Raw genomic sequence first — 72,089 nt, forward strand, 5'->3', positions numbered from 1 at the left:
CCGTCTACCTTTAAGGGAACGATTGAGTGTAACCATTCACCTTTAAGAGAACTACTTTAGGTGTGGCACTATTTGATTGGCTTCTGTATACGGTAATACCGACAGTGACCACACCAGTATATAAGTGATGTTACAGGATAACTAGGGCAGATTCGCCCTGACCTCTGAATAGTAAAGACCTGTTTGTTTGTACTTCAAAAGTCTGTGTATTTATTTACTGCACAACCCACAGACTTTACAGTATGTGACTTTGACGAGAGCTGTTTCGGCACTGCGGCGGGGCAGAAACCAGATTGGAGGGATTCAAACATGGAATTGCGGGAAAGATGGGAACAGATCTGAGACGAAGTCCATGAGTTCCTCACACTTGTTGTCAGAGGTGAAGGTGGAGGAAACAGATTTAAGATGATTAGAATATAGAGAATAGAAACCAGGGTTTATCTTTGCATTCCAGAATGATTCTGGAATAGTGAGCAATTTTGGCAGATGAGAGCAGGACCCGATAATGCTTTATGTGGTCCAGCCAGATCTGGCGGTGAATGGCTAAACCAGTTGTCTGCCATATACGTTCAAGTCTGCGTCCCTTGGACTTAAGGGAGTGCAGGTGAGGGCTGTGGGGGGGGGGGGGGGGGCGGGGGTGGAAACGGCCAGGGTGAGAATGGAATTGTTTTAATATAGTGACTGGAGCATCAGTGGTGGTGAGGGTGTGGTTGACTTGAATATTTCTGGAATTTTGTCTTGGTCTTCCTTTACCATATGAGGCCTGGCAAGCGTCCAGCAGCACTCCCTACACACTTAAACTTTTAACATGGATTGCACCAAGTCAGTACTTCAATTTAAAAAAATCCAGTCCAAAAGCTTAAATGCAAACTTACCTGAACGATGCATGTCCCAGTGTCTGTCAGTCTGTTGAACACTCAGTTTTTCAGAGCGAGCTTAGAACCCAGCACTGAACTCCGTGTCAAGGTCGAAGTTCACCGAGGTGAAGTTGGCGATGACATCACGCTCTTATTTACATGTCCAGGGCCAGTGCTGGTATTGGCAGCAGGAAGGCCCTCACCAAAATGGCAGCTGCCAAGTCTCGTGCCAAAGGGCACTAGAGTGGTGGGTGCCATTTTTCACCAGGACAGCAGCACAAATGGGTGGTGTTAAGTGGCCCAATTTCTAGGCCAAAAGATTTAACTGGAAACTTTCCTCCCCAGCTGCAGATAATTCATTACTGGGAGGAAACATTAATTGTAAAATTGCCCAATGCTAAATCCAAACACTGGGAATCTTAAAAGTAACCTCCCTTTGAGTAATCAGATACATGGGGAGATATGGTTCCACAGGCATGAACAGCTCTTGACTGGAGAGTAAATATTTTATACAAGTGTATGTTCAACCACAGACGGCATCAGAGATCCTCACCGAATTGATTTGCATGCAAACACCATCTAGGTGAAACCAGACTCATTTCTCATCACCAGAGGCATCATCTAATTGTAGCACCCCTACTGCCATACTGTGCGAGATCAGCTAACACTAGCCAGTAATATTTCAGCTCTGTATTGCCATCATGTTTTGGGATATTGTCACCATTTTTCTGCATAAAGGATCGAGTTTAGAAAGCATAGTGTATTCAGACAAGTTAGAAGAATGGAAGGCTAGGTAAAGATACTAATGATCTAGCATTCTTCATTCCTCACACCCATTGTATTGGCAAGTCCATGATTTTTAATTGTAAGCGAGACTGGAACATAGGCTGGCAGAAAGACTTTAAAATTGGCAGGGTAGTCAGGTTTGTTCAGTGGGAAGCAGAGGGGGCATTTGCTGAGGCAAAAGGTTAGAGGATAGTTAGGAGCCATCTTGTGGGCAAGTGGCATGCTCTCTCACACCACACAAAGCTGTACAGATTTAATGTAGTGAGTGATCATAACGGCTGTCTGCATGTTCACCTTGTGTAATACAGCAGCTGGGGTGTATCTGGCCTCATGTCACCAGATGTTTGTTCATTCTGCCTTGAGTTTGAAGTAATACATAAATATGGAAAACAGTAACATCCAGTTCAGGCCACATATATTGTTACACCCTCAGTTATGCCAACGTGTAAATAGATATAAAGTAGCAAGTCAACTCCCATGAAAGACTCACTGCTTACAGGAGCAACTGATTCCACTGAACTCAAGGTACTCATGACTGATCTGAATTTCTAACAACTGAAGGGAAATGGAGAAGTAAAATTTGATATTTGCCAAAAGAAACAAATGCACACTTAAATTATGCTCCTGCACGATTTCACCAATTTTGACACTTTCAATAGTAGGATTGCTGGTCTAATTATGCACCAAAATGAAGGCAGATCAAGATCTGTAATGACAAAAAATCCAGCAGGTTTCAATGAGAAATCCTGTAACTTCACATAAGCCACTATTTGAAGTGCAGTAGTTTTCAGGGTTGGAGTATCAATTTTACATCTTTCTGAAGTAGCTGTTTATTCCTTAATTATGTTCATAGGCTCAAGTTAAAAAAGTCACCATGTTGACAAGCAGGAACATTTAATTTTCTTTAATGCACACCAGTAATAATAAAATTGCATTACATTTATGTAAAATAAATGTTCCAGTTTATATATACAGAAACAGACTGTACATACCCTCCCAGACCCAACATCACAAAACGTACAGGCAAAGCACTGCCCAGCTAAACAGGCACAGCTGTGCATCTAAAATCTTAACTGCTCAGTGTTGGAGAAAGTTACTTTAATCCATCCTGGACTAATCGAAGTGTTGCAAGCAAGCCGACAGATGCTCTCCATTTTCGTTTAAGTGTTGCAGAACATCCCACAGTGCTTTAGATGGCCATGGGCAAGTCACTGAACTTGTGATGAAAAACTTCCATTCATTGCCCCTTCCTCATAGTCCATTTGGCAGAGGATCATGTTATTCTTCAGAAAAAATTTGTCACCCACACAAAACCTAAGAGAGAAATGAAAAAAGTAACAAGTACACTGGGGAGTTTGCTACCTTCCATGGGATGGGCATCATGTGACAGTAGTGTATTTAGGGCCACAAAGGAGTCGGATTCCATAGTAACTGCCCACAGACACCACCAGTGGAGTCTGATACGACTCAGCCGCCACACTTGAATGGTGCAAAAAATGGCCATGTACCATTTTTACAAATCCTGCTGACCCAACCATGCAGCTGGCACAAGATTTCCTCTTCAAATAGTGCAATGGGTCATCTACATCCACATAAGCAGGCAGACCAAAGAGTAGGGTGTTCTGTCCAACATTCCTTCCTCAGCCAACAAAAAACTGCAGAATTATCCATTCATTTGTGGATTACGAGATCTTGCTGTGTGCAAATTTGCTGCCACATTTGTCTACATAAGTGACTGCATGTCATAAGTAATGAATTGGTTGTAAATCGCTTTAATACATTTTGATGGAGTGTTAAAGCATAAATAAAAGTTCTATTTCCCCCCACTGCATCCTTCATTGTGGTAAGGCCTCAAATAAATTATGTATTTTCAGCAGTAAGAACTGATGGCAAACAAATTGTTATTTGAGCATTTTATCTAGAAGTGATTTTGGGTCAATTATTAGGATGATCAAGTTAAATTAGCTCGAGTTAAATCAACAGCTTCTAGGAACACAGGTTAGATTTAGAAAAGCACATGTCCAAATGGTAATTATTGCTTACCACATCAGCTGGAGACAATAGGGGATGCTTCCAGTCATTCAGTAAACATTTACACAAGAATTGCTTCACTCCTGCGATCTTGGGAGTCAGCTGCCAGAAGCCCACATTAACTGGCAACCTAACTGGCCAATCCCCAGAGAGCTGGGGAAGATCAGAGGTCAAGTCTTTGGCTTCCTGTCCAACCAAGGGCAGTCTGGAATGGCAGTCAGAGGAGAACTTCCTTCCCACATTTAGGGCCGACTAGTTTGAGAATGCAGCGGACCTGCTAACAGGGATATAATTTATTTTCTATGCTACGATAATCCTGTAAATATTTCTCCTACAGAATAGAATTCTCTTCCCATCCTGAAAAGTAATCAAGGCACCTTCACCCTTTGAAGGTGCCACTATAATACCAAGTACAGTTTGGCACTCACTTGTGTTTCAGAACTCAAGCAATAGGAAAGTGAGCTCTAATTAGCATATAATAAATGGTATCCACATTTACCTGAGCAAAGCTTTTTAAAAAATAGGGATGCTTTAAAAATGTTCTTTCCTGGCATGTTAAATTAGAACACTATAGGAAAGATTACCAGGTGGGTGCATTTGATATGAATAAAATTGAAGTTATACATTTTTCAGTAGACCAACCATTGCCTCAAGACTCAAATTATTTGGATTTTAAAACAAGCTCAGGAAGTTTAATTTGTACAGTATTCAGAATTTACTAGCCTTTGCTGTATGCAATGCGTTAACATCTCCCCCGCCCCAGTCTTACCTCTGATTACAGAGCTGACAGGCAAAGCAGTCCAAGTGGTAGACGTTATCACGGGCTCTCATCACCATCTCAAAGGCAGGAATCAGTTTACTGCATGCTGCACAATTCCCCGTGGTACCAAAGAGTCTGGTCAATAAAAAACATACCAATGATTTGTGATAGCAAGCTCAATACATACTGAGAAAAGCAGCACCACCTCCAAGGCAAATGGAATCTGGTAAAAGCCTAAAAGATTGCATTCCATTTGCTTACCAGAGACAACAAGACAGAAGAAAATGTTTGAATCACTCTGGCTTTTGTATTCTAGGTTTCTAGATAGAAAACTAAATACTCTTTGGTCAGTTTGGCAGAATGGCACCATTTTCCCTGTGAATCAGAAGGTTACAGGTGCAAGCCCTACTCGGGACTTGCACACAATATAAGCCAACAATTCAGTGCAATATACGGAGTGCAAAACTGTTAAGTGGTGCCATCTTTTGGAGGAGATGTTAAGCTGAAGACCCTGTTCAGGTGGACATAAAGACCCCATGACTACACTTTAAAAATAATTCATTGGTTGTGAAGCACTTTGGTGAAAGACACTTATGTTCATAAATAAAGACGTTTTCATTATGAACAGCTAGCTTGAGCTAGTCATTTATTCAGCCATGTGGACTAGTGTACAGGCATCCATCTTGACTACTGCCTTGTGGGTAGCCCACTACTAAACATACAGCTCCACCTAGTGTACCATTCTAGAATAACATGTTACTGATCATTACATCCCCCTTCCTTAGAGGTTAAACAAAATCAATATCAATCAATCATAATGACAAACATCTTCACAACAGTCAACACATTTTCAAAGCTTTACTTTATGAACTCTAAGCTTTTCATTCTTTTATTATAGTTTTCTTTGTGCTCAAAGATTAAGTCTATCAGGCTTTTTTACTTCACGTGTGGATCTTCTCAGCACCGGTAAGTCGATGTGTTTTCACGAGAGCCTGTATTAGATTGTTCTGGTGGTGAGTGACAAGATTCAGTTGCGGCATAGTCATCGATTTGCTCTCGATAGTTTCTTGTGTTTTCAGGAGGGAACGGCGGTTCCTCCTGAGAATCTGTCCTTCCTCAGTTCTAACAGTGTATGACCTTGGTCCTACTTCAAGAACTGTAGCTTTCCTGTTCCATGCATCTGGATCCTCAATCCTGACAACATCATCCCTTGTCAATGGTTTCAGAGTTTTGGATGACTTGTCATAGTGATTTCTGTTTCAGCTTTAACAGTTGAAGTCTCTCTTCCTTACTCTGCTTTTCTTTTGCACAGCAGGGTAGCGTGGTGCGCAACTTGCGACCCATTAGGAGTTCAGCAGGTGAAGAACCACAGTCTAAAGGGGAGGCTCGGTATCTCAGCAGGGCGAGATAAGGATCAGACTTGCTTTCTGTTGCTTTCTTCAGTAGCTATTTGAGAACTTGCACACCTTTCTCTGCCTTACCATTCAACTGAGCATACACAGAGGACTGGATGTGATGTGTTGAAAGTCATAATGTGCTGCAAACTGTTGCCACTCCTTACAGTTGAAGCACGGACCATTGCCGCCAACGGCAATCCTGGGAATTCCATGTCTGGCGAAGATGGATTTAACATGCATTATGACACTGCTTGCTGATGTGCTTGAGAGCAGCGCCATCTCAGGATAGTTAGAATAGTAGTCAATCACTATTAGATAGTCTTTACCATTCAAATGAAAGAGATCCATACCAACCTTTTGCCATGGTGCTGTTGGTAAGTCAGCTATTATCATTGGTTCCTTTGCTTGTTTGTTTTGGTGTTTGACATGTCTCACGTATGCCTATCATGTTCTCAATGTCCTTATTTAAGTCAGGCCAATAAACAGTGTCTCTTGCTCTCCTTTTGCATTTTTCAATTCCGAGGTGTCCCTCATGAATCCTTTTGAGCATGTCTTGACCATGTCTTGACGTAGAGCCTGTGGAATGACTATTCTGTTCTGTTTTAGTAATAGTCCACTTGCGACACTTAACTCTGACCTTGTGTGATAGTACTTTGGACAGGAACCTTTTGGCCAACCATGATGAATGTTCTCTATTACTGTTGTAACACTATCTTTTACTGTTTCTTTTGCTATTTGCTTTGATTTGTGTCTGACATGGGCAGCGCAGCAGTGACCATACTCACATGAACATCCACGTCTTCCTCAGTAGAGCTCACATGACTCAGTGGGTGCTACGGGATAGTGCATCTGCTAACACTGTTTGCCTGGTGTGTAGAACAGTTCAAAGTCTCATCTTTGCAGCTTCATCATGAGTCATTGAATCCTTGGAGACATCTCATTCAGATTTTTTTTTATGATGGCAACCAGTGGGCAGTGGTCTGTCTCAACTGTAAAGGTGGGAAGTCCATATATGTAGCCATGGAACTTTTCTAGTCCAACTACCAAGCCTAGACATTCCTTTTCAATCTGGGCGTATCAACACTCAGTATCAGTCATAGACCTGGAGGCGTAGGCAACAGGCTTCCAATCTTCATCCTCTGCTTGTAGCAAGACCACGCCTAGGCCATCCTTTGATGCATCCGTTACCTTCTTTGACCCAACAAAGAGAATCAAAGTGTCGAGTACAGGTGTGGTTGTCAGCACTGTTTTGAGGTTCATCCACTCTTGTTCATGTCTTTCTGTCCATGCGAACTCATTTGTTTTATGTAGCAGGTCTCGCAGACAGGCCGTCTTGGCTGACAAGTTAGGAATGAACTTTCCAATGAAGTTTATCATCCCCATGATGCGTAGCACTCTTTTTGGTCAGTGGGTCGGGGCATTTTGAGTATGGCGTTTACTTTTTCCATATCTGGCTCTATTCCTTTACCAGATAGATTATCTCCTAGGAAAGTGACTTCCTGGATGCCAAACTGACACTTGGCTTTGTTGAGCTTCAGTCCATTCCGGCGTATGCTCTGTAGCACTTTAGTCAGTCTCTCATTGTGTTCTTTCAATGTGGAGCCCCGGATGATGATGTCATCAACATAGACCCGAACTCCTTCCAGACCTTCAATTATGTGTTCCATCGCTCTATGAAAGATTTCAGATGCAGATATTATCCCGAAAGGCATTCTGAGGAAACAATACCTGCCAAATGGTGTTGAAGGTACAGTATTTGGGGCTCTCTTCATCCAGTTTTAGTTGCCAAAATCCTTGAGGCATCGAGCTTTGTGAAGTATCTGGCACCTGACATTTCACTGGTGATTTCTTCTCGCTTGGGAATCTGGTAGTGTTCACGTTTTATGTTTGCATTTAAGCCCTTTGGATCCATGCATACTCTTAGATCATTGTTCTTTTTCTTTACACATACCATGGAGTTAACCCAGTCTGTTGGCTCTTCGACTTTCCTGATGGCTCCTAGTGTGGTCATTCTGTCCAGTTCTTTCTTGAGCCGGTCACGCAGGGGTGCTGGAACTCTCCGTGGAGCATGTACCACTGGCTGAGCATCCTCCTTTAGCTAGATCTTGTAAATGAATGGTAGAACTCCAAATCCTTTGAACACATCCTGGAAATTACTCACTACAAAATCCACTGAGTCATCTGGTCTGCTTATGGCACAGTTTATACGGTAGACTCTCTTGACCAGTTCTAAGTCCTCACAAGCTTTGTCACCTAGTAATGACTCAAGTCCTTCAGCCACAACAGAAAACATGAGATGATGCACTGTGTCTTTGACTGTCACTTTAAGTCTGCATACACCTAAGCTATCTATTTTCTGCCCATTATAGTCCTCCAGTAGTACTGACTCTGTATTTTGGGCATTTCTTTCATATTTTTAATGTCACTCACTGATTAAGTTTGCTTTTGCCCCAGTGTCTCATTTCAATGTAACTAATGCTCCATTTACCTGCAGTGGCATCATCCATTTGTCCTCTTTTACTGCATTAACTTTATGTTCAGCATTGTCCATTCTTGAGGGCTGCACATTTTCTGTATCCTTTGATATTGTCACATAACACCATTCCTACAAAAAATGTCTCACTTAAATCAGTGTCCTCAATCACATTGACTTGTTGCACTTTGTTTTTACTTTTGAAAAGCATTGTTTGGCAAAGTGATTCTTTCCATTACATTTTGTGCACATTTTTCCAAACGCTGGGCATTGTCTTGACTGGTGCTGGTAACAACAGCGTTTACAATTAAAAATTCCATCCTCCAATTGCTTTGCATTTCTGTTCTGCCCCTTGTAGGACACAGCACCGACCGACAGTCGCACGGTCATTCACTACAGTCGCATTATTATTAATTTCACTGAAAGTCTTTGCATGCTGTTGAGCTAGCTCACTGGCATGGCATATTTTCACAGCATCCTCCAATGTTAATTTGGTTTCTCTCAACAAATGTTCCCTGACTTTATCATGAATACCAAACACAATCTGGTCACGAATCATGGATGATTTCAGTTCAGAGAAATTACATGTCTGTGCTTTCAGTTTCAGATCGGTCACAAAGCTATCAAAAGTCTGATTTTGCTGCTGTGTCCGTGAACAGAACACGTACCTCTCATAGGTCTCGTTCTTTTTTGGAGAACAATGTGTATCAAACTTCTTTAGCACATCGTCCATTTTTTCTCTCTGTCCTCCTCTTGATCAAATACAAATGTATTTACAAATGTATTAAATACCTCTATCGCCTGAGGGCCTGCAACCGTGAGCAGCAACGCTATTTTCCTTGTGTCTGGCTTCGAACCGAACCCGATAGCAGCAATGTAGAGTTCGAATTGTTGTTTGAAAGTCCGCCAATTGCAGTTGACATTCCCCGTGAGTTTCAAACCCTCCGGTGGCTTCAAATTCTCCATGTCGCGTTTCAGATATTACCAATCCTGGTACCATGTTATGTTCATAAATATAGACATTTTCATTATGAACAGCTAGCTTGAGCTAGTCATTTATTCAGCCATGTGGACTAGTGTACAGGCATCCATCTTGACTACTGCCTTGTGGGTAGCCCACTACTAAACATACAGCTCCACCTCGTGTACCATTCCAGAATGACATGTTACTGATCATTACAGACACTATATAAATTTAAGTTCTTTCTTGCTTTAAAATGGTCTGGTCTACTTACACTGCCATGTTTAATGACATATCTGTACAATGCCCCTTTGCTCTACATTAAAAAGGTGCATTACTAGTGCAGGTTTGTCAAATACTTCAGATTCAGTGGCAGGCATTTCTTTATTCCATCTGAATGTCTTCTGTAAATTGACATGTCCCATGTCTACTAGTACAATTGCATAACCCAGGGATGCAATACTATCCCCTTGTAACTAAGACCAGATACTGTGTCTTTTACACATGCTGTTGTCTCTGAAAGTGGACAGTGAATATTGATGAAGCAAAGTTTGGTTTAAATCACATGCGGCTTTATTCCACAGTAAGGTGCAATATACAGAGCAATAGGTTTGTTGTTTAGTTCAATAATACAACTTGCATTCATGCAATTATACAAAGAGCACGTGATACCATCCCACTTTGGTGGTTCACTTTTGGACAGAATGCAGAGGGGGTTATTTTGTTAAACACAGTCCAGGGCAGAACCTCTTCATCATCTGCTGACTGCTTGTGGAGCATCCAGTTTTCAAAAAGCTAGACTGCCTTCCATGGCATCTATCTTCTGATTTTTTTTTAAAGCTTCTGTCACAAAGCTCATCTCAGACTGACTGATCAAGGATTTTCCTCAACACAAAGGAGGCACCTTCCCGAACACCCAACTCAGTTTGGTCTCGTGCAACTTCCAATTAGCATATTAACAACCTTTTGTTTAGGTACCTTTTAAACCTCAATATTAAAGCAATTTTCCAAAATCTGTTGAAAGTCAAATTCAGAAACATGTATTTTCTTCCCCTAGCATTTCCAAAATACTTAAGTCAAATCTCTTGCTTCACCTACACTGAATTGCATCCGCTGCCTCTCTATCTATCCTGCAGTCTTAGTCACAATCTGCCAAACTTACCCCCCACCCCAGATCTTTATGGACAATAGTCTCAGATCTGTGAGCACTCCTCTTCCCAGTGAAACTTCCTCTTACTACTACTCTTTTCTTTCTGCCTGCTAACCATTTCATAAAATAGCCACATTTCTCTTAATTCCATGAGCCACAAGTTTCTGGTTGTACCTTAACTGCTTTTCGAAGAATCCATACAAGCCACTCATTCCATATATAAAAAGCAAACTTGACTCAGCACATCTGTAAACCACTGCATTTTAATATTTACCACAGAATAAATTCAGGTAGAAGCCAGCACACACCAAGACACATTTGGATTTGTTAATAAAGTGATGCCCCCAATGGTCCAAATCTTGAGGGTAACTGATCACCTAATTATTGATTGAACTAGGTGTTACAGCACAGGAAGCTGCAGTTTGTCCGATCACCATTGTACTGGTGCTAGCTAGTTAATTGGAGCCACTAACTTGTTCCATTCCCTTGGTCTTTCCTTTTAAGGTTTTTGATAAATAGTTCCCCAAATGCTAGTATCTGCCTCAATAACCACTTGTGGCAAGCGTTTTATTCTAAAACCCATGTGAAAAAGATTCTAGCTTCCTTTATTCTTCTGGTGATTATTAATTTATGCTCGTTACTAATTCTGCAAATAGTGGGAACAATCATCTTTTTCTAAAACTCCAACACCTTTTCATAATAAGGTGCATTAGATCCCCTTAATGCACGTGGGGGGATTTTGGCAGCTGTTTTCATTAACTATAACTTCTCATTCTAGTGAACCTTAGCTATACTTTTCCCAACAGCTTCAATGGTTTCCTATAATCGAGTGTCCATTCCAACTGCTACCTAACCAGCCTTACAAAATTAAAAAGATAGTTTCCTTACTTTTATAATGTCCAGAACTCCATTTGCTTTTATGCCCTTTTCTACTTGTATTCATTTTTACATGTCTATGCATTTCCAACTCTAAATGTCAGCACTTCTAGATAACTGCTCCTAATTTTACTACTTCACACAATCCATTGAACTGCTGGTCACTAACTGCCCACTCTAGCCAGTCATCTGATCTCTTGCATTCTTCAGTTTGCTAAGCCAAATTTGGTGTCAGCAGAATTAATTTACATAATTTTGTGCATCAATCCAAACCAATTTGAAAATGAAGCTAGTCTCAGCACAGATTTCTGGAACACTATCCATGTTCCATCAATCCGAAACATCCAGTCACTGCTTCTTTCCTAGATACCGCTTGATGCAACTGAATTCTGTGCCTTAATTTTCATATGCTCACGTGGCACCTTAAAAACAGATTTTGAAAATCCATATACATAAACATGGATTTCTTTTATAGATACACATTTTTTCAAGTTTAGTCATGCATGATCTAACCTTTCAATCCACACTGACTGCCCCAGATTAGACCATCTCATTAGGGACTCTTTACCCAGAATACTGGACACTAACTGGCCTACACAGTCCTGGCTTATCCTTTTTTGGAACAGGGTGCAACATCTGCCATCACTAGTCCTTTAGCCTAATTCCCAAAAAAGAGCCCTGCCGGTGTCTTCCCAAGCTTATTCTGGGATGCACATCACCTGGGTCCGAATTATTTTTTAGACCCATTAACTTCTTTTTGTGGCTCCTCCACAGGTATCAAATCTTGCTTTCTTGGTAAAAACTGATGCTAGATACAAGTATTCTCTCAATTAAACGACCCCTTACATCTCCCACGCTCAGCCATGTGCTTACAGGCGCCTTCACTGTCCCTGGCCTTCATAGTTTTGGCTTCCTTTCTATTTAATATTTTCTTCAATGATGCAGCATCAGTTTTTTGCATGTCCATTTTTGAGATATAACTGGTCGTATTTTGCGACCCCCACGGGTGCGTACGAGGTGTACATGCGCCCGTAGGAGCCATGCAAGGTGCAAGCGCTGAAACCCGGCACTTGTGATCTGTCAACAGATCCTCTGCATCCGTGGCAGGTGGGCCTCTGCAGGTGGAGTTGCGCTATTTGCCCAACTTCCGCCCGCTGAATGCCCATCAAATTTGTACAGCTGGTAAAAGCAGGCGTAAGGCCTGCTTTTACCAGCATAAGAGTTAAGAAATATAAATTTTTAGCCCCGTAAAAAACAATTCTCAAAATTTGTTTAAGGCATTTAAATTAATTTAATATAATTTTTCATGTGTTGGTGTATTTTTTTTTTTAAGCAATCCCCATTCATACTTATGACAGTTCTGTATATATGGAACTGTCAAAAGTATGAATGGGGATTTCCTTTTTATTAGTCGGGCTGGCCCACGTGATTCCAGGAGTGCCTACGAATAGCTTGCGCCCCTGGGATACATGAGGGTCTGCCTGCGCGGACCCGGAGGGGCCCAGGGTCACAAACCACCATTCTTCCTGGGCCACCAGGTACTTTCATAGACATTTTGCAGGGCAGAGGAGTCTGTCCACGAGAAGCCTCCGATCGCAAATGTTGGCCCAACAATGCAACCTCCTCCAGCCCTACAACCAGAGAACTCTGCATCCCTGGTTTCCTTTACCCCTCCCATTTTGTCTGAATGCTCCAGTGAAGCACCTTAGGATGTTTTACATTAAAACTGTTATATAAAAGCAAGTTGCAGTAAATGTCTTAAAATATGCTTCCTAAACCTAACCAGTTCAATTCAACGGTCATTTTGAATGCAAATTTGAAATTTGTATTTAATGCAGAAAGATGCTTAATGGATTTAGGTGTCCTTTACACTTGATACTTTTGCTCTACCTCATGTATTATGTTGGCTTTTGCTACCATTAGTTCATACAATTCAGTAAATTTAGAAAGCCTGACCTAAGTAGCAATTTGGTTAAGAACATAGGAACAGGAGGAGGTCATTCAGCCCAGAGTCTATTCCGTCATTCAATGAGATCATAGCTGCTCTGCGACCTAACTCCATATACCTGCCTTTGGCCCATATCCCTCAATACCTTTTGTTAATTTTAAATCTGAGATTGATAGCTTTTTGTTAACCATTGAACGAGCACCAATTGCCATTTGCAGAAGAGAGTTCCAAACTTCTACCACCCTTTGTGTGAAGAAGTGTTTCCTAATTTCACTCCTGAAAGGTCTGGCTCTAATTTTTAGACGATGCCCCTTAGTCCTAGAATCCCCAACCAGCGAAATATCGACCCCATCTGTTCCCCTTAATATTTTGAAAACTTCCATCAGATCACACTTAACCTTCTAAATTCTCAGGAATACAACCCTAATTTGTGTAATCTCTCCTTGTAACTTAACCCTTGAAGTCCTGGTATCATTCTGGTAAACCAAGGTCAATATATCCTTCCCAAGGTGTGATGCCCAGAACTGCTCACAGTACTCCAGGTGTGGTCTAACCAGGGTTTTGTATAGCTGCAGCATAGCTTCTACCCCCTTGTATTCTAGCCCTCTAGATATAAAGGCCAGGATTCCATTAGCTTTTTTGATAATTTTCTGCACCTGTTCATGGCATTTTAACAATCTATGTACCAGGACCCCCAAGTCTCTTTGAACATCCACTGTTTTAAGCTTTTCCCCAATTTAAAAAGTATCCTGTTCTATCCTTTTTAGGTCCAAGCTGGATGACCTCACATTTGCCTGCATTGAAATCCATTTATCACAGTTTTGCCCATTCACTTAATCGGTTATCTTTGTAATTTTGTGCTTCCATCTACACTGCCACCCATCTGTGTCATCGGCAAATTTGGATACATGACTTTCTATGCCATCATCCAAGTCATTAATAGTGAATAGTTGAGGCCCCAACACAGATCCCTGTGGGACACCACTAGTCATGTCCTGCCAATTTGAGTACCTACCCATTATCCTTACTCTTGTCTCCTGCCGCTCAGTCAATTTCCTAACCAGGTCAATAATTTGCCCTCCATTCCATGGGCTTCTACTTTAGTTAACAGGCGATTATGTGGGCCTTTATCAAATGCCTTCTGGAAGTCCATATAAATAACATCCATAGACATTTCCCTGTCCACTACTTTAGTCACCTCCTCAAAATTTTTTTTAATCAGGTTTGTCAGGCATGACCGACCTTTCTGTCTCTCTCTGATCAACTGAAAATGAGGTGCTCAGTCACCCTCTCCTTATAGACTAGCAATTTCCCAACAGATGTTAAGCTAACTGGTCTATAATTCCCTGGTTTCCCTCGCTCATTATTCTTAAATAGCAGTGTGACATGCACAATTTTCCAATCTAAATGAACTGATTCCTGAATCAAGAGAACTTTGGAAGATTATAGTTGGGGCATCTGCAATGTGCTCACCATCTTCCTTTAAAACCCTAGGATGGAAACCATCTGGTCCTGGAGATTTGTCACTCTAGTGCCATTATTTTCTTCATTACTGTTATTTTACTTACGTTCATTTTATTGAGTCCCTGCCCCCAATTCAATATTAGTTTCTTTGGGATTTCTGGCATGCTATCCTCTTCCTCTACTGTAAATACTGATGTAAAGTAATTATTCAACATGTCCACCATTTCCTTATCATGGACAGCATCACCGCTTTCAGTTTTTAAGGGGCCAACATTGCTCCTGACTACCCTCTTTCCTAATGCAAATGTAAAAATTGTGTTGATTTTGATATCCCTTGTAAGTTTCTTTTCCTACTCCCTTTTTATAGCTCTTACTGTGTTTTGTGACCTTTGCTGTTCTTTGTATCTTTTCCATTCGCCAGGATCTGCGCTATTTTTTTGCATACTTTTAGTTTTATGCCACCCCTTACCTCTTTAGTCATCCATGGCTTTTTTTTGGACAAGTAGAGCTCTTGCCCCTCAGGTACAAACTGGCTCCGGATCACATTAAATTATTTTTTGAACATCTCCACCGATCTTGTGTCATTTTACCCAATAACCGATTTGCCCAGTTTACTGTGGACAGTCTCTGCCTCATCCCGTTGAAGTCGGCCTTACCTAAATCTAGAATCTTAGTAGCCGTTTTGCATTTCTCCCTTTCAAACGCTACGTTGAACTCGATGTTATAATCGCTATTGGAGAATGTTCACGCAGTTAGGCTGTTAACTAAATCTGGCTATAAGCTCTTGTAGCCAATTGGGTTATTTTGGTTCAGAAATGTCAGTTAATTTAATATTTCCAATTTGTTTGCTTAAAATCCAGAGGCCTGCTGAAGAACCATAGTTGTACACAGTAACAGGTTTTGGGAAATATTTTTTAAAGAAATTAACGATTGCTTCAGTTTTGAAATCTAGGACAAATATCATTACTTCTGAAATTGGAAACCAGTGAGTAAAGCTAGCAAAAGGCATGATTTACAGACCTAGCTACCAACTAAATTGGAAAATTAGGAAGGGAATTTAAAACTGTACAACTGCTGATTGTGATTAGTTAAATTAATGTAGTCATCGCTCCCATTTCCTACACACTGTCCTCGGATCCCCTGTAAAAGGAACATGTGAAAGATACAAGCGTTAAGTTTCTGATGTAGAACAGTGGCTGTTCCCAACAGTACCTGCTCCAGTGAGGTAGGTTAAGACTATCCCTTCTCTTCCCCTCGGGCACTTTGACTACACCAACTTTCCTGTCCTCCCACCAAAATATTTCAGTCTGCAGACAATTTGAACGAATGTCAGTCATTAGTCTACTTTTGAATGAGTCCAGTACCTTCTGGCCAAAAAGTCAAAAATTAAGACCTTAGACCTTTATACACCACCCACTTAGGTGATTTTTTTTTTGGGGGGGGGGGTGGTGAAAGAACAGAGAAGAAAGCAGTATACAGCTAATGCTAAAAAATCTTCCATGTACAAAGCCTACAGGAAGAAATGTGGTCAGCTTTTCTAATGAAGTTATCCAAAATGTACCATCTCTTTCAAAAACTTGTTTATTGTCCAACAGATCTGTTCAGTTTTAAGAAAGGGAACACAAATGCCAATCTAGAAAACTAGCAAAAGCAGACAGCCCCAGCAAAGAAGTTGTGGACATAGGGTTTACGACCCAAGGACAAGGGGTGGCATTGAGCAGGTCATAGCTTTCAAACTAAACATTGTTTAGGGGTTAGATATATTTTAATATGAATACCGTTGTACAGACTTTAGCTAAATGGGTCATCATCCACATATTGGAGCACATTAAGCATTTGTCTGCTAATATGGTTAATAATTTTAGCCCATGTCCTGTCAAAAATGTTTTGACAAGAAATTCATTACATTGCAATTTATAATTAAAAACTAAAATTTAAAAAATGCATACAAATGCATTTTGCACTCAGCTGCAGCCAGCAGACTACCTTCAGTCCGAGGTTTGCAATTATACCAAATCGTCGCTCCATATTTCCTCCCATCTGTTGGCCACCAATCTGGTGCTCTCTACCCAGTTACTCCAGGGTAATGAAAAAGCACCTCCAAAGCAAATTGTAAACAGCCAAGTTAAAGAACATAACTGCACACCGAAACAAACCAAGAGTCCACATTACAGCAGTTTGCTGTAAAACCCCAGTTTCCCAAATCCTGGCAACCCCAGTGCAGCAACAGGAATACGGAGCCATTTTTGTGTATTCAAATCAAGGAACATCCTCTATCCCAAAGTACTTGCAACTAGTCTTCAAAGTAAACCTGCACATTAGACAAAGCAGGGTACACCTCAAAAGATCATAAGCAGGGTATACCTCAAAGATCGTAAGGTAAATTAATTTTTTTAAGCTACATTTTAGCAGCTTAATTATGGAGCTCAACTATTCTTTACTGTAAAACATTTGCCTCAAGTTTGTGCACAACCAGAAGAGAAAATTTGGTTGCAACAGCATTCAGTTCTGCCCTCCTACTGATCGGACAACCTCCAATTGTGCCTTCAAATTGAGATTGGAGGTTGCCAATTTGAACAAATTAAAAAAAGTGTTATTTTGGAAGCTGAAAACTAGCTGATGGTTTGCATTTACAAGGGGGATGGTACTCTACTGGATGGAAGAGCAGTCTGAAAATTAGTCCTATACAATTAGTTCACTAGCCAAAGAATAAAGGCCACAGTTAGACCATGTAATAAGGGTTAAAATATACAGATATAAATCAGTGTGGAAATTCAGATGCTAGCAGGGCTCAGTGTGGGAACTGCACAACACTTGGTCTCTGCCAATAAATAGATCAAGGGAAAAATTGGATAAAGAGTTGAAGCAAAGGAGATGCACAGCTATGGTTTTTTGGGGGGGGGGGGGGGGGGGGGGAAGAGGAAAGGAGAGGGGGTGGCAGTGGAGTAGGAGAAAGGTTTGAATTTATTTTTGGATAGCTGTTGCAAAGTCAGTGCATATTATGAGCTGAAACTACTTCCGTATGCTCTAAACTTTGATTCCAAATGCATTTTTAAAAAAGGTTAAGCCTCAAAAAGTGAACAAACCACAGCATCAGTCACTATCTCAAAACCAATCTAGAACACATCCAGCACTGCCATGGAAAAGTCAGCAACTCCAGAGTAGCATCAAACTGTTGGCCCAAACCAATCTGTGGGATTAAACGCCTTAGGTTTGAGGCCTCTTGCAGGAGCTGTACTCAGCATTACTTCACACTGGCTGCAGAAAAACTTACAACTCAAACCAGCTGCTTCACTTGATCAATTTGTTGCACAGCAGTTAAAAGATCTACAGGGAAAAAAGCAATTCTCAACTATTTTAACTCTACTTGCAAAACTAGGCAACACATGACTATAGCTACACAAACTGGTGTACAAGTAGCCAATCCTGATCAGTTGTACATAAATTTTCATGTCCTGCAAAAAATAAAAATGTGAATACTTAAGGCCATTGACCCAACTTAAGGAATACGTTGCATTTGGCTCAGTTGGTAGCACACTCACCTGAAGCCCCCCTGCAGGATTTGAGCGCAGAATATAGGGAGACAGCTCAGTGGCGAGGGAGGGCAACATTGTCAAACTAAACTCCAGCTGCTTCCTGAGCAACTTATTGAACAGTAGGAAATTCCTCAAAAAAAGCGCCATTTGTGGGAGCCTTGCTGTGCACAAATGTACCACCCCGTTTTCTACATTTACCAAAAATGTAGTCAAATCATAAAAGCACATTGGGTAATCTGGAGGATGTGAAGGATGCTATATGCGAGTGCATATGCTTTCAAGCTCTGGGTCACAGACTTTGAGACTGCAAGGACAGATTTCAGTTATCACATTTGTTGACTTTTGAATGAGGCGGAACCAGCAAAACTAGTGCGAGGGTCTCAACAGAACGGCTCAAGCCCCAGGAAATTATGGCATGGCGCAAGTAATGGCATCAGTAACTTGAGCCATAATGTCCTGGGACTAACACTATAAAATGGGCCCCAAAGATACAAGTGGCACAAGTCTGTAGCACATTCTGGGTCTTAAATGTTGTGTTACTACCTCCTTAATGTTTTTGTAGCAAACACACTTTGGGTAGCTGTCTCAAGACTGGAGTTTCCAGAAATGTTTGCAGGAGATCTCCCAAGCAAACTTGAAGAATGCATTACTAAAAAGTGGCGACAGGCCACAACTTTTAAAAAGAATCTTTTACTCCAACTTGCATTTTTTTTTTTTTTACCACATTGCAATTGCTGCAAATATTGATTCCATTTGGACATCCATTGAGCATTGGTCCATCATAGTGCTCCATGTTGTATGCAGTATAAATTAGGAACTCTACCCAAGATGGTGCTAAAGACGACTGTAAGCCACTTCCATAAATGACTAAATACATTGAAGCTATACATCTGAAATAAGATCAAGTTACAAGAGTTAAATTTTTTTTTTAATTTTTTTTTTTTTTTTTTTTTAAAAAGTGGAATTGTTGATCCATGTATTTTGCAGTCAAACTGCATCTCATTGGTTCTTGCCGTCTTTCAACCTTGCGCAAAGACCAAAAACATTACGCAAATTGTTACAAGCCAGCCAAGGAATTTTACACCACTATTCCAATATGCAGTAGGAGGCCAAAGTACTTCAGTTTCCTTAAATGACTTCGAGATGTATGCACCACTGCTTTCATAATGATGTGTGTTGCAGTGCACACTTCTATTTCCCCAATAAACATCCAATTCAATTGTCGTTTGAAGTGTTCCATACTCTTAACTGTTATAGAAATCAATGCATAAAGCCCTCTGCCAGTTATAAGCAGGTCTGGAATCAAAAGACATAGCATATAGCTCATTATTTCCCACCCTTTTCAGGAAATGTTCCCTAATCAAAGCAAAGATCCTAGACCTTTACCACTATGTGGAACATAATGCAGAGAAGTCTTATGACAGACTGATTGCTGGAAAAAACAAACTTGCAATGGGGCAACAAAATTCCTGAGCCTAATATATGGTCAGCAACTCTAGTACAGCAATGGTTAATCCTGCATATAAGCTGGTGTACAAGGAGAAAGACTTAGGGAGAATTGGTATGTAAAGCTTTATCAGTGACCAATGCCAGTTTTTGAAATGTTGAGGTGGAGTTCTGGATTCCTCCACCAGAGGAAAGAGCTTCTGTATCCATCAAATCCTTTTTATCATTTTAAACACTTCAATCAGATCACCTCTCAACCTAAACAAGGGAATATGACCCAAGTTTATGCAACTTGTCCTCAATTTAACCCTTTAAGCCCTGGTATCATTGGCAAATCTGCACTGTAGCCCCTCCCAGGACAATACATCCTTCCCGAGGTGCGGTGCCCAGAATTAAACGCAGTAATCCAGATGGGGTCGGGCCAAGGCTTTATACAACAGAAGCATAACTTTGTATTCCAACATTCCATATTCCATTTTATTTTTGTTTTTAAAATGGTGCACTAGCTTTTACTGATGTGTACCTGGACACCCAAATGCCTTTGCTCCTCTTGAGTTTCTAGTTTCTCACCATTTAGAAAATATTTGGTTTTATCTTTCTTGGATCCAAAGTGGATTACCTCACACCTCAGAGGTTGCTGGATAGCCAGTTATGCTATCTGGAGTGTGCTGTTGTATATGGCATGCAGTACTGGTTTCTGTACAATAGGAAGGAAGGAGCTGCATTGAGTAAAAGGTGGGCTGTTCAATTTGTATTGCAAGAGATTTGCAAATGGGAGTGATAAAATGAATCCAGGATGGGCAAAATGGTTTGCAGTGTCGATAAGGTCAGGCTATCAATCCATTTTACATGAGCATCTCTCACCTCCACATCGCCCCCCCCCCTTCCTTTACAAGTTTTGTATGGAGATCCCAATAGCAGACCAGAAATAATAGGTTTGTAGAACAAGTGTTTCTTGAACACATCAAATTACCACCTTGGAAGCAAACAATAATTTACAGTACTGAAATCTAAGAGGCTTTTACAAATTTGTACTAGCCTGCTTAGTTAGAAGGGATATTCCCATTTTGGGATGTTAACCAGCTTCAGATTTTTATTAGGACTTATTTTCCCTAATTATATTTACCTTAAATAGTCTCTACGACAGAGAATTAGATTTGCTTTTGTGTAGAGAGTTGATCCGACTTCTCCAAGGCGGCAGTCGCAACAGGCACATTTTAGACAATCTTCATGCCAGTATTTGTCCAGCGCCTTGAGCAGGTAACGATCCTTGATCTTGCGGTTGCAGCCAGCACAGCCTTTCTGCTTTCCTTTCGGCTGTACAGAAAGCATTGGTACACCTACAATTCAAGAGGAACTTTCAGTTAGAAAGATTTAAGTTTTAAATAATTCTTTCCCCTTTCCCCAAGCCTTCCGACTACAAGATCATTAGGACGTTTACTTGAGTAAGATATAAACTGTATAGAGACCAATTCTAGACCGGAATCAGTATTGTTACCTAGAGATTCTCCTGAATATTTAATCTACTTACAGAAGGGCTACCAAAACAGCCAGTCTTAGACTTTTTATAACTCCTTTCACGACCTTGGGATTTGAGTTTGTAAGAAGAGATGAATGAGCAACTCAAGTCATTTTTATGCCCCCATAATTGATTAATTATATTGCCTCCCACACTAAAATGCTCCATTCTACCACACTTTGCACATAGAAAAGTCTGTCTTTTCTAAAACACCTTTCATGACAACAGGATGTCCTAAAGCACTTTACAGCCAAAGTGCTTTAAGTGTAATCACTGTCTTAATGTAGGAAATGCAGCCACCAATTTGCACACAGCAGGGTCCCAGAAATAGCAATGCAATAATGACCAAATAATCTGTTTTAGTGGTGTTGGTTGAGGGATAAATATTGGCTGGAATCCCAGGAAGGACTCCCCTGCTCCTCTTCTAAATAGTGCCATGGGATCTTTTAAGTCCACCCGAAGGGGCAGACGGGGGCCTTGGTTTAATGCCTTAGCCAAGGACAGAACCTTGACAATGAAGTACTCCCTCAGTACTGGAGTGGGACTAGAACCCACAATCTTGGTGACTCGAGAGAAAACTATCGCCGAGCCATGGCTGACAATACTACAAGGCGGCAGGGAAGTCCTCAACTGCAGTAATGAAAGTAGGTGCCTGAGCCAAGTAGCTGACTTTAGGGGATGGGGATGTTATTTCAACATTTGCCAACAGTACCAACAAATCAAAATCAACTTTGAGAAAATGCAAGAGGCAATTTCTCAGTCTGATTTCAGGCACCATTGCAGGGATCCTAGTGTGCTACCCAAGCATACAACTGGAAAGAAAAGTCAAAATCCAATGTTCATTCATACCATTCCGATGAATGAAGTGGGTCATTTTTGTAAAGTTTTCAATTTCCAAGCAAACCCCAAGGGTCGAATTAAACCCAAAAGGTAGCTTTAGGGAAGTTGCCTATTGGCAGCTAAATAATGGGAGTTCTCCAATTGAAGATTTTGAAAGTTAACTTTGGCTACACAGAAGGAACTCAAGAGGCAAGAGAAAGCTCTCCAACTGCTCATTATTTAGGGCTTGACTGTCCCAGGAGCATAGTATAGCCAGTAGTCAGCTTTGCATGCCCAATTAAACATTGCTGACTGTAGAATTGAATCCAATTTGACATTTCTCCCAACCATCTAATGAAGTTGCACACCATAATGTGTGTCTATTAGAAACAGATCTGTATGTTTTCTTGTAAGGTTTGAAAGCAATTTCTAGTTTCAACATTTAATTTGGAAAGGAACTGTATGCAAAGACTTCTAGCACTACAATTGTGCATCGAACTACATTTAAGAAACAGGGACATGCTTCCACAGCACTAGATCAATGTTCTTCAGGTTTTCAATTCCTGTCAACGGGATAGATGTCTCCTTTTTATCATATAGGCGTCTGTCCAAGAAAAAAATCTTTTTAAAACATACCTCCTGTTCTCTTCAAAGCCCAGAAGGAACTAAAGCCAAAATGGAAAAGCCACAAGAGAGATGGAGCACAAGGCCAATTGAGTGGACCTATAGAATACAAACCATCAAATGCCAAGACACCAGTTTTCCATTTCAGGATCCATTTAATAATTAAGCATCAAGGAGTTTACTTCCAACTGATACGGACTTGCATTTAAAGCCATCTTTAGTATTACTGCTCACATGTCTAGTTATTCCAGCAGTAGCAATTGGCTCCAGATAAAAGCACAAGAAATTAACCAGTTTTCTACATGTAGTAGATAAAGTTCTAAGGAGATATTTGTAGCCAAGTTCAACCCGTAACTTGTGAAAAGTTGCCACCTTTTACTCAGCACAGCCAAACTTCACAATCTGCATAACAGTCTCAATGCCCAAGGAAATTTGAATTATCAGAACTTTATTTAGCAGATGAGGCAAGTCAGCTACAACACATTACATATTTTGAGGACTATAGTAATGTCAGTCCTACTTACTTTTTCAGGTTGAAGCTGGAAACAACATTTCAGCCAGCCAAGTATCTAAATCCATGAATAGATTACCATCTACAGGAAACTTTGTGCTATCCGGCACCGACAGGACGGAGCTGTTGCCGTTCCCTCAAAACTGCCGGACACACCATACCGAGCTTTTCAGCTCCGTATCTGACAACAAACACTGTTGCTTAGCAACAGCTTCTAAACAGTCGGCCCGTACCTTGGAAGCGTCTCGCTGAAGCTGTTGCTAAGCTAGAGACTTTGCAGAGCCTGACTGTTTAAAAAAAAAAGCCACGAGAAGAAAAAAAACCCTAACGAAACGGCTCCTGATTTAGCCTCCAGATAACAAAGTTTCCTGTACAAAGACTCTGCACATCAACATAAAAAAAGTCTGGGAATTATGAATTGGGTGCTAGGAAAAGCTTGACAAAAAGGCAAATGAACATCCCTTCTATTCAGAGCAGGAAATCACAGCCAGTCTACTGGGGAGTTTTTTTTTGGGGGGGGGGGGGGGAAGAAATTAGGTACACAGGATTCAGGAATTGCCATTGCATTGCAAAAGTCACTATTTTAATAAGGGGAGTGAGTGAGAAGCCAGGAAACTACAAACCTGTCAGTTTAACTCAGTTGTGGGGAAGTTACTGGAAACAGTTTAGAGCTCGGCCATTTAGGAGGGAATCAGGAAGCACTTTCAAAGTGTAGTAAAATTCTGGAATTCTTCCCCCAATAGGTTGTGGATGCTGGGTCAATTAAAATTCAGGTCTCGAGATTGATGCTTTTGCCTAACAATCTATCAATGGATATGGATCAAAGACAGGTAAATGGAGTGGAGGTACAGATCAGCCATGATCTGATTGAATGGCAGAACAATGGCTGAATGGCTTACTGCAGTTCCTATTATTTTGAACTTGGTTCTAGTTGGCTAGTGATCAAAATTCTTTGACTCAAGGTAAACACTTAGTAAATGCCTGTACCGGTATCTAGCATTTTCTGTATACAAGAACATGCAGTCATTCTTCCATGATGTCAACATTCAAGTCTAAAGTTCTCAATCTCTCAATGGTGGGTAAAGAGTCAAATGTAAAAGAAAAAGGGAATTCATTTTTGACTTGGCAAATCAAAGACTAAATACTAGAAATCTGAAATAGAGACATTGGCCCAGAAATTCAGGTCTCCACAGGTGAGTACACGGGGAACTCACCCGTAGGCCCAATGGAAGTGCCGGTTTTGTGCATGCAAGGGAAACCGGAACTTCCATTCGCTTGAAAGAAGGGATTCAGAGGTGGAATGCGTGCGCCAGAGAGGCAGCGCGTGCGCATTGAACTTACGTTTTTTTTCTCCAGGTTTTTCCGGGAGGGTAAGTCTCCAGAAGTTACACATAAAAAGCAGGCGCAAGGCCTGCTTTTAACAAGTGGTGAATTAATTAAAATTAAAACATTTTTTCCACAGGTTTATTTTTAAATACTTTAACGAAAAAGTAAGTTTTTTTAGCCCAGTTAGAATGTAATTAATTTTTTCAAACATTTAAATAGTTTAAAATAGTTATTTTATATAATTTATAGTTATTTTAAAAAAGTGATTTTTTTTATATTTAAAGTTTGAGATGTTTTGGGGCGTATAGTATTTATGGTTTTGACAGCTCTTCCTGTCAATTTTATGAATGGGCATTTCCCTGCTACCATTGGCTCTCCATGGCCCACGTGATCCCTGGGGATGCATCGATCTAACTGCACCCCTGGGATACGCAAGCACTGCGCGCCGGCCGTTGGAGCAGGCCCAGGATCGGAATCCCACGCGGGCCCACAGCTCAACGGCCGGCGCGCTAGGTAAGTGCAGGTCAGAGGCTTGCACCCGCGGGAAGCCTCCGACCCAAATTTCTGGGCCAAGATCTCTGAAAAGTTGGCTGACGGGTGTAACCCCATCTTTCTTTCAGTTGTTGACTTGTGCATTTCCAGTTGTTAAATTCAGGTCTGCCGTGGATCTCTTCAGGTTCAGTGGTCCATTCGTTCCTGTAAGTAGTCAGAGTGCCTTACACTGGAGAGTGTTTGTTAACATGGTCATATAGCTACTTATGAAATAAAATCCAGGGATGCAACCATTTGTGATCGGAACTGGATATTAGTGCCTTTCACATTTCTTCACTCAAGGTAAACTGCAAAAACAGTGATGCAAGACTTATACCAAATAAGTTGCTTTAACTCAGTGAACAGAGCAAGCCATCAGATTCAAGAAGGGTCCCAGACCTGAAACGTTAACTCTGTTTCTCTACAGATGCTGCCTGGCCTGCTGAGTATTTCCAGCATTTTCTGTTATTTAAGCTATCAGATTCACTTAGTTCAATCGCTACAATTTATCTTCATATCGAGATACAAAATAAACATGTCATGCTTCCCCACACCAATGGATTGTCTTACTTGCTAAAGGCTTCTTGCTATTCTCCAGCACTCAGATTCTTCCTCAAAGTAGCTCTTTCTCTTCACCTCCACCCACCCAGAAAGTGTTCAACAAACTAAGCCTCCATAGGCTTAATGTTTCAAAAGCCCATTTACCAAGACCAGCTTCCTCACATCTCAGCTCTTCAAAAATCAAAAGGATTTTCCAACATAGCAAAAAGTGGTGTCCCCCCCCCCAGCTGATTAACTGGACAAGTTGTGAATTGCTCATCTCAGAGAAAAAAAATATTTCTATTCATCATTAACTACTTGGTCCAGTTGCCCTTTATTTGCAAATATATATTCAAGCTTAATGCAATATTCTTAATCCTATTTGGATTGTTTTGACTTTTCCACAATGTGAGCAACATTTTCTATTCTTGTTCCAAGTGACAGGTGGCTTTCAAGTCCAGTTCTAAGGTGGTTTTGTTGGGGGGGGGGGGGGGGAAAGAGTATTTGTGGCAAGTGTTTTAGCAGTTCATTTTAAAATGTTTTGAAGTTGCAAGGGAATAGTGTAGATGTAATGAGTTAATAGATGACTTAATGGCCACTCTTCCAGCATCTATGGCTGTGCAAATTATATGCATCATACAACCACGATAATTTCCCTCAAATTCCACAATTTGACAGTGCCGCTGCTCTCCATTATAAAAAAATTATAGACGGTTGATTTCCAAATAAGTCAAAGGGATACTGGAGATTAATATTTCTCATGATCCTTGCACATTGCTTTTACCCACATTAGGATACTGTAACTGGTAATCTTCAATAAATCTAGTTCAGCATCTTGCAGTTAATGCACAAGAGTATATTTCAGAAGGTTATACTTCAGAATCAGAGGATCTGAACCTTTACTAACTGAACCTCCCCCCCGCCCCCCCACCCCTTGTAGAATGCAACAGTCAGTTTACCATAAATGTAGTTAACTTCCTTAAATTCATCAATTGAGCACAGCAAGTCCATTCCTAGCACTGGGAAATTCTACTACAGACTGGAGCTTCATCCCTCCTGCTTCCCCATCTCTGGGCCCTAGGGGAAATGTATGGTCCATTTCCCCATGGAAAGGAAGGCAACAGCATAAGAGGCCAGCTTCCCTGTAGAAGAAACTCGTGATGGCAGAGTCATCAGGACTCCCAACAGCCCCGTGGCATTCATGAATAGGAAAGGCTTTCATTGCAAGTGTGCAGGTGGTGTCAGACCAAAGGAAGAAAATGCAGGTACAATACCCCAGCAGCACCCGTGATGCCTTCAATTTGCACCAGTCCACAATACCAGTGCTATGTCAAGGAGCAGGCAAACTGGATGGATGGGTTGTTAGGGCACCAGAGCTACCTCAGCCTCCTTTGTAGTTAAAGGAAGATGATCAAGTAGGAATTGAAGCAACTGGATCCAGGCAAATGTCAAGTTCTGACTATTTTCAGGAAGAAGCGACCAAATAGTAACAAAAGCTGGAGTTCAATCTCTAAATTGATTGTGTTCTCGTCTAGATTGAGGTATAGCAGCCCATTTCCATTGACGTCCATGAAAGTTTTCATGCTGGGAGTGAGGGGAACAAAATTGCTTCTAGAGTACTTGAGTTGTGGGAGCCTACATTTCAGTATTGGCCATGTATGATGCTATACATGAATTTACAAAATTCAAAATTAATGAATGGAATCAAGACTAGAAATTAAATGCACAATAGTTACTGTTGGCTGCAGTCTACTGTAAGCACTTCAAGTTGAGGTCCTGGCATTGCTGTAGAAACCACATGCCTCTTAATCCATTGGATCTTAACTACAGAATTCCTACCATTTATGTATGGGTATTAGACGTCCTTCATTACCAAAGAATCTACCAACAAAATACGCAATTGTATTCTTCGGCAGCAACGAACGCGCCTATATTTCATTCCTCATTAGGAGCTGCTTCTCTACTGGTGAAGCAACAGGTAGAGTGGAGAACTGGCCTAATGAGAAGCTAGATGTTTAAAAACCGACCCATCCCCAGGTGATTAACCCAGTCTCCACTTTGCCACAGAATGTGGCTCATTAGAAATTCTACTAAAGTTGGTTTTAAGTAAGTTACACAAAAGGTCAATTTTGTACCTCCAATTGTGGCAGCATATATATTTAAATTGGTCCTTGCACATCCTGTGACCCATCCTCAAATACACTTATGCTGGATCTGCTGACAAAACTTTTCTACTTCAACAAGCGTGCAATAACCAAGTGCATTAGCAGTTTAAAATGTTACTGCTTCAATACATAGAGCTATATTCATGAATGAGTGGAGTAAAGTAATATTTTTGTAGTTGAGAAATGACAATGAATTTTGAAGTCAAGGTGTTAAAACTACACCTTCTGCAGCAATTATTTCATCTAAAATGATTAGAGGTGGTACATTAGGGCACCAATATAGTGCCATGAAGTGGGGGGAGGTGACATATGTGCGCAGATGAAGAGAGTTAGTTACATCATTGCAGAGGATTTGTGGAGCAGAAGCACAATCTTCAACTGTTTAGTTACCAGCTAATTTGAACAGGTTGCTCATCTTCTGCTGGCAAGTATAGAGAGCAAGAGGAGAAGATAACTCAAGGTAGCTGCCTTCAAAAAGTCGAAAATGCTGTATTTTAGTTTAAGCTAATCATTCCAGCACAACCACATTTCCAGCAAATTGCATTAAGCTGAATTGTAGATTGTGCACACCATCAGCAAGAATATATACAGTAACTCCTTGGATTATGCAAATTTTAGGTCAAATCATTTATTCAATAAGTGGGGACATAGCATTAGCAGAGAGAAAAAACCTAAAAATTGAGCCAAGTCACTTGTGGGAGCAGGTGTAATAGCTTTATTTGGATTCTCTATGCCTTGCACAAGAAGAAAGTTGCTTGTAACAGTGAAGCATACCAGAAACATCCTGTTACTATTCAAGCTGGCCTGCTAAACCATAGTGGTTATTTTATAATCAAATCTCTCATCTAAAATCGTATACTTGATATTTCTATAAAATGTGTGGCTGGGGTTCAAAAAACCTGAATCTGCCAAGAAAAGTGTCTTCTTACTTTGACGTGCAAGCCAGAGAAAGTTAGTGAACATTAGACGGAATCAGTTATGCTTTTAAAAATACCCCACAGTAATTGAGGCGTTTGTCCAAGTTGGTGTGGTATCTTGATCTGCTCACCAAAATATTCAACTGAGCCAAACAGAAGCCAGTAGGATAGTAAAAAGGTATCAGTAGCATAAAAGGGTTTGGATCTTTTAATCTAGATTTTAGTTCTGCTCTTAACAGCTACAAGCACAAGGAAAGAGCTATTTGATTATATTCTCTAATTTACAGACACAATTAACAAAGACTGCAGATCAAGAGAATTCTCTCAGTTAATGCAACTTGCAGGGTAATGATGTGGTTGGTGATGACCTTCAAATGAAATCAAGTTGGGGGAGCATGCACCACTTCTATCTGAATGACTCATACCAAGAAGGTTGCTGTACTCTTCAAAACACTCAAGCTTTTACCTTGCTAAATGCATGTTGAGTAGGTGTCATGTAGAGAACGCCATGTGCCATTAACGCTTGGAAGTTGGCAGTTTTTATTGTCAAGTGTCATTTTAGAATTACCTTTTGCATTCTTGCAAAGATCAATGATTTGAACTACGGACTTAACTATTAGCCCAGGTAGTTTCCATTATGCTCTGACTGCACATTTCCATTCAAGGCACTTTACACTACCTACTGCCATGAAAATTAGATTAGATTAAAACAAGGCCCAGTCTGCTTTACTAACTTTAAATATTACACCCCAGCCCCCAAAATCCATTTCACAAGTTCAATTTTATACCACCCCCCACTTAAGTTCCAATATTAGTTTCAAAACAGAAAATGGGTCACAACTGTAAAATCTAATTCCAACTATAAACAATCTCAATTACTGATGTTTTAAATAGTATAGGGGCAATGGGGTATTAATTACCAGGAGGATTACATCACAGCTTCCAAGACCACATTCCTTGAGGATGGATTGCAAAATCACTAAAGGACAATGAACATTGTTGCCAAAGATGTACCCAGCATACTGAACCAACTTAAGTGATCATTTGAACTTTAAGTAGTAAGCTACTTATTAGGAACCATCACGAGTTGATAATGCAGTAGTCTACTTTGTTTACTTCGCTCAGCAGTCAGTAATATCCACACAAGAATACAAGGGTAGATTCCCTCACATTCCACACCAGCAATGCAAGTGAACTCTGTTTAAACAGGAGCTAGGAGACTGCAGGCAAGGACTGTGTAAACAGGGTTGCCAGCCCTCCAGGAATTAAAGATTCATCTCCAAGACTCTGCTGCAAGCAGCTCAGGAGAAAAAACAAAATCAGGTTTTAGTGTTTTATTTTTCATTTTCTTTGAACACTTGTTTTAGTTCTAAAAAGATTGGGGATGGATTAAAAAAGGTGCTCGACAACAATTGAGTAAGGTAGTCTGGTACAGTGAGGATGGATGTGTGGAGTGACCAATGGTGGGGGGCGTGGGGGTGAGAGATGAAACCTCCAGAGATGCATCTAGAGCTGGCAACCCTGGTCAGACAAGTTGGCCTTCAGCCCATTTGATCCTACTTCCCACTTTTCCAGCTGGAGATAGTCATGTGCAGAGGCCTTGCAGAAAGTGTGCACGCATCTCAGAGGACCTGAAAATTGTATAAAAGTATTTCAATTGGCCCCAGGTGTGACCTACCAGCCGTTTGCCTTGTGGGTAAGACTATTGGAATTGCAGCACAGGAAAGCTTCATGTGCAAGAATGCTCTTGAAAACAATGCTGTTTTGGGCCAGTGGGAGTGGTTCCACAGTATTTTAGCCATTTCTGTAAATTCACATTTGTCCATATTTTTCTGGTGCAATTTGCATTGACACAATAGGTAGTTTTAAGAACCAGGCTAAAACGCCAATTACTAGCAGAAAGCCAACCAAGTTAAATATTTATGACAAGATACAGGGAACAGAAAACTCCTAATGCAAACTTTCTTGGGCACTTAGCTGCAAGGTGTTTTGTAGAGTCCCATGGTGGTTGTCAAGTCAAAGAACTGATTTTGATGTGCCCCAAATATATTATTTTCCAGTTGTAGCAAGATGAAAAGGCATGGCAAGGACATTAGCAGGCACCGAGCCTCAGTGCACACATCAACCATTAAGTCGTCAACTATCTGCAGGCCTTGGCACACATACCTGCCAATGATCAAGGACAACTGCTTCAACTTGCTCTGGAGGAAAGGTAATGCAGAGCTTTGTTTACTGCTTAAGACACCTGCAACCAATTGGTGACACAAGTCAAACAGTCATTCAATGCCATCACTGCCCCTCCAGGCTAGTACTCCATCAATATGCTGCCTAGATGCATCAAATGGGTGACGCATTGGTCAGTAGTTCCATCTTTCCCACGAAACAAAAGCAGAACAATGATGGGCAAGAGTACAGGGGGGGGTCATTGATGGCAAATACAGCTTCCCATCTCTGCTCTGTCACCACTTGCTCATTCACCTGTTTTACTGTGCCTCACCAGCTACCCTCTCAAGCATCTGTTGGGATGTGCACACATTCAAACTGGAGGAGGATTCGGGGTGCTATCTTGTTCTGGGACACTGCAATACCAACAGGTTGCTTGTCCAGGCCTACAATGACAAACAATGCAAGAGCAAGAGACACCAAATTGAACTGGTGTTGCAATAGAATGCGTGTAAAGTTCATTAAAAAAATGTTCTTGGGAGGTGGGCATCGCTGGCAAGGCCAGCATTTATTGCCCATCCCCAATTGCCTTTGAGAAGGTGGTGGTGAGCCGCCTTCTTGAATCGCTGCAGTCCTTGTGATGAAGGTACTCCCACAGTGCTGTTAGGGAGTTGCAGGATTTTGACCCAGTGACAATGAAGGAACAGCAATAGGTTTTCAACTTGGAGGGGAACTTGAGGTGGTGGTGTTTCCATGCACCTGCTGCCCTTGTCCTTCTAGGTGGTAGAGGTCATGGGTTTGGGAGATACTGCTGAAGAAGCCTTGGCGAGTTGCTGCAGTGCAGTGTGTACCATCTACAAGATGCAGACACATTGCACCAGTGGTGGAGGAAGTTAATGTTTAAGGAGTATTGCATCACACGCCTGACTTGTGCCTTGTAGATGGTGGAAAGGCTTTGGGGAGTCAGGAGGTGAGACACTTGCCGCAGAATACCCAGCGCCTCCGACCTGCTCTTGTAGCCACAGTATTTATGTGGGTGGTCCAGTTAAGGTTTTGGTCAATGGTGACCCCCCAGGATGATGGTGGGGGATTCAGCAATGGTAATGCCGTTGAATGTCAAGGGGCAGTGGTTAGAGATAGTTGTTGGAGATAGTCATTGCCTGGCACTTGTGGCACAAATGTTACTTGCCACTTATCAGACCAAGCCTGAATGTTATCCAGGTCTTGCTGCATTCAGGCATGGACTGCTTGTTTCTTTATCAGAGTTGCAAATGGTACTGAACACTGTAATCATCAGTCAACATCCCCACTTCTGACCTTATGATGGCAGGTGGGAGGGCAGGGAAGGTCATTGATGAAGCAGCTGAAGATGGTTGGGCCCAAAACACTGCCCTGAGGAACTCCTGCAGCAATATCCTGGGACTGGGATGATTAAACTACAACTATCTTCCTTTGTGCTAGGTATGACTCCAGCCAGTGGAGACTCTCGCCGCCCCCCCACCCCCAACCGATTCCCATTGACTTCAGTTTTACTAGGGCTCCTTGATGCCACACTCTGTCAAATGCTGCCTTGATGTCAAGGGCAGTCACTCTCACCTCTGGAATTCAACTCTTTTGTCCATGTTTGAGCCAAGGCTGTAGAGGTCTTGAGCAGAGTGGTCCTGGCGGAACCCAAACTGAGCAGCAGTGAGCAGGTTATTGGTGAGTAAGTGCTGCTTGATAGCACTGTCAACGACACCTTCCATCACTTTGCTGATGATTGAGTAGACTGATGGGACAGTAATTGGCCAGATTGGATTTGTCCTGCTTTTTGTGGACAGGACATACCTGGGCAGTTTTCCACATTGTCGGGTAGATGCCAGTGTTATAGCTGTACTGGAACAGCTTGGCTAGAGGCACAGCTAGTTCTGGAGCATAAGTCTTCAGCACGACAGCTGGGTTGTTGTCGGGGCCCATAGCCCTTGCTGTATCCAGTGCGCTCAGCCGTTTGATATCACGTGGAGCGAATCGAATTGGCAGAAGACTGGCTTTGGTGATGGTGGGGGCCTCAGGAGGCGGCAGATATGGATCATCCACTCGACACTTCTGGCTGAAGATGGTTGCAAACGCTTCAGCCTTGTCGGTGCCAAAGGCATGAGAAAGGAGATAAAGCACAAAAGCAGGACTGTACTAGGAGGAAAAAGAAAGCCTGTAGCTGCACTTCCTCCCTGAAATGGGAACTGTCCAGGATGACCTCCAGAAATGTGCCATGAGCTTCCAGTTAGGTTTGGCTCCCTGTGTATTATTTTGCTGTAGGAGCAGAGATATTAACAAGCTGAAGGAATACACTGCAATTGACACATCCAACATGTCCAACCTGCAGCACAATTGGGGTCAGCTAGTGACTATATGCAACTAGGCTGTGTTACAATCATTGCGTGTGAAGTTCTGAAGAGGTCAAGGCTTTTAATGGCATTGAAGGCTGAGAGCGCTTGTCTTGGACGATCAGTAAATATCGAGCCAGTTGGCATGCAATCTTGGGCCAGCTAACTGGTACTACTGCGTAGAATTACGTGACGGTTTCAACGAGGTGTGCCATCTTGATTTTTTCCCCCGGCACTGCTGGTTGTGTACACAGTATTAGCTGGCTACTTGGCCCAGACATTCAGCACTGCCGTCCTCAAATGGTATTCGAGCAACAGGGCAAACGTCCTTGTAATCACCTTGTGCAGCAGCATCTCCACTTTGCCAACCAACAGGGAGTCAGTTGCTGCACTACTCCTTAACTGCCCAAATATTTGCCTTGCCGCCACTTCTCTACCACCCTCTCCCCACCCAATAAAACCTTTGGCCAAGCAGACATTTAAAGTGCATTTTCAGTCTTTTAGAAAACAACTTGTACCCCATAATTACATTTACAGGACAACAGCCTTTTAATGTTGCAACCACTTAATTTCCCCTCAGATCCATAATGTACCCAAGTTTTGCCAACTGTAGATACAGAAGCAGAGATTTCTAGTAAGCACTCAGACTCTTCTCTGCCATGACGACACCAAGGCAAGTCTACTTAAACTTCATGGGAATCCAGCCAGCCATTTCCTTCATTCCCATTAGAAAATGAAGTTACAACCAAATTTTATGACATGGCAAAGTGCCTCCAAGGAGAAATTAAAAACATCAAAGTTCCCAACTTCAAATTGAAGTAGTCCCAAGATTATAGGAGTTGAAGACTCAAATTCAAATAATGTGCAGGAAAATGAATAATGTGCAGAAAAATGAAATGATCAGCAAGTTAGCAAACACTTCCACTTTAAAGAGCTCAAAACCATCCCAATCAGACAGATGACATCTCTACTGGCTTAAAAGTTAAGCAGACAGTTAAGCCAGATGTGCTTATGCCATAGTACAAAGTGATCTTCGAGTACCAATTTAGTGCCATGACATTGAAGCAAACATGGAGGCATGTATGTACCCAAGAAAGTCTAATTTCGAGCACAAATACCATTGAACAACATTCAAATGCATATACAAAACTAATGTGCTATATTCCCTTTCAGGTGAGATGGACAAATATAATCCTGATCCATTACTTTTATATCATGAAAAGTTTGGGCAATTTGGATCCAAGCAAGTTTTTCTGCCATGTACAAAATTTAAGTACAAGGTGTCATTTAAAATTAAACAAAACATAGGAAATGCCGGAGGAATATGTTACAAAAGGGTGGTAAGTATGTGGAACTGATTACTGCCATAGGTAGTGAAACAAGACACCCCAATAGCTTTCAAAGAACTAGACCAATAAATAGGTTTCTTGGAAACAGATGGGATTCAGGGTCAGCTAACTGGCAAATGGTACTACTGCGTAGGATAGATGGACCGAAGGTCTTGTAAAGGGAGGTTTTACTACATTAAAGGTGCTATGTAAATTGTTGCTGTTGATGCAGACACATCCTCTAGTTTCTTCAAAAATCTAAATGAAAGGGTACTGGCGTAAACCACCGTCAATAAAGTGATGAAAGCTGACATTTTTGAGTTTGAATGCTCTGCCCTGAAGGGGATGGAAAACTGTAGTGCAGTACAGCACCTCAAACTTACCTTTAGAAAATCTTTAGCAATCAACCTATTGCTCCTCCCCACACAAAGCAGCTGTAGATATTAAAACATCCAGGTAGATTACAATCACAACAAAGTCTTACACTTGCTATCTTCAAAGAAAGTATAAGGTCTATATAAGCCACTTTAATTGGTGCGACTACAGAATGCTGGTTCATGCCAAGAATGGAGGGCCAGTTAAAAGCAGCCCTTCTGTCAATAAACAAGCCATCTATGGCCATTCTTTACATTAAAGTTTGTACCGCTATTCTGAATTGAACAAAGTGGATCTAAATTACCTGCTGCATAATTATCCCATAATAAAGTATTTAATACACTGGCTTATGATCCAACCCCTCACCCCTGCAAACCCTAAACCTAGACATTAATGTCAGTGAATTCACATGGAACTAAAGGGGAGATGTACAGAGACACATGATTAATTCACAATTGAATGATGCAGCATCTTCCTGAGCAGGCATTTAACATTTCCATGGTAAGATTTGCTTGATTAGCACCTACAATAAGAGTGGAGAACAATAAAAGAGGATCAATAAGAGTGGAGAAACTTGCTTACCATCATATGTGCATTAAAAAATGGGGGCACTATTACTCCAATAGTCAAACTAGGAATTTGAGGTTTCACACCCCACATCCCAGAAAATTCACCCTTATGTAAAACCTGAGCTATTTGGCAACAACCCAACATTGCTAGGCCAAAAATAAAACCCATAATTCTGCAACTCCACTTAGTGTTCAACTTTTTTTACATATCGGCTCAGATCACATCCCAGATCATGAGAAATTCAAAGAGGTCCCAGGTTCTCATTACACAGTTATGTTACTATAGCAATGTGTAGCTGTGCAGCAAACCTGTCAATTAAAATACCATCCCACACAGCTGGTCATTGCTATTTTGATATGCCTGCTCCATCCAGGAATTTCCTGATATTCTTTAACAGATCCATGTTAAAAATCCCAGAATTTGATAGTCCCCAAAAAAGTCCCCCAAAAAGTCCATTTCTCAAGTGTAAAATAAAGGCCCCCCATTAAAATGCTATAATTTAACCAATGCTGTCTACAGTAAGTGGCATTTGTCCCCCCCTCAGTATCTACCCTCATTGCCTTGCCAAGGTTGTCCAATTAGGAGCAGCTCATGTGCGCCCAGAGAAGTGAATTACAACTGCCCAAGTTTTTTGTTTAGAATACTTAGCGGTCAAATATTTTGGCTGGACTCAAAGCACAAGGGCTGCATTCTTGTACTCCCATTAGAGTCTAAAATTCACATTTATAGTTTTTGACTAATCAGAAATATACCATTTTAAGCTTTACTTGTACACAAGCTGCATTCATTCATAAGTTAATACTAATGACATGGTTTGAAAGCCCTCCTTCCCCTCAAGTATGGAAGAGTACCAGTTTATAAGCAAATCTTGCTGCCAACCTGTTGGTTTATACAAACTTCAGTTCTGAAGAATGAGAACCCGGCACAAATTAGTGTAAAGTTGAAAAATCAACTTTCTAGAGTCTACACCAGATTGTCAGACTATTTTCAATTATTGCTCTCCATTTTTATTCCTAAATGCTACAGCAGTCCTTTTAAAAAAGTGAACATCCTTTGGCATTATATTCAAATTAAAAAAAAAAGCAACTGCACAAAACTAGATGTATGCAGATTTCAACAAGCTGGCCCTTAAGTGTTCACAAATCATTCTGCTTATTTGACAAATCCATCTACGTATTTAACTGGCCTTGTCTTGTTTCACCACTCAAGTTAGATCCAATTCATTTAAGAAAGGCTTCTACATTCGACAAATTTTGAAAATCCAATTTAAAACAAGTTTAATACAATAGCAACTTCACACAATGATCCTTTAATCCTTTTCACTGCAATCTTGATTTTACAGAGAACAAGTACTGACAGCACAAAAAAAGTGCTAAAGCAAATAGGATAATGTTCACTACTAGTGCAAATATCCAATGTTGTCAATCCAGAAAAACAATTGCGAAATTGGCCATATAGAGAGTTTTTCAAACCCGAATTCAATTACATGCAATAGAGTAATAGCTAAAAAAAAATTAAGTGATTCTAGCTCCCAAGCCATGGGCTACAACAGCTGATACACCCGAGAAGATTGAGATAAACCCCAATTCAAATTGAGACATTACTTTTGAAGCTGACAAACTAGCTGATTGGGGTTTATTGGCATAGAAACTAAACTTGCTTCTAAAAAGTTTTTAAATTCTGACCATGTAAATATGAATAATTCAAACTATGCAGGGGGGGGGGGGCAGGATGTGAGGGAAGAGAAGCAATTTGTAAAGAAAATACAGTGGCAAATGAAGAAAAAGGGGGAATTTGGCTTAGAGAAATTACTCAAGCTAAAGGAGGTATTCAGAGAAGTAATCTCAATTAGAAGTCAAGCTGTAGGAACTCAATATACTTGACAGGAACATTACTGTCCACTTTTAATGATATATACTATTATGTGAAAGGATCACCATAGCAACTCAAAACAAATAAAAGCAATTCTTAAATTTCTAAATACAAAAAGCACCCTGAAGCCCAGATTTTATTGCAGTGACTGCCAGCAATCTCGAAAGTATATTAGCATTTGCAAAGGTTTCAATCATGCACTTTATGAACACACACACACTACCAAACTGTCTGTTGATCAAAGCTAGCTCACAAGAGAACAAGATGGGCTCATAATTTTGTTCAGACTTGCCCCAAAAGGGCTCGATTCAGATGCACTGCAATAATCTCAATGTATTAAAGTTTATGACTGAGGGTAGTACTATTCTATGCAAAGTTACTTAAAGGAATTCAAGCTTAAAGCTATAGGTTAACCCTTCAGTGCTTACTGAAATTAAGGGTGCCCTCTAGTCAATTAAACTGCTCTGGTAAATGAGGGGCACCACATTTAGTTCCTGATCAAATTAGACAGAAGTGCTGATACACAATTCCTGGATGTTATTCACCCTTTTGAAGTCATTACCAGCTGAAGAATCAAGTTTTGCTGCAATCAAAATACCCAACTTGAAGCCAAACTGAAGGTCCTTTTACAGCTTTCAAAATACGTTTGCCAACATCTGTAAAAACGTAAATTCTAAATGTTGTGTAGAATGCAAGCCCACAAAGCACAGCGAGCTATTTTTGGAATCAGAAATCTGGACTTCAAGGTAGCCTCAAAAGGGTTAATACAAGTGTCAATAAAATATTTTGGCATAGTCCAAGGACCAAGTTCTCTTGTAGTCCTTTCAATTAGCAGGAATCAGTATTTGCTGCAGATTATGAATTTGGATAACAAATGACACTACATGCTGTGCTGTTAGTTGCACATGCTGTAAAGCGAGATGCTGCCATCAGTTTTGGAACCAATTCCGATCCATCACCAAAGCATCTTGCAGATCAAGTGCTCGCCATTTCAGAGTAGAGGGTCCACAACACCCTCTCCACTTTCAGCCTTTTAAAAAAGGTACACGCAGTACCAATAACACTGACAAAAATGTTACAAGAAAATCAGGATCACTTTCTAGTTGAACAGCTATTCTGCACCTTGCAATTACACTACATGAACATGCATTTAAAAAAAAAATAAACCTAATGCATACTGTAACTACCAAGCATTTATCCAATTGCTGCAATGTAAGCATTCTGTAGAACAGGATTTAAAACAGGACTCATTGCTAGATACAATGCTGAACCATGCCCCACCAGCTTGCTAAAAGAGTGAAAAAAATTGTAAAGTATTCTATACATGTACACACAACTATGCAATGGTTTAACAAGTCCCTGAAATGTTCCTCACGACAGAAGTTGCCATATTCTCACAGATTGACACATGCAAACATTCCTTCAAGAACTCTGCCCACAAGTTCTTAATGAAGCAGGTCCAGCAGTTCACATTTAGTCAAGTGATTTTAAATAAGTTATAGCTTTAACAATTTATAAACCTTTTGAAATTGGGATCGACTACTTTTCAAACTAGACGACCACTATTTCAGAATGCATCTGCAAGCAAGGCAGCCAAAATAATCCAACTCTTTAAATCGGGTGAAACCCTACATTACATTCTCTTATACTGGTTACCATTACCATCAGAATAATTGATTCACCAATATGACCCCTTTCATGGAGGTATATTTTGGCAAATTAGTAAGGAGTATTGAGGTAGGGAAGGAGAGAGAAAAGGAATAAAAGGGCCATTTAAAATACTGATTATTTCTAGATAAAAGTTGCACTTTCATGGCTGTAATTCACACAGCCAGTTCCACTTTTATGGCAGCCTGAGCCTATCCCTGGTTGGTTAGTTCAGACTATAAAATGAAAAAAATGTACCTGCCTATTACAAATCAAAGGCAGGACAAAAGCAGCTTTAAACTAGCATCTCAAATTGAGGAAGGGTAGAGATAGATTTTGTTAAAAACGTGCAGTTATAATGCTTGCAGATATAAATTGGCGTAAAATCTCTTCAACTTATTTGGTATTTTTAAAAAAAACAACCAAGCATTACTATCACAACTAAGTTCAACAAGCAGAAAACAACAGGGTGAAAGAAATGTTCAGCTATTACTCACAATGACTGGTTGAACCCAGCAAGCAAAGGGTGAAGCTTTTAGGCAATAAACAGCAGGTGATCGCGCTCTTCTGGAAGTCCTAATGCTACTAAAAGCCACTCTCGGTGTACTGTAATTGGGCTTCAGTAGTTAATGTAGTATTGACTGCATTATATGGCCCTGTGTATCCTCTTTTACTAATGCCATTTGTATCGCCTTTGTACATTTACCATATTGCTTAGCCAATATCTGTTAAAAGCAATCCAAATCATGAATCATACACAAAACTTTTAGCAAGACAGACATCCAAAGCAGGAAATTTACAGTTGACTTGGTACATAGTCCATTTAGGGAAGCAGGATTTAATAGGGCTGACTAAACTGTCTTTTTTTTTTGTTATGGTTTTCATCAAGAATTACAACTTATCAAAACACAAAGCAGGCCACCCTCTTCATTCTCACCGATTTAACCCTACCAACACTCGGGTATAGGGTGACTTTTCCACATTGCTATTCATTATACACTAAGGCTAATGGATGCAAACACGTTCAAGATGGGCTATATGTCCTCAGTTATCCTTGACGCTCATGTCAAGAGACCGGGGGGGGGGGGGGGGGGCAAAGACGGAAATATTTTTCACATCAAGTTCTTCAGTCTTCAAAGAGTTAAAAAGAGAGTCGGCTCACTTCGCTCGTACCGACGCGAGTATAGCAGGAAAACAGACGCCTCAAGTCCCAGATTAAACCCAATCATTTTAGCATAAGAGTTGATGACGATACATGATAGTATTTTATCTAAAATTTAAAAACACATGTTTGTCCCAGTAGTCGAAATGTAAAAGGAAATATACAGCGGTAAGGGAGGACAGCACGAAACGCTTTTTTAAATACAAGAGGATTGGAAAGTAATTGTGTTAATTGTGTCAATTTCATCTCCGTAGCAACGGGGCAAGCGCCAGCCAGCAACTGATCTGGGGGGGAAACACAAGGACAGAACTGGCTTCAGTTGCTTTTTATAATCCACGATAGGAAATTAAAAAGCTTGAAGCATCTCGATATCCCCATAATCCGATTGCTAATTTATATATATGTATATAAAACCTAAAAGCAGCAGCAGCCCGTGAATTCATTGCTGTAACTTTCAGAGAACTAGCGGAACAAAAACAATTACATCATTTTAAACACACGACACTTCGACTTTTATATGCAAGATTTGCAGCACTGTGGTCGGGGGAAACTACATCAGGACAAGGGGGCACAGTACAACAGCAAACCACCATCACACAAAGTGAAATAAAATAGAGTGTGAGTGAGGAGCAGAGGGAGGGGGACGGGGGACAAACAGCACGTAGAAAGAAATGGAGCAATTTATTTTGTACAAGGACCGGGAAAATATAAAGCTCCAGAAGCGATTAGAGTTCGAGGGTCCGATAAGGGAGATACACAAATCGGAACAGAAAAGACGCAATGTTTGTACACGGCCGACATAAATACGACAGGGGGCATGTGAAAAGCATGTAGGAGAATAGGGGAAAGAATGGTATAAACAGAGCCTGAAAGTGATCACATAAACCGCTTCTACCTTCACTCAGTCGCCGATGTCGGTTATATTTTTGGCTGTTCCGATATCGCGGCAGACAGACCCCGTTAAGAGAGAGAGAAAAAAAATAAAATTCGAAGATCGCGTCTCACCTTCCTCCTTGTCAAGCACCATCGTCCTCTGGATGCAGCGGAGTCCGGGGCACGGCGCTCCCTCCTCGGCTTCTCCAGCCAGCGAGACTCGGTGGCTGAGCTGCTGACTATCTTGCCTTTGAAGATAGAGAGAAACCGCGACAACCGACCTCTCTCGGTTAGTGAAAACTACAACAGTCACACACCGTCAATGATGGTTACCTAAAAATTGCACTAAACCGCTCTCAAAAGCCAGCAAACCACGACTACCAGCTTTTTCCTCCAATTTATGTGGTTCTGTACCCTTTAGGGTCCCTGGCTGGCGAATAAATGCACACATTTCCCAGTATTCCTCAGGTTCCCTGGTTAATTAAATCAATTCATTATGCTCAGATCTGATTAGCAGACCCCGAATCAATTATTCAATACACAAACATAATTGCCTGTGCCAGAGGTGTCTAAGTTTTAGCTTATTTAACTCCAAGGACACTAATTACCCCTAGGGCAAGGGAACTTTTCTCATTAATTCTGACAAATACAAAAGCCCATTTAAGGAGTGTGCGTGGTTGGCTCACAAAGGGAACATTCTGTAACACACGTGCATTTAGCAATGGAGATCGCAAGAGAGAGAGAGAGAAGGGTTTGTTATTAATTTATAAATGGGTAACCTTATTTCTTGCAAAGATACAATGGCGAGCCACCCTCGAATCCTTTATTAAACCTTGAAGGAAAGTGGGACTGGAGGAAAAAAAAGGGAGGGGGGAGAAAGAGATAATTAAACTGTGGATTCCTACCGATCTTTTAATGAAATGACAGAACAGCGGTCAGATCCAAGATCGACCCCCCCCCCTCTCCCTTTTTAACATTCAATCCAACTTTAATCCTAACTATTAGGAATTAGGCATGCAGAGCTGTCCAGCTACAGTTCTAAATTACAATCAAACGGTTACCAATTACACAAATTATTGACGGCAGATTCTCTTTTCAACTGCAAATTAAGGCTATTAAGAAAGCCTTTTTTAATGCAAAAGTGGCTAATTAACCAACGGATGGGAAATCTGCAGCCCAGATATCAAAAAAGTGCTCTGTGCACATTGCGGAAACACAAGGGAACCAATTAGTTTAATTATCAAAACAGCTAATTAAAATTGCACAGTTCCTAATTAGTTCTTTGCTTTTTCCTCTAATTGACAGGATGGAGATAAATGGGCAGCCGATGAAAAAAAGAGAGAAGGAAAACAGAGAAACTCTGGTTGAATATTTATGCTGACTTTATCTCGGTCTGTGTGGCAGCCTTGAAACTGGGAAATTAATGACCTTAATTCCCAAACTCTTTTACTCTAACTGCGCTCCCCTCTGCGTTCCCTAAGCATTCAGATTTTTATGTGTCCAGCCACCCCGCCAACAATTTACACGGGAAATCAACGCGCTGGGAGGTGGGGAGGATCCAACAATTCACGGCCTAATATGACAGTTCCCAGTTAAAGACACAGGGCCCTCTTTGTACCTTACATTTAACAGCTGCCAGAAATCCGATCTTCATTACATTCTCTTTGAACCCCGTTTCTGGTTGTTGCGATCTTCGTTGTGACTTCTCATCACTTTAATTAAACAGGCTCTTCTTTTCAAGACCTGGGGAGGGAGAATCGCCACAAATTCTCACAAGTGATGCGACGATTTTTTTTTTCGCGACCAGATGTATTTTGATACAAATTGCACTGTCGTATTGCAGAGCTAGACAAAACAAAAATATTACCAGGTACTTCTGAATGTAGACTGTCCACCCAAGGAGGCTGCTACTGCTGTAAGAAGCGTTTAAATGAAGAGCAACGTTATTTAGTAGGGCTCCAGCCTAAATAGTTACCAATATTGAAGGGATGGAGACAGTGTTTTATGATGTTTTTTCAAGTCATAAATAAATTCCCCGTCTTTAAGAGGTATGTATGAGGTTTGCTTTCTGCTCCTTATTTTCCTAACATTTTTGCCTGCTCTCCACCCCATATTAACCCCATTACCCCCAATGGAATGGCAATGAAAATGGGACTTGCTGTATGGGAATTGCAGGTGGGATCACTGAAGTCTTTTGGAAAACCAATGGTTTACAGTGACTGAATTAGTAAAATGTGATTGTTATTGTGTGGGATTCTGAGATTTTAAATAAGCCTTTCGAGAGTCACATTTTGCAGTGCTATCCATTTTCTGTGAACACCACAAATTAATTGCACTGCTCATTGAAGAGGTGTTACATGGATTTTTTCACATGAAGAATATTTGATCTACAAGTCAGATACTCTGCATGTGAAAGCCACTTTTATCCACTTTCTGCAGCTCAATTCCTATCTAAAATATCTAACTAGTTGGCCAAGATAATCAGGATTTTGGTGCACTCAGCATTCTAAATTGCTAATAATTAACTGGCATTGACTGACATTTTGCTAGTAGTAATTTTTCTTTATACAACTGGTGTTTTGTTAATCTTAAAGATAAAAAAGATTTTATCATACATTATTAATTAGTATGATAAGAAATGATCACATCAACATAACTGGTATTACTTCTCCCTCTCCACTTAGTAATGTAAGTCTCCCATTTCAGGTACTGTATGGCAGCAATACCACTCAATGGCTATATGGAATCGCAGCAGCAAAACGCTTTTTCCATGTAGCAGATTATGGAGATTTTGCTACATATTCACAATTTTACTTTGTGTTTCACAATGGAGAAAAATATGTCTGCACAATTCACTCAAGAAATTAGTAATAATGGGGCTTGAAATAATCCTGTAAATTTCAACTTCATTCCTTGAAAACAGGATTTTGAGGATGGGGATTATTCACATCTAGAGGAAAAAAAGAGGCAGCCAACTGATAGTGACATTGAGTATTAAAGTATCTTCTTTGTTTGTAAAGAAAAACCCATTAAAAGTAAGGAGATATAATTAAATGTTATTGTAAGCAAAATTATCTCCATATCTGTTGTATAAACAATTGGTGGAGAGATCAGTAACCAGTTTATTCCATTTTTCAGAACTCACTCATGAAAGTTAGTATTGCCTTCTTCACTCACTGGATCCCATTGTTTATCCTCAATTTATGAAAATGTGTTAGTTAAAACATTGCCACCACATTTTATTGTACTCTTTTGTGCTAATAAGTAAACTGTCACTTAAAACATTAAAGGAACCTTAATAAATTAAATTAAAATTCCATAACCGGTGGTGATAATGCACTCCAGTCCCTGCGGACCCACCTGTCTTGCACACCAGTCCCTGCGGTGCCCACCGGTCGCGGAAGGTCTCGAGCATGCCGGCGTAGTGTCACATGAAACTTACTGCACCATGTCAATCAAAATGGGGAAGGCTTTTTGGGCCAAATGCCATTTTTGTGTGTCTAAAACTTTCTATGCGTCATGTATTAACATGACAACGGATATACTCCCTCCAAATGGCCGCTGAATGAATTATACACAAGGGTATCCAGTTTGGTTTAGTTGGTAATAGTCTCCGCTGAGGCATAAGGCTGTGGGTTCCAGCCTTAACCAATCCAAGACTTGAGCCAATGCAGTACTGAGTGATTGCTGCACTGGTGGTGGAGGTACTGTCCTTTGGACAAGCTGCTAAACTGAGACCCTTTCTGCCTGTTCTAGTGGTTCAACAAGATTCATGGCACTATTTTTTCTTGAAGGCAAACAGGGAACCCTGGTCAACATTCCTCACTCAATCAACACTACCAAATACAGATTAACCAGTCATTTATCTAATTGTTTGAGATCTTGCTATGCACTAAATGACTGCCATTTTTGCCAACATAGGAATGTACAGGACTGGAAAAGACTATTTAGGGTCCATCTAGCTGCTCTGACTGACATGACAATAGTACTTCCAAGTAATTCATTATTATATAATGAACAGATGCTATGTAAATTCAAGGCTGTAATTTTTTAATTGGAACAACTTATCTCTGACTGACACATGCATGACTTATATAATGGTTTGTTACATATAATTTAGTTTTTATATAGTTTTCAGCAGTGAATTTCTAAATGTTTTAGTCTTTGTATGAAGTCACAGCTAAATATTTGCACCAGCTTCATGATTCATTTATGACAAAAGTAAAGGTAATGCCTGACCCCAACTAGGTAAATTTTCAATATGGCAGCCAGTCATATCAAAAATGTGGTAAGAGGCAATGCAGATGAAATAATCAGGCCATTTTCTAAATGTATAAATCATATTAAAATGAAATTAGCAAAATTTAAATCAATTATATCTGTATGAACAGAATACACAATGTGGCCCATTGTAGTCCCTGGTTTATTCCCCATGTGACAACGGTGTTCATAACGCATATTCACCAAGGAATTCTTCTTACTTCTACACACAGAATAAACTGCATATTTCACATTGTGTATCCTTTGGTTTATTACTGTCCACTTGCTAAGTGGAATGCAGGCTGTGATTATTGCAAAAAAATATCATTGACAGTTTTACCTGCAGTGACTCTGCTATGAATCTTTTCAGCTACCGTCAAGGCTTGCAGGGTTTCCTCAATTTAACAGTTGGGAGACTGGTGAAGTGACACCACCCACACCGGCACTTTGTGCTGCTTGAAGACATGTGGGACAGACAAAAGGCATTGGAGTCACACACAAAGACACTGCTGTAACATCGTACTAACTGAAATAAAACCTATGGCCAGTGGAATGTCACTTGCTATTGGTAGGTCACCTTTGTGAGGCTATTTCCCTAGAAATATGGATTAATACTGGATTCATTATGAAACGTTTCTAGTAATTAACTTTGAACTCCTAGCACTCGAGTAAACGATTATTAGAAAAATTGCATTAGAGCACAATAAAACTCAAGAACTATATGTGGGTCAGTGATTTTACATAAAGGGAATGAATGGAAAATGATTTGGTGAAATGGAATTCTACAGCTGAATCAGAATCATGTTAGGATCAGGCAAGTGCTTATCTGGAATTGACTGTAACCAAGTGAATGTACAGTAATCAGGCGAATGTTTCAATGAAACTCAGATTTATTTTTTGTTTATTTTCCAGAATGCCAAAGTATGTTAGGATTCTGTCTGTAACAGTTGTTTGTGTATATTTCATCTCTGCAGTTATTTGAATTCCCTGGGAACTTAGAAAAATAAAAACTACACATCCAGTATCAGCTACAAATAAATATCATATGATTAAGGGTTTGGTCTCCTTCTTGCGCACAACGACTTCTTAATTCTAATTCAGCTAATTTTGAATTCTCTCTACTGCAGAATATAGAAATATTTAGACAATTTGGCCAGAAATAGACTGCTGTTTTTCTTTGAGGGACATTATAAAATATAGGAAAAATAAAGTAGGCATTAAAGAATACAATTGGTACTATTTCATTTTCCTCAAAGGATAGGCCCAATAGTGTTGATGAATAGTATTTTCACCGATAAAGTAAGAGAAAGCATACGGTAGATGTACTGGAGTATTTTCATACTAACCTGACAATATGGTTAAAATTCAGGGCTGGATTTTGTCAATGGGGCGGGACTGCTGGTTGTCAGGTTTCAGTCCCGCCCCCAATGATGTCCGGCCAACCCACGCTATTTTCCCTTGATTGACCTTGTTAAGCCCAACCTGCGGGCTTAGCTGGCCAATTAAGGGAAAGCCGGTGACAGAGGACGTCACCGTATGACATTTCAGCTGTCAAAAATTTTTGACAGATGAATTGTCAGAGTTTGACAGCTTTGAGAAGCTGTCAAACACTGACAATCTCTGTTCTGAGGTGAGCCCTTGCACAAAGACTCACCAAACCTCTTTCCTGAGCAGAAATCAGATGGCTGCTGTATCGGAGAATGCAGCAGCCATTCTGTCATCTCTGCCATTGAGATGAGGCACCTCTGGATCCCCAAGGGTTGAAGCTTGCAGGAAGAAGCAAAGGTAAATAAACTTTTTCTAAAACTTTACACTCACCTCTCATATTTACCTCTCCATACTTGCACCCATCACTTACCTCCACAGCGGACTTTTCAACCCCCCTGACCCCTGTAGACCCACTGCTCGCCTCGCTGACCCTGGTGAGGTTCGCAGCCATCGGGAAGCCCGCACTCGTGTGGGTAAAATGGGGATAAGCCTCTTAACTGCCTGTTAACTACCTGTTAGCAGGCAGTTAATTGGCTGTAATCCCCTTCCCGCCTCGAGGAGACGGGTCCCTGCGCGAGTCGGGGACCCGCCTCCCAGGAAGATGGCACAGAGGCGGGTTGGGAGCGGCTTCGGTACCCGCTCCCAGTTTCTGCCATTTTCACGGCAGTCCCGCCTCCAAACCCACCTCCCCATGGCTGGGAAAATTCCCCCCTCAGTCTCAGAACAGCAGCAGTTGTGGAATGAATGACTGTTGTGCCAATGTTTGGGTAGCTATGTGTCACAGACTCAGGTCTGTGGGCAGCTGAATTGAGACTAGCCCAAACTTAGGACATTTAGCTATTAAAGAAAGGACATTTTCATCGCATCCATCAGGGATGGATTTGAACCCAGATCACAGAGAGGAATGGACATGTTCTGACCAGCTGTGTTAACCAGCTCCCCTGGAGACAATGTACCATTATATTTTAATAGTTGGTGGAGTAGATTTTGGCCCAGACTCGATGCTGCGTGACTCCTGTGGAGTCAGGGGAGCACCTCTGCTCCTCCGGTTCCACAGGAAAGTTTCTTTTAAATTGAAAAAATTCACTACCTACCTTTGGTTGGCAGTGGCCGGTGCCACTGAAGATTTTCTGCTGCGCTCATCGCCAACGAACTTCTGGATGGGGTCCTTCAACAGACATTAGACACCTTATTTAAGGGGCTGAACGCCTAAACAAAAAGCCCCATGAATTTAGCAATGGCTCCAACACCTGCACAGATTGACACAGGTCGTCTCACTGCTAAATTGGTATGCTTTGCGCCCACTTTATGCTTATATCAATTTCTACCCCTATAACTCTCAAGAAAAAATATATTGTACCTCTGAATTTGAATTGTTAGGTGAGGAACACATTTATAGAAAATTACATTTCAACCTGTTTGTTGCTTCAGTAACTACAGAAAATTGTATTTCAACTGGTCTATTGCATCAGCAACTTAAAGCCTTTAGTTCATAGAACTGGAATAAAACCATTCTTTCTCTCAGCACACAAACCACTTTGCTGTTGGACTTCCTTTCTGAAATATTTCCTTATTCTGTCATTTGTTAGTTTAAGCCTTCTTGAGGAATCAGATCAGAATGGGCTTTGACTGGACCTTGTGCATGGCAAAAATGGTTTATCTGTGGAGAGTTCTATATCTCAGCTTCCAATTGAAAGACACATTACGTTATAGGTAACATTCTTCTTTGGGAATTTTATAGTTCTGATAATCCTTTCCTGTTTTGTGTTGTATTTTGGCCCCTCATCACGGAGGGTAGGATGGCCCAGGTCACAAATGCAGTTTGGTCTACACATCATGAGATGTGCTTGAGAGAGAAGAAATTCTTCCGTATCACTTTTCCCCTCTCTGGCTCAGATACATGGGATTGCATAGAACTTACAGCACAGAAACAGGCCATTCAGCCCACTGGTCTGTGCTGTGTTTATGCTCCACACGAGCCTTCTCCCACCCTACTTCATCTGCATACCTCTTTTCCTTTCTCCCTCATGTACTTATCTAGCTTCTTGTAAAAGACATCTATGCTATTTGCCTCAACTACTCTATGTGATAGTAAGTTCCACATTCTAACTGCTCTCTGGGTAAAGAAGATAATCCAACTGAGATTGAAAATCATAACCCCTGGGGAAGCCCAAATGCAATTTTAGTTCAAATTGGGTTTTAAATTTGGGTCACTTCATTGCGAATCCAATGTTCTGACCACCTCAGTTAACTCTTTGTGTCCTCTACTGAATCAAGAATACTTAAAATCTTTAAAATTTCAGTTAAATACAAAATTGACAATGTAATTTTGTGCCACACCACAAAATTTTAAAACTCCGCCTCAATTTTATCTGCACCTTGTTTCCACATGTTATTTGTCTACGTAGTAGCTCTTTCAGCCAGATAGGCAGGGTAGCCGAGAATATATCTGATGGCACTCTGGATTTGATCAATAAAAAGACCACTTGTGAGAGTAAATGTGCAATCAACTTTTTATCTCTGCCAAGGTAGAATGCTACAGTTTTGTGAAATGAAACCCACCAAGTTTTGATTTAAATTGCCACAGGTTTGCCTGGAGTATTCAAGTGACAAGCGGTCTTGGAACTTGAACCTGTAACAACAGGTTTTAAATCCAGGGATATTGCTGCAGTGCTGGTGGGTCAACCAGTACTTTTAGCAGTTAGAAACATTTTAGGAGGTAAGTTTGCCCACCCCCATCAACACTAAAAACAAATTACTTTGCTTGAAGATGTCTACTCTTGCTGGGGATCAGTTCCACAGATGCCAGCAACCCTCCAGTATCTCAACCCAGAGGCTATTCTAAATGTATGGGCCTAGACAGTGTGTGTCAATAGGCTATTAACCATGGACAGCATCACTGGTGCCTCAGTTTGATCCTGTTCTCAACCAATATTCTCAACCCATGAGCATTTTCCAGCAAGGATCACTTTATATTGGTCAGGAGTGGTAGACTTGCTGTCATTTCTCCTCTTTTACCAGTGCTGGGACCCATTGCAGCACTCCTACTGGCACTCTGGCTCAGATCTGCTAATTCAGCACAGAGTGGGGCTTTAAACCTGGGATCTTTTGATCTGAATGGCTCAGTACCCTACTGGTTGTTGCATTTACCCACTAAGCCATTAAGAAAGCCTCGGGAGACCGGTTTTATCTGAAGGAAATAACGACTCTTTTTAAGGATGCATCTGAAAGATTCAGCAACCTTGGCCAAAGTGTTTAATGGATGATTTTGTCTCCAACTACTTGAGGTTAGTTTAATTAAACTATGGCTTCCTTTAAAATTGTTAGGACAAAATGTTAAATTTTGATGGTATATTTAAAAAAAAATCAATATCAAAAACTCTTAGAAATTACTAGCAATTCATCATTTTAATGCAATTCTGTAAAGTTGAGAATTTAAAAGTAGATGTTTTCATTCAGTGGGTGCCTACATCATATTATCCCTCACATAAAAACCTAATGACTTGGGAAGATATAGTTTCGAAGAAGCTGTAATAAACCCTATGCAATCAGCGAGTTCGAGGACCACTCCATCATCAGGCGTTTAAAGAGATGGAACTTGTTTGAGTTTTAAGTAACCTGAGTCCACAAGTTTTTCATATTAAATGTCTTGAAAACTCAGCTCTGTAAGGGTCAAGCGATTACTGAACCTTGCCAACCGAGGCTGAATTTGTATTGTATGACACTACAGCTGAAGTGTGCAAATTAATTTGAGATGGACAGAGTTCAATAACTAGCCCACCCATGTAATGGGGAACTTCTAGAGTTCAAGGAATAGCCTGGGATGATTACCAGATTATATTCATTGGTTGTAATACACAGACCTCGCTGTCAATCACAATGCAACTTTAATTGAGAGGGCAGAAGCAGGGTTGTTTAGACAGTTGCTTGTTCAGTCTACCCTCGTAACTACCACTACCAGTGAGTGCATACTAAGCAGGAGTGCATGCAAACTTTCTGCTGCTGTTTGGCTGAAATTCATTACTAAATTGGCATTCAAGAATTGTTTGATTACTATCCAGTAAATTAATATTGTGTGTAGTTGAATAGATGACAAAAAGTATTTACAGTTTATTAATTTTCTGCACGTTTAATTTTCTTTGTACCAGCTTCACATTTCTCTGTTCAGGACTAATGATATATGTGATGTAGCATGAGTTAGAGTTACTGTGCCATTCAAAAACCTATACGCTGAAGTCATAAAAATTACATTATAATTTCTGTACTTGTAGGAGTGCATGCATGACATCTAACTATCTCTCTATCAGTGTATATCTATATCACTCTACATATTAAACGACTTTTCTTTTTCCACAGGACTAATTATTGTCTCTGGCCAGAGTAAATAGCATCTTGACACTACTCTTAAGAAATGCTTAGACAGTGAGTGTTGTAGCACATTGGATTGCTGCACCATGGCATGCCAGAACCTGGTGAAAGCACTTCCCCAGCAGATGGGAGGGACACTAAGCAGTTAAGTCACTCCAGGGTATCCTCATGCACATCTTACTGAGTGGCTGAAAGGGTAGCATATGAAGAGACATGGGGTGATGCCACTTACTCGCCTGCTTGGCTGAGGAATGGCACATAATGGGTGTGAAAGGAAGTGTAAAGAATTAGTAAAATAAAAGTAGGATATGAAGATGAACAAATTAAATTCAGTATTACATCAGGGTAAATTGATAGAGATAAGCAGGCCTTTGGTAATGAAGGATAATGGATGGATAGCACTGCAAGTACAAAAAAAGTAAATCATTTCACTTTGGTATGCTTTCCAGGATATATTAACCAGTATACATATTGTAAATATATTATTGTTTTCATGAGAGCGCAGCGTTGCTCAACTATCTAAAACAAATTTGTTAAACTCTTTCACAAGTTCTTTATACACATTAAAAGCCGATTCTGAGTAAGCACTAAAATAACTTGCTGCTATCATTGGAACACTCTGCATTAATCGATCAGAAGAACACACAGGGTTGGATGTGTTCACATGGTGTTCTGAAGATGCCTCTTTTGACACAGGCACAAGGTATCAGCATAAAAATGGGTCACTTGGAGAAGGTTTATCAAAAATATGACTGCTAATTTCAATATGTAAATTGGTTTGCATAGTCTTTACTTTAAATGTTAAACCAAGCCTCCGTGGAATAAAAGGACAATACGAATTACGTAAAATCATCTACTTTAAGTTTTGATGATTAAAAAATAATGCAGCGGAGCCTACGGTGTGCTTGGTTAGTAGAAAGTGGGCTTTATATAATTTATACACCAGCTGTTGCAACAGTTATCTCTATCTGCTTTTCTAGGCCATTTCCTTACTGACTGTCTCTGATGAAATTCTGTTGTGAGAGAATTGACTGGGGGGGCGGGGGGTGAATTGAGGGTTTTAATCCCACTGACGTTTCTGAATGGAAAGGCATACTGGTGGGAACTTTTAATGGAAGGTCTGTAATCAGAATACACTTGTATTCAGCCCCTACAATAATGAATCTCATCAAATGTTAAAGCACAGGCATGTGTGGAAGGATAGAATTTCAAGGTTTTAGACTGTCCCCATTTTAGACACTCCTCCGGGAGCGTGTGATTACTCAGGTTTAGCAGTTTATTGCCTCATCTTTCAATATCCAGTGAAGCACAAAATTCTAATCTAAGTTGTTCTTTCTACTTAAAGAAAAGGCCTCGATATGCTCAGAGACTTTTGTTAACATTGTGAAGAGCCATTTCTTGCTCTGATTCAAAATGATGTGGGTAAAATGATTTTCTGATGTGAACAGGCAGTCCATTATTGGTGCAGTTAACATTATTTAAAAAGAACATCAGAAGGAACAGGCTGTGCAATCCGAGAATAAATCGGGTCTTTTACTGTTTAAAAAGAACTGGGCAGTTGATCAAAAGCTTAGTATCATTATAGGGTTTTCATTACAGGAAAGACTTGTTAATCTGATTTTACGTTAAAGAGGTAATAACACTTTTGTTTGGCTACTGGATGGATTTAAAATTGAATGTACATGACACTCCCTTGTACGCAGGTTTTTAAAGCAAGGCGTTTCATATACTGGGACACAATCAACTGAAGATAATGTTAAATATTATTATGAATCCAGCATAGGCTGAATGGCCTCCTTCTGTGCTGTGATTTCTATGATTCTAGAAGAACGAACCAGTTACCATTTTTTAAACTCATGGATACACATACTCTGAAACACTAGAACTCTAAGTGTCAGTCTCCATATCCCAGTGCTCCCTCTACTTTTCCGTCTCAGTTTTGTTTACCATATATTCAAAAAAAATCAATCTCTTCCTTTTTTAAATATGTGTCTGGCATTAACAGATTATTGCAATAAAGTTTAAATAGCTTACCCCCAAAAAATACATCAGTTCAAGTCAGGACCATTTACTTGTAAATTTGCATAGCTTTCAATACAAAGTCTAGAAAAAAACAAACACAAACCCCAAAGACAGGAATGTTCCATCTTCAGAGAGACCTTTTAACTAGATGACCAAGTGTACCAGAAGAGAACATGTCTTTTACGTTCAGCAGTCTTTCGCCATTTTTATCCAATTGTGCAATTTTCTGTGAAAATTAAATCTAATTATCCAATTACTGTGATTACCCTGCAGAAGTTGCCCACAACTGTGCCTTTATTATCCAGGCACAGCTGTTATATAACACAGCAAAGTACTCAGTGATCAGAAGTTGACCACTTAAAGAAAATTGTAACAATTGCAACATAGAAAAGAGATGGAAAATATCAGAACATTCGAAAAGACAATCTCTGGAGTAAAGTGAATGTCACCATCAGAGCACCTTAAATAAATCAAACATATAACAATTATAGACTTTAACATTCTTTTTTGGTATGTTGTATGCATAAAAAATGAGTTAAGGATGTTGATGACATCATCAGAACTAATGGCTAGAGGGAGGAGTAACTGAGACTGATATAAAGAAGGCGATGAATCAATGGAGATTCAGTCATTAACACAGCATTTGAATGATTGCATAATTTTAGTTGTTGATTTAGCACCCTTAGCGTCTCCTCCAAGTCATTTTCCTTAATGATGTCATCAAATATACTACTTAAATTCAAAACAAATAAAAATACGATGTTGATCACTGTTATTTATAATGGTTTTATTTTAAAGTACAGTATTATAGGTTTCATAAAATCTTTTTGATCAATCATTTTAGCTATATTTCATCATTTTTAAAATTTGTTTTATGGAATGTGGGCATCGCTGGCAAGGCCAGCATTTATTGCACATCCCTAATTGCCCTTGAGAAGGTGGTGGTGAGCCGCCTTCTTGAATCGCTGCAGTCCGTGTGGTGAAGGTACTCCCGCAGTGCTGTTTTTGACCCAGCGACAGTGAAGGATCGGCGATAAACTTCTAAGTCAGGATGGTGTGTGACTTGGAGGATAACTTGGAGGTGGTGGTGTTCCCATGCGCCTGCTGCCCTTGTCCTTCTAGGTGGAAGAGGTCGTGGGTTTGGGAGGTGCTGCCGAAGAAGCCTTGGCGAGTTGCTGCAGTGCATCTTGTAGATGGTACACACTGCAGCCACGGTACACCGGTGGTGGAGGGAGTGAACGTTTAAGGTGGTGGATGGGGTGCCAATCAAGCGGGCTGCTTTGTCCTGGATGGTGTCGAGCCTCTTGAATGTTGTTGGAGCTGTACACATTCAGGCAAGTGGAGAGTATTCAATCACACTCCTTACTTGTGCCTTGTAGATGGTGGAAAGCCTTTGGGGAGTCAGGAGGTGAGACACTCGCCACAGAATACCTAGCCTCTGACCAGCTCTTGTTGCCACAGTATTTGTGTGGCTGGTCCAGTTAAGTTTCTGATCAATGGTGACCCCCCAGGATGTTGATGGTGGGGGATTTGGTGATGGTAATACCAATGAATGTCAAGGGGAGGTGGTTAGACTCTCGCTTGTTGGAGATAGTCATTGCCTGGCACTTCTGTGGCGCGAATGTTACCTGCCACTTATCAGCCCAAGCCTGAACGTCGTCCAGGTCTTGTTGCATGCGAGCATGGACTGCTTCATTATCTGTGGAGTTGTGAATGGCGCTGAACACTGTGCAGTCATCAGCGAACATCCCCATTTCTGACCTTATGTTGGAGGGGAGGTAATTGATGAAGCTGCTGAAGGTGGTTGGGCCTAGGAACTCCTGCAGCGATGTCCTGGGGCTGTAGTGATTGACCTTCAACCACCACAACCATCTTCCTTTGTGCTAGGTATGGCTCCAGCCAGTGGAGCGTTTTCACCCCGATTCCCATTGACTTCAGTTTTACTCGGGCTCCTTGATGCTGCACTCGGTCAAATGCTGCCTTGATGTCAAGGGCAGTCACTCTCACCTCACTTCTGGAATTCAGCTCCTTTGTCCATGTTTGGACCAAGGCTGTAATGAGGTCGGGAGCTGAGTAGTTTTGGTGGAACCCAAACTGGGCATCAGTGAGCAGGTTATTGGTAAGTGCCACTTGATAGCACTGTTTATGACACCTTCCATCACTTTGCTGATGATTGAGGGTAGACTGATGGGGCGGTAATTGGCCAGGTTGGATTTGTCCTGCTTTTTGTGGACAGGACATACCGGGGCAGTTTTCCACATTGTCGGCTAGATGCCAGTGTTGTAGCTGTACTGGAACAGCTTGGCTAGAGGCGCGGCTAGTTCTGGAGCACAAGTCTTCAGCACAATAGCCGGGATGTTGTCGAGGCCCACAGCCTTTGCTGTATCCAGTGCGCTCAGCCGTTTCTTGATATCACATGGAGTGAATCGAATTGGCTGAAGACTGGCTTCTGTGATGGTGGGGACCTCAGGAGTAGGCCGACATGGATCATTCACTTGGCACTTTTGGCTGAAGATGGTTGCAAACGCTTCAGCCTTGTCTTTTGCACTCATGTGCTGGGCTCCACCATCATTGAGGATGGGGATATTCATGGAGCCTGCTCCTTCCGTTAGTTGTTTAATGGTCCACCACCGTTCACGACTGGATGTGGCAGGACTGCAGAGCTTTGATCTGATCCGTTGATTGTGGGATCGCTTAGCCCTGTCTATAGCATGCTGCTTTTGCTTTTTAGCATGCATGTAGTCCTGTGTTGCAGCTTCCCCAGGTTGGCACCTCATTTTTAGTACACCTGGTGCTGCTCCTGGCATGCTCTTCTACACTCCTTATTGAACCAGGATTGGTTTGTTTATAAGAAACTTACTTAACAATCATCGCAAAAAGCTAGTGTTTCTTCTCAGGATAAGAAAGCATTAAATGAGAATATGCTTTTTTGCCCATAAAGCCCAATCCTTCCACATACTATATGATGGATTCTATCACACCCATTTAATCTCCTGATGGAAATGCATAAATACTCCCTGATCGCCAAAGATTTGCATGCAAAATCCAAACTATTGATCCATTTCCAAACCTTCACTGGCCTGTTGCCTTTCACAAACAATGACTGTTTTCTCCCCACCCCACCCCAGCTGCATGGGAACTATTGTCTCCTCTGCATTATTTTAGCATCTCAGTCTTCAACCTCCTATTCCATTCCCAATCAGATACTTACCCTCCTCATTTTAGAATGAGGCCATTGATTTAACCTTAACTACTTTTATTGGCAGTCTGCTTCATATATCCACTACTCTGTGGATAGAAGACAAATCTTAATTTCTATAGTCTCATTTGATACTTGTTAATTTTGCACCTGTGCACTCTGGTTCTGTAGTCACAAAGTTAAATAGCCTGCTTACATGTATATCATCTGTGCCTCTCAGTACTTTAAAGACCTGGATCATGTCTTCCTTTAATCTTCATTTCTCCAGTAAAAACAAATGCAATTGTACGATATTCTTTTCATATCTTAGGACATTAAGATGTAGATTTTTGATTCTTCTCTGAATACTCTGCAATGCATCAATATAATCAATTGCTATACAGTAATGGAGTAGTGAGAGCTGTGCCTAAGAATGAGGCCTAAAAAGGAAAATAATCTGGTCAAAATTGCTCCTACAAACTGGCAGATTTTTCATTACAACGTAGAATACATTCTAATGTGACTGTCAGGAATTGAGCAAATGTTCCCTCTAACTCAGCATTCACTAACTGGCATATATTGTTCATCTGTTTCCCCAGAAGTAAGTCTGTTTTCCATCACACATTGTTTTTCAAAATAATGCCCTGAACAAAAAAAACCTGAATGCTATAGACAATGACGAGAACATATCTCTGGTTATAGTGGAGTCTGAAAAAAATGGACAGTTCTAATCTTCTGTTATTATTGGGAATCTCAGCAGCAATGCATCTACAGTCCTCAGAGGGTTGAATGAAGCAATAACAAATGTCTGCATGAGGTCTACCAGGGAATTGATGGTAGGCAGGTTGATTAAAGGATGGCCTGATGGTCTTCATCCTTTCGTTGATCTGGGTATCCTCAGTTACTTTATACATTCTTCAGTTGATCTCCCTACCTTGATTATCTGCTATATTCTTCATTGAATCAGCCCATCCTCAATTACCGACTATATTCAGCAGTCAATCAGCCAATCCCTAATCACCGATTACATTCTCCTATCAATCAGTCAATTATTGGGCGCTTTCTCTGATCAGTCCATCATCAATTACTTTACCCATTCTCAAGGTGATTGACCAATCTTGATTATTTGCCACATTCTCCAGTCAATCAGTCTATCCTCAGATTCTGGGTACATTCCCCAATCAGCCCATCCTCAATTACATTATACATTCTTCAAGATGATCAACCAATTTTGATTATCTGCTGATTATCTATATTCCTCAGTCAATCAGCTTATCCTGATTACTGGGTAAATTCTCTAGTCAATTACTGTGTACATGTGCAAATCAACCTATCCTTAATTACTGAGTTAATTCTCCAACCAGTCCATCATCAATTACTGGATACATTCTTCAGTCAATCAGCCTATCCTCAATTATTAGCTACATTATCCAATCAATTAGCCTATCTCAATTGCCAGATATATTCTCCAATCAGCCTATCTCAATCACCAGGTATATTTTCCAATCAGCCTATCTCAATTACCAGGTATATTCTCCAATCAGTCAATTCTCAATTACTGGCTACATTCTCCAATCAGTCCAAACTCAATTACTAGATACACTCTCCAGGAATAGCCAAACTTCAATTACTGGCTAAAGTCTCCAGTCAATCAGTCTATACCTCAATTCTCAAGTACATTCTTCAGTCAGTGATCCTATCCTCACTGTCTGGCTACATTCTTCAATTAACCTATCTTCAATTCCCATTACAGAAGGTGTGATAGTATAGTGGTTATGTTACTGGACTAGTAATCCAGAAAGCCTACACTAATAAATCCAGGGAGTATGAGTTCAAATCCTACCATGGCAGGTTGATCATCTGAATTCAGTTTTTTTAAATCTGGAAATAAAAAAGCTGGTGTTAGTAAAAGTAACCAAGATGAATTGATGTAAAAACCCAACTGGCTCACTAATGTCCTTTTGGGAAGGAAACCTGCTTTAGATGTGACTCCAGTCCCACACCACCATTGTTGACTCTTAACATTCTTTGAAGTGGCCTAACAAGCCACTGAAGGACAATTAGGGATGAGCAATAAATGCCAGCCTTGCCAGCGACACCCATATCCCTCGAATGTATAAAAATACATTCTCCAATTAGCCTATCCTCAATTACCAGGTGCATTCTCCAGTCAATCTGTCCCTCCTGAATTACTGGCCACATTCTCCAATTAGTGTGCCATCAATGATCAAATACATTTAAAAATTAATCAGACTAGCCTCAATACCAGTTGCATTCTCCAGTTAATCACTCGTAGGTATATTCTCCAATAAGCCAAACTGCAGTTACTGGGTATATTCTCCAATCAACTCATCCTTAATTATCCAGTACATTTTTCAACCCATCTGCCTGTCCTCAATCACTTCCTATATTCTTCAGTTCATCTACCTAGTCTTAGTTTCCTAGGTACTCCAAGTTATTGCCACTGGCTTACTAACGGGAAAGAAATCTTTATTTTTGCTCTGCAGAAATCCTGCCAACTTGGTGTTACATCGTTATATTATTACATCGTTAAATGGAACTACTTGTTACATCGTTATATGGAACTACTTTGGTTAGTGTATTTATATTGCTATGCGGCACACTGTGAAAGGCAGTGGCAGTGCAAGGTCGGACATCTTGTATCACTCCGCACCATGCGGCAGCAACATCATAAAAGCATGAATACAACTGAGTGAAAGTTGTAAACTAAATGAGTTAAAAGTGTCTGTATTACATAGTAATAAGAACACAAGGAGACACAACACTTGGTTTTGTTCATGTGTGACATTGCTGTCATGGCTACTTAGTGTGTAACACAGTAACCATATGAAGGTCTTTGCATGAAGGTAACTTTAGTTCTTTGTGAAAGTACAGGCTTCATCCACTCAAAGAACTACATTTCACTATGGTATGATCAAATATACAAATGCATGCAGATAATTTTGCAGCGCAAGTGACTGGGCGCTTCTTCTGAATGAAACCTCATAAGCACCGCACCTTAGCAAGGATATATTGGCCTTGGAAGGAGTGCAGCGCAAATTCACCAGAATATTTCCAGGGTTTTAAGGGTTAAATTATGAGGAGAGATTACATAAACTAGGCTTGTATGCCCTAGAATATAGAAGGTTAAGGAGTGATTTGACAGAGGTTTTTAGGATTTTGAAAGGATATGATAGGGTAGATAGAGAGAAACCTTTTCCGCTGGTGGGGGAGTCGAGGACAAGGGGACATAACCTTAAAATCAGAGCCAGGCCATTCACGAGAGAAGTTAAGAAACACTTCTTCACACAAAGGGTGGTAGAAGTGTGGAACTCTCTCCCACAAAACACGGTAGATTCTAGCTCAATTAATCATTTTAAAGCTGAGATCGATAGAGTTTGCTAGCCAAGGATATTAAGGGATATGGAGCCAAGGCAGGTAAATGGAGTTAGGATACAGATCAACCATGATCTGATTGAATGGCGGAACAGGGGCTGAATGACCTACTCCTGTTCCTATGTTCCCATGAGTTGGATTGCCAAAATTTACCTTCACTTACACTTGGTTGTCTTCTTCTTCTCTTCTTAGGCAGTCCCTCGGAACCGAGGATGACTTGCTTCCGCACTAAAAATGAGCTCGCAGGTGACTGATTAGTCCAATGCGGGACCTACAGTCTCTGTCACAGGTGGGGCAGACGGTGGTTGAAGGGGCGGGTGGGGTGGGGTGCTTGGTTTGACGTGCCCTCCTTGCGCTGCCTGCGCTTGGCTTCCGCTTGCTCCCGGCGAAGAGACTCGAGGTGTTCGGCGCCTTCCCGAATGCTTCTCCTCCACCTTGTGCGGCCTTGGGCCAGGGATTCCCAGGTGTTGGTGGGGATGTTACACTTTTCAAGGTGGCTTTGAGGGTGTCCTTGAAGCGTTTCCTCTGCCCACCTGGGGCTCTCTTGTAGTAATCGAATGAAGAAGGTTATTTTCAAATCTTTAACTAGCAATGCTCACTATTAATAGTCATCTGCATGACTTGGATACCCAGATAATATTTGTGACCAACTGGAGTGCTTGAACCATTTTGTCCCCATTCATAACTGCTCTTTGTGCAGCCAGGACCTTCAGCCTACCTGATGTGCTAGTCATTAAAAACACAATCCTGCTTTCATTCTCTTATCAAAAGAGAGATTCAGGGAATGCTACTGGGAGGTGAAGTTGCCCCAGCCTCCTCGATGGGTCTTGGAGCACAAAAGAGGTTGACACTGATCTACCTCTGCTTTAGATTCAGAGCAAAAGAATTTAGAAGTATTTCACAGTGGCAAAGGGATGGATGGGATAGTCTCCGTACATGTCAGGCCATGGGTGTGGTATACGCCAAAGCCTCACAGAACTGTACAACCAACATGAGATCGCACAGTGAAACTACTACAGCACTGTGCAGCCCAGCAACTTCCAAGGTGCAGATGGGAGTAATTTAAATCTCAGGCTGCAAGTGATCTCCACAAATAGCTTTAACTGCATTGAAAGTTTAATGGCAATGCTTGAACACCTTGATTAAATTACTGCTTTGTTACTCACTCCCATTCTTACATTATTCAATATGGAACAAGCAGGTAGATTGCATGTTAACATGAGGAGGAACATTGACATTAAGAGTTAGACAACATTTCTATACAAAAACATTTTTCATTAAACAAAAGAATAAAAACAAAAGAAAAAAAATGACCAAAAATGCAGAAAATCTCAATTCTTAACCTTCATGGTCGGCAGAGTTGATTGTGCAACAGTATACCATCCCACTGGATGCAAACAGATGATGTCACACAGACACTGAGACATATGCACACACAACAAATGTGCTCATTTTTCATTCCAGTAACCTTAGTTCCAATGCTAAGGTTTTTATTAGCCTAATGAACAATCAGTCACATTAATCCGAGGGTCACAAAACATTCAACCATAAACAGAGCTGATTGGAAATTAAGGTAAAAGAACACTTGGATTTGAAAGCAACACAAAAGTAAAACTACAAAAGCAAAATACTGCAGTTACTGGAGTAAAAGTAAAACTGTTGAGTCAGGTCACTGGGGGCAAACATTCAACTTATGTTTGCCTGTCTTTTGGGCGTAAGATTGTCGTTGGGCCTGTGAATCTCATGATCTTCCATGCCCAACCTACCCTGGAAGTGCCACGGTCGCCATATTGGATCGGGTGACTTTTAGTTGTACAGGACAGCTGCTTGAAAGCAACGGGGACTTCATGAAAATATCAAAATTAGGGTATGAGTGGGATACAATTCCATGGGGGTCAGGCACCATCCAGTATCTCACCCTAGTGGCCATTATTCATGTGTAAGCCTTGACAGTGAGTGTCAGTAGGTTATTCAACAACAACAGCATCACTAAATGTATTTATATAGCACCTTTAATGTAGTAAAACATCCCAAGGCACTTCACAGGTGCGTTATGAAACAAAATTCGACACCGAGCCACATAAGGAGATATTAGGACAGATAACCAAAAGTTTGGTCAAAGAGATAGGTTTTAAAGAACGTCTTAAAGGAGGAGAGAGAGGTAGAGTGGTGGTGAGGTTTAGGGAGGAGATTCCAGAGCTTAGGGCCTTGGCAGCCGAAGGCACGGCCACCAATGGTAGAGCGATTAAAATTGGGGATGCTCAAGAGGCCAGAATTGGAGGAGAGCAGAGATCTCAGAGGGTTGTAGGGCTGGAGGAGATTATAGAGATAGGGAGGGGCAAGGGAGGCTATGGAGGGATTTGAAAACAAAGATGAGAATTTTTAGATCGAGGCATTGCTTAACCAGAAACCAATGTAGGTCAGCGAGCACATGGTTGCTAGGTGAACGGACTGGGTGTGAGTTAGGACACGGGCTGCAGAGTTTTGGATGACCTCAGGATTATGGAGGGTAGAATGCCGGAGATTCGATTACAGGTGGCATCACAGCTGAACCTGCTTTTGTTCTCAGCACATACGCATTTCCAGCAGGGGTTAGCTTTGAACTCATTGAATAATTTAAGTTTCTTTCTACGCTCTCTTGTCCTGAAAGTGCTGACTCAAGCTAGGACGTGGTTCAGTGGTGCCGGCAGCTCTCTGAAGACAGGCGGCTATTCTTCACGTATGAGCTTGGACAGCTAGGGGGGAATTTTAACCCCCCAAAACAGATGTGTGCAGTTTTGGTCGCCTTCTCTGAGGAAGGATATTCTTGCCATGGAAGGAGTTCAGCGAAGATTCACCAGGCTGATACCTGGGATGGCAGGAATGATGTATGAGGAGAGATTGGGTTGATTGGGCTTGTACTCGCTGGAGTTTAGAAGAATGAGAGGTGATCTTATTGAAACTTATAAAATTCTGGCAGGACTGGACAGACTAGATGCAGGGAGGATGTTCCCGATGGTCAGGGAATCCAGAACCAGGGGTCACAGTCGAAGGATAAGGGGTAGGCCTTTTAGGACAGAAATGAGGAGGAATTTCTTCACCCAGAGAGTGGTGAACCTGTGGAATTCTCTACCACAGAAGGCAGTAGAGGCCAATTCATTAAATATATTCAAGAAGGAGTTGGATATATTTCTTAAGGCTAAAGGGATCAAGGGGTATGGGGAGAAAGCAGGGACCGGGTACTGAACTTTGATGATCAGCCATGATCGCATTGAATGGCGGAGCAGGCTCGAGGGGCCAAATGGCCTACTCCTGCTCCTATCTTCTATGTTTCTATGTTTATCATTTCCTCCACCCCTACAATTGGATCATCATGTAAACACCTCTCAATAGAAGAAAGGCTTTGGAAACAAAAAGTTGTAAAGCAGCAGGATTAAACAGTGCTTACCTCATCCTGACAGTTATATCTTTCAACATTAAATTTATAATAATCTTTCCTAGTAAATAGGGAAGTGGCAAAGGCTTTAAACTAGTAAGATGGGGGGAGGGATCTACAAGAAATGTAACCAGCCTAAATATAAACAAAACAAGAAAAGAGAGCGTAGGAAAGAATAAAGTAAGGGAGGACATTCATGGCAAGGGAATAAATAGAGTTATAGAACAGAAGTCTAAAAAGATGGTTAAACATAAGGTGAGAGGAAATCCTATTAAAAATGAGTTAAACTCTCTGTACAGCAATGCACACAGTGTCCGTAATAAAACAGGGGAGCTGGAGGCAATCATAAGTTGTGAGGAACCAGACATAGTAGGGATTACTGAGACATGGCTACAGAAAAATCAGGACTGGGAATTAAACATTGCAAGGCATAACATATTTAGAAAAGATAGGGAGGGAAAAAGGGAAGGTTGAGCAGCTGTACTTGTGAGGGATAACATAATGGCAGTAGAAAAAAGTGACACAGATATCAGCGAGACAAAAATAGAATCTATATGGATAGAGATAAAAAGATAATAAAGGATAATTCACACTAATAGGCGTAGTCTACGGACCACCTAATAGTGGAAGGGAGGTGGAGGAAGAAATATGCAGACAAATTATGGAAATTAGTAAAAAACATAAAATAATAATCATGGGGGATTTCAACTACCCAGATATTAATTGGGCAGAAGCGATAGGTAAAGGGGATAAGGGCTACAATATGTACAGGACCCCTTTCTAACCCAATATGTAAAAAGCCCAACAAGGAAGGATTCACTATTGGGTCTAGTAATGGGGAATGAACCAGAGCAGATAAGAGAAGTAAAGGTAGGGGAACATATAGACAGCAGTGACCATAATATATTGGGCCGTATTTTCCGATCGGAGGCTTCCCGCATGCAGAGGCCTCCGACCTGGAAAAAATCTACGGACTTACCTGAGGGCTCCCGAGGTCTGGACACTTCTGCTCCTGGGCCTCTCCACGACGAAATGCATGCGGTTCGCAAGCGTCCCTGGGATCACGTGGGCCATGGGGAGCCAATCAAAGAAGGGAATCTCCCTTCATACACCTGACAGATAGACCCGTCAAATATATGAATGGAGATCACCCCAAAAACACTGTAAAACATTAAATAACTTTTTTTTAAATCACATTTTTAAAATGAGTTGAAATTATAATAAATTAAATATTTTAAACAAAAATTTAATTTTTTGAAAAAAAAATTAAAGTTTTTTACGGGGCTAAAAATAAAATTACCTTTAATGATAAATGAGTGAAATTAAAAAAAAACTTTTTTCAAATCTTACGTTGGTAAAAGCAGACCTTACGTAAGATTTCTAAGGGTTTTCTGCGGGCGGAGGTTCTCCAGAAAGCGGAACTATTCGCCCGCAGAGGCCCTTCTCTAGGGCAGGCGTCCGATTTGTCAAGAGCATTCTTGACAGATCGGAAATGCTGGTTTTCAGCACATGCACTTCACATGCCTGAAACCGGCATTTCCGATGTCCCTACGGGTGAGTACACAACGCGTAGGGATCGGAATATATGGCCCAATATGCTTTAAGATGATAATTGAGAAGGACATAAGCATGACAAAAACCAGGTTAATAGATGGGAGAAAAGCTGATTTTGAGGGGCTGAGAATAGAACTTGGGGGAAAAAAATGGGCAACAATATTGGCAAACAATGATGCAGAACAGCAATGGGAAACATTTAAAACGGTGTTCAACAGAGTGCAGGAAAAATATATTCCGCTAAAAGGAAGGAACAAACTAAACAATAATGAGACTCCATGGATGAATAAAGCCATAAGGGAACAATTGAGGCTAAGGAAAGAGGAATACATTAAGTACATAGACAGCAGGTAAGCATGATAAGAGAGAATATGAAAAGATTAGGAGAAAAGTCAAAAAAACAATTAGGGGGGCAAAGAGGAACTATGAAATTAAATTATCAAGGAACATATAACAAAATAGTAAAATATTTTATAGGCACATCAATAAAAAAGGAAGGTTGGGATGGGAAAAAGGCCATTAAGGGTAATAACACAGGTAATGATAGAGAGATGGCAGAAATATTAAATAATTATTTTGCTTCAGTATTTACCAGGGAGATAGAACAGGTAGACATGACATTGGATGATGAGATTTGTAATGAGATAAGCACATTTAAAATAAAAAAGGGGATATATTAAATAAATTAATCAAACTCAAAGAGGATAAAACTCCTGGTCCAGATGGATTGCATCCACTCATTTAAAAATAATCTAGGGAAGAGATAGCAGAGGCATTACTACGCATATTTAATACTTTGTTAGTGAAAGGTATAGGGGGAGAAATTGGGTGAGTAGCACCACCTGTTAGCGCCTAAAGAGGCAGTCAGTGGCTGTAGCGCCACTGGCTGCGTCTCCCGCGATATTCAGTAGGGGCGCTAATGGTGGTGTTAGGCATTTGCGCTGCGCCGCCACCGATGACATCATCGGTGTGCGCAGTGCCCCATTCATGCCCCGTTCGCGATATTTGGTAGTGAACGCCGCAGTTGCGCCGTTCGCTACCCGCGCCCGGTTCACGGGGCCTTACTGTGCCGGCAGCGGCGCAAGTTAAGGTGGAGGTGCGGGGCGGCCGCTTTTTCGGCGGCCACCTGCCAGCACCTCCGTCCCCGGCCTCCTAACCACCCCCCCCCGCGGCATTGCCGGCTGTTTCCTGAGAGCCCGGCACTTCTCCTTGGTGCCAGGCTCATTTGCCGGCACCCGCGAGCGGGGATCGCGCTGTTGCAGGCACCTCCCACTTGCAGAATGGGCATATAATTGGCAAATGAAGTTCCAAGCACTAGGGTTTATTTCTAGAGGGATAGAATTGAAAAGTAGGGAAGTTATGCTAAACCTGTATCGAACCTTGGTTAGACTTAAGAGTACTGCGTACAGTTCTGGTCGCCATATTATAAAAAGGATATAGAGGCACTGGAGAGGGTGCAGAGCAGATTTGCAAGGATGATACCAGAAATGCAAGGGTATACATATCAAGAAAGGATGAACAGGCTGGGTCTCTTTTCTCTTGGAAAAAGAAAGCTGAGGGGTGACCTAATAGAGGTCTTTAAAGTTATGAAAATTTTTGATAAAGTCGATACAGAGAATGGACTCGATTTTCCAAGCCCCGAGGAGGCGGGCATGGAGGCGGGACAGCATGTAAAATCGGAGAAATTGGGGGCGGGTGGCAAGCCCGCCCCCATCCCGCCTCCGTGCCCTTTTACCAGGAGGCGGGAAGATGTGCAGCTTTGGGTCCCGTCTCCTGGAGGTGGGAAAGGCTTTTAATCCTTTTAACTGCCTTTTAACAGGTAGTTAACAGGCAGAAAAAGGGACTAGTGCCATTTTACCTTCACAGGTGACGGCTTCCCGACCTCGGAGAACCCCGCCGGGTTGGAGGAGACGTGGAGGAGGTTTGCGGCAGTCGGAGGCACCTGGAAGTAAGGTGTAGAGGTGAGTGATGGGTGCAAGTGTAGAGTGGTAAGTATGCAAGGTGAGTGATAAGTTTAAAAAAGTGTTCACTTACCTTTTTTTAACTTGTGTAGCCTTTAGCCGTGCTGGATCAGGAGAGCGGACATCCACCTTGTCAATTTCAGGTAATGGCTGATGGACCCTCCGATCCATCAGACATCTGAAATTTACTTTTTTACAATGTTTTTTCAGTCCTCACCACAAAAACGAATCAAACTCAACAGAATGTCAGTGTTTGACAGCTTCACAGAGCTGTCAAACGCTGTCATTTCTTCTTTCAAGAAGTCTTGACAGGTAGCACATCTGACACTGATGTGATCTGAGCCGGGCGGGCTTAACAAGCTCAATCAGGGGAAAATCCCTCTGAATGGTCAGGTGAGGATGGAGGCGGGACATTGACACGACAAGCAGCAGTCCTGCCTCCAAGTCGCCTCCATTGACAAAATCCAGTCTAATGTTTTCACTTGTGGGGAAGAGCATAACTAGAGGCCATCAATACAAGATAGTCACCAAGAAATCCAATAGGGAATTCAGAAGAATCTTCTTTACCCAAAGAGTGGTGAGAATGTGGAACTCGCTACCACAGGGAATGGTTGAAGCAAATAGTATAGATGCATTTAAGGGACAGCTAGACAAGCATATGAGGGAGACGGGATTAGAGGGTCATGCTGATAGATTTAGATGAGGAAAGACGGGAGGAGGCTCATGTGGAGCATAAACGCTGGCATGGACTGGTTGGGCCAAATGGCCTGTTTAAATGCCGTATATCCTATGCAATCCTATGTAGTACTCCATCCTATCAGCTAAAGAAATTCTTGATTGTGTTCAATTTAGTGGCCTCCCTCCCATAGTCCAGTGTTCATTTCAGGACCTTTCATCTGTTATAAAATTAATCAAACATTTTTTAAATGACATGTTATTAAACTCTCAGGCTAATCTAACACTGCGGACATGGAGCAGCGAGACAATTCAACAGGACAGGTCCCCCAGACAGCATTCACGAGGGAGGTTGGTGATCAGCTGGTTGGTAGGTTCTCTTCCTTCTCTTCTATACCTTTAAGTTGGTAAGTCCTATTAAATAGTGGTGTAATATTATCATCTATATCGGGACAGAGGGTCTTCATAACTAATAATAAGAAATTTAATTAATTACACAGATATGGGTGAACAGGTGATGTGACACTGTTGCGAAATGTGGGAGCTGGTGGACCCCATTGAGGCTCACGGTGATTACATTTGCGATAAGTGTTTGCTGCTAGAGGAACTCAAGCTCCATGTTAAAGAGCTTGAGACCAAGCTTCAGACACTGCGACACATCAGGGAGGGGGAGAAGTTCCTGGGCTCTATGTTTCAGGAGGTGGTCACACCTATGAAATTAATTACTGCAGATGTAGTCCGTGGTCAGGGACAGGACGGTGTGACTACGAGTGAGGAAGGTACAGGGATCCAGGATGTAGTGTTGAAGGAGCCGCAGCCCTTGCTCTTGTCAAGCAGGATCGAGGTTCTTACTCCCTGTGAGGGCGGGAGCGGGGACAACAGGGAGGATGAGCAACCTGGCCACAGCACCGTGGTACAGGGGGCCATTCAAGTGGAGGGAGTAAAAAGAAATGTTGTAGTGGTAGGGGATAGTATCATTAGGGGGATAGATAGGGTTCTCTGCAGTCAAGAGCGGGATTCCCGAAGGCTGTGTTACCTGCCCGGTGCCAGGGTTAAGGACATCTCTTCTGGGCTGGAAAGAAACTTGGAGTGGGAGGGGGAGGATCCAGTTGTTGTGGTCCATGTTGGTACAAACGACGTAGATAGGACAAGGGAGAAGGTTCTGTTAAAGGAGTATGAGCAGCTAGGGGTCAAATTAAAAAACAGAACCTCAAGGGTAATAATCTCTGGCTCAAAGACTGGTGTGGGAGAAATGGGTTTTGCTTCTTGGGACACTGGCACCAGTACTGGGACAGGAGGGAGCTGTTCTGTTGGGATGGACTCCACTTGGCCAGTGCTGGGACTAGAGTCCTGGTGAATCATATAACTAGGGCTGTAGAGAGGGCTTTAAACTAATTAGTGGGGGGGAGGTTTCTAGAGAGCAAATAACAGAAATGACAACGGAGAAGGTCATAGACTTAGGTAGCAGTGGGGAAATTAAAAAACAGAACGTGTCAGGAAGGGACAGAAGGTATGGAGTAAAAGGTAAAGTAGTAAAAGGGGAAAAACAGGAACTAAGTGTCACAAAACATATTTGAAAGTTCTTTATCTGAATGCACGTAGCATTCGTAACAAAATGAATGAGTTAACGGCACAAATAACTACATATGGGTATGATCTTGTGGCCACTACAGAAACATGGCTGCAGGGTGACCATGACTGGGAATTAAACATACCAGGTTATTTAACAATCAGGAAGGACAGGCAGGAAGGGAGGGGAGGTGGGGTGGCTATGTTAATAAAGGAAGGAATCACTATAATACAGAGAAATGATACTGGGTCAAAGGAGCAGGATAGTGAAACAGTTTGGGTGGAGATAAGGAATAACAAGGGGAAAAAAACACTAGCGGGCGTAGTCTATAGGCCTCCGAACAGTTGCAACTCTGTTGGACGGAGTATTAATCAGGAAATAGTTGAGGCTTGTAATAAGGGAACAGCTATAATTATGGGGGATTTTAACTATCATATTAACTGGACAAATCAAATTGGGCAGCCTTGAGGATGAGTTCATTGAGTGTATTAGGGATGGGTTTCTTGAGCAGTATGTAACTGAACCGACCAGGGGGCAAGCAACCTTAGATTTGGTCCTGTGTAATGAGACAGGATTAATTAAAAATGTCCTAGTAAAGGATCCCTTTGGAATGAGTGACCATAACATGGTTGAATTCCATATTCAAGTAGAGGGTGAGAAGGTTGGATCTCAAACAAGCATGCTGAGCTTGAATAAAGGAGACTATGAAGGTATGAGAGCGGAATTGATTAGCGTGGACTGGGAAAATAGATTAAAGGGTAAGACGGTACATGATCAGTGGTGTACATTTAAGGAGTTATTTTACAACTTCCAAAAAATATATATTCCACTGAGGAAAAAAGGGTGATCTTGTGGCCACTACAGAAATATGGCTGCAGGGTGACCATGACTGGGAATTAAACATACCAGGTTATTTCACAATCAGGAAGGACAGGCAGGAAGGGAGGGGAGGTGAGGTGGCTATGTTAATAAAGGAAGGAATCACTATAATACAGAGAAATGATATTGGGTCAAAGGAGCAGGATAGTGAAACAGTTTGGGTGGAGATAAGGAATAATAAGGGGAAAAAAACACTAGTGGGCGTAGTCTATAGGCCTCCGAACTGTTGCAACTCTGTTGGATGGAGTATTAATCAGGAAATAGTTGAGGCTTGTAATAAGGGAACAGCTATAATTATGGGGAATTTTAACTATCATATTAACTGGACAAATCAAATTGGGCAGAGCAGCCTTGAGGATGAGTTCATTGAATGTATTAGGGATGGGTTTCTTGAGCAGTATGTAACTGAACCGGCCAGGGGGCAAGCAACCTTAGATTTGGTCCTGTGTAATGAGACAGGATTAATTAAAAATGTCCTAGTAAAGGATCCCCTTGGAATGAGTGACCATAACATGGTTGAATTCCATATTCAAGTAGAGGGTGAGAAGGTTGGATCTCAAATAAGCGTGCTGAGCTTGAATAAAGGAGACTATGAAGGTATGAGAGCAGAATTGATTAGAGTGGACTGGGAAAATAGATTAAAGGGTAAGATGGTACATGATCAGTGGTGAACATTTAAGGAGTTATTTTACAACTTCCAAAAAAAAAATATTCCACTGAGGAAAGAAGGGTGTAAAAGAAAAGATAGCCATCCGTGGCTAAGTAAAGTAATTAAGGATAGTATCCAACTAAAAACAAGGGCATATAGGGTAGCCAAATCTAGTGGGAGGATAGAAGATTGGGAAGTCTTTAAAAGACAGCAAAAAATAACTAAAAGATTGATTAAGAAAGGGAAGATAGATTATAAAGTAAATGTTGGTCCCTTAGAGGATGAGACCGGGAAATTAATGGTGGGAAACATGGAGATGGCAAAAACGCTGAACAAATATTTTGTATCAGTCTTTACGGTAGAGGACACTAAGAATATCCCAACACTGGACAAACAGGGGGCTCTAGGGGGAGAGGAGCTAAATACGATTAAAATCACTAAGGAAGTGGTACTTGGTAAAATAATGGGACTCAAGCCGGATAAATCCCCTGGACCTGATGGCTTACATCCTAGGGTCTTGAGGGAAATGGCGGTAGGGATTGTGGATGCATTGGTAATAAACTCCCTGGACTCAGCAAAGGTCCCGGCAGATTGGAAAACTGCTAATGTAACACCCTTATTTAAAAAGGGTAGTAGGCAGAAGGCTGGAAACTATAGACCTGTTAGCCTAACATCTGTGGTTGGTAAAATGTTAGAGTCCATTATTAAGGAGACAGTAACGGGACAATTGGATAAACATAATTTAATAGGACAAATTCAGCATGGTTTCATGAAGGGGAAGTCATGTTTGACAAATTTGCTTGAGTTCTTTGAGGAAGTAACATATAGGGTGGATAAAGGAGAACCAGTGGACGTAGTGTATTTAGACTTCCAAAAGGCATTTGACAAGGTGCCACACAAAAGATTATTGCTCAAGATAAAAAATCACGGGATTGGGGGTAATATTCTGGCGTGGGTGGAGGATTGGCTCTCTAACAGAAAGCAGAGAGTTGGGATAAATGGTTCATTCTCAGACTGGCAATCAGTAACTAGTGGTGTTCCGCAGGGGTCAGTGCTGGGTCCCCAACTCTTTACAATCTATATTAACGATTTGGAGGAGGGGACCGAGTGTCACATATCAAAGTTTGCAGATGATACAAAGATGGGACGGAAAGTAGTGAGTGAGGACGACATAAAAAACCTGCAAAGTGACATAGACAGGCTAAGTAAGTGGGCAGAGATTTGGCAGATGGAATACAATACTGGAAAGTGTGAGGTTATGCACTTTGGCAGGAAAAATCATAGAGCAAGTTATTATCTTAATGGCAAGAAACTGGAAAGTACTGTAGTACAAAGGGATCTGGGGGTCCTGGTGCACGAAACTCAAAAGGTTAGTATGCAGGTGCAGCAAGTGATCAAGAAGGGCAATGGAATGTTGGCTTTTATTGCTAGGGGGATAGAATATAAAAACAGGGAGGTATTGCTGCAGTTATACAAGGTATTGGTGAGACCGCACCTGGAATACTGCATACAGTTTTGGTGTCCATACTTAAGAAAAGACATACTTGCTCTCGAGTCAGTACAAAGAAGGTTCACTCGGTTAATCCCGGGGATGAGGGGGTGGTCATATGAGGAGAGGTTGAGTAGATTGGGACTCTACTCATTGGAGTTCAGAAGAATGAGAGGCGATCTTATTGAAACATAT

General features: G+C 41.2%; 1 protein-coding gene across 6 annotated transcripts; it reads right to left on the bottom strand.

Moving 5' to 3' along the window:
* Positions 1-2,532: 2,532 nt before the first annotated feature.
* On the bottom strand, positions 2,533-42,813 carry lmo1 (LIM domain only 1). 6 transcript variants are annotated; one of them, XM_086007916.1, is made up of 5 exons: positions 42,614-42,813; positions 41,123-41,238; positions 20,812-21,025; positions 4,444-4,569; positions 2,533-2,957 (listed from the first exon to the last, which is right to left on the bottom strand). In XM_086007916.1, coding segments are annotated over exons 1-5 (564 nt in total). In that variant the 5' UTR covers positions 42,616-42,813; the 3' UTR covers positions 2,533-2,851. The 6 variants fall into 6 exon arrangements, with proteins under 6 accessions (XP_085864042.1, XP_085864045.1, XP_085864043.1 ...); XM_086007919.1 differs by lacking the exon at positions 42,614-42,813 and adding an exon at positions 39,453-39,680 and having other exon boundaries at positions 41,123-41,415; XM_086007917.1 differs by lacking the exons at positions 41,123-41,238; positions 42,614-42,813 and adding an exon at positions 41,324-41,763.
* Positions 42,814-72,089: the final 29,276 nt, after the last annotated feature.

The sequence above is a fragment of the Somniosus microcephalus genome, chromosome 15 (assembly GCF_052327205.1).
Source record: "Somniosus microcephalus isolate GS21.2 chromosome 15, FLI_Smic_1.0, whole genome shotgun sequence".
NCBI lineage: Eukaryota > Metazoa > Chordata > Chondrichthyes > Squaliformes > Somniosidae > Somniosus > Somniosus microcephalus.

Excerpts from the sequence above, each read along its gene's own strand:
- lmo1 (XM_086007916.1), bottom strand. Across the intron at positions 4,570-20,811 it reads TGTCGTAGAGACTATTTAAG|ACTCTTTGGTACCACGGGGA; the intron begins GTAAATATAATT and ends TTTATTGACCAG. Across the intron at positions 2,958-4,443 it reads TGTCAGCTCTGTAATCAGAG|GTTTTGTGTGGGTGACAAAT; the intron begins GTAAGACTGGGG and ends TTTCTCTCTTAG.